General features: G+C 55.5%; 5 protein-coding genes and 1 non-coding gene across 9 annotated transcripts in view; 3 read left to right on the forward strand and 3 right to left on the reverse strand.

The window, feature by feature from the left end:
* The window catches only part of LOC118697300 (serine/threonine-protein phosphatase 6 regulatory ankyrin repeat subunit C), a 35,599-nt gene extending 21,021 nt beyond the window's left edge, over positions 1-14,578 (forward strand). Inside the window, exons 19-28 of the mRNA XM_054517706.1 lie at positions 394-481; positions 1,527-1,644; positions 2,991-3,210; positions 6,044-6,131; positions 6,966-7,049; positions 8,566-8,711; positions 11,729-11,811; positions 12,645-12,727; positions 13,061-13,152; positions 14,094-14,578. Coding sequence (XP_054373681.1) covers positions 394-481; positions 1,527-1,644; positions 2,991-3,210; positions 6,044-6,131; positions 6,966-7,049; positions 8,566-8,711; positions 11,729-11,811; positions 12,645-12,727; positions 13,061-13,152; positions 14,094-14,455 — 1,364 coding nt within the window. The 3' untranslated portion in view covers positions 14,456-14,578. The remainder of the gene's footprint in view (positions 1-393; positions 482-1,526; positions 1,645-2,990; positions 3,211-6,043; positions 6,132-6,965; positions 7,050-8,565; positions 8,712-11,728; positions 11,812-12,644; positions 12,728-13,060; positions 13,153-14,093) is intronic.
* Positions 14,579-23,636: 9,058 nt separating this feature from the next.
* On the reverse strand, positions 23,637-28,744 carry SLC39A5 (solute carrier family 39 member 5). The gene is made up of 10 exons (XM_054517680.1): positions 28,374-28,744; positions 27,305-27,458; positions 27,044-27,218; positions 26,124-26,293; positions 25,485-25,622; positions 25,339-25,384; positions 25,044-25,220; positions 24,688-24,768; positions 24,404-24,594; positions 23,637-24,012 (listed from the first exon to the last, which is right to left on the reverse strand). Exons 1-10 carry the CDS (start codon positions 28,742-28,744, stop codon positions 23,872-23,874), a joined length of 1,644 nt encoding a protein of 547 aa, XP_054373655.1. The 3' UTR covers positions 23,637-23,871.
* A 1,413-nt stretch (positions 28,745-30,157) lies between these two features.
* Positions 30,158-35,416, reverse strand: NABP2 (nucleic acid binding protein 2). Of its 4 annotated transcripts, none has more exons than XM_036400030.2 (7): positions 35,385-35,416; positions 34,244-34,336; positions 34,027-34,165; positions 32,829-32,900; positions 32,126-32,207; positions 31,380-31,446; positions 30,158-30,925 (listed from the first exon to the last, which is right to left on the reverse strand). In XM_036400030.2, the coding sequence occupies exons 2-7, from the start codon at positions 34,320-34,322 to the stop codon at positions 30,792-30,794; spliced, it is 573 nt and encodes a 190-aa protein (XP_036255923.1). In that variant the 5' UTR covers positions 34,323-34,336; positions 35,385-35,416; the 3' UTR covers positions 30,158-30,791. The 4 variants fall into 4 exon arrangements, with proteins under 4 accessions (XP_036255923.1, XP_036255921.1, XP_036255922.1 ...); XM_036400028.2 differs by lacking the exon at positions 35,385-35,416 and adding an exon at positions 35,260-35,362; XM_036400029.2 differs by lacking the exon at positions 35,385-35,416 and adding an exon at positions 35,260-35,344 and having other exon boundaries at positions 34,244-34,356.
* Positions 35,417-35,576: 160 nt separating this feature from the next.
* On the forward strand, positions 35,577-47,987 carry RNF41 (ring finger protein 41). The gene is made up of 7 exons (XM_036399977.2): positions 35,577-35,678; positions 36,877-36,992; positions 40,259-40,371; positions 41,765-42,036; positions 43,304-43,439; positions 44,434-44,537; positions 46,199-47,987. The coding sequence occupies exons 3-7, from the start codon at positions 40,282-40,284 to the stop codon at positions 46,548-46,550; spliced, it is 954 nt and encodes a 317-aa protein (XP_036255870.1). The 5' UTR covers positions 35,577-35,678; positions 36,877-36,992; positions 40,259-40,281; the 3' UTR covers positions 46,551-47,987.
* A 2,731-nt stretch (positions 47,988-50,718) lies between these two features.
* On the reverse strand, positions 50,719-50,800 carry TRNAS-CGA (transfer RNA serine (anticodon CGA)). Its single transcript has one exon. It is a non-coding gene; the product is annotated as a tRNA-Ser (tRNA).
* A 1,083-nt stretch (positions 50,801-51,883) lies between these two features.
* The window catches only part of SMARCC2 (SWI/SNF related, matrix associated, actin dependent regulator of chromatin subfamily c member 2), a 17,754-nt gene continuing 2,474 nt past the window's right edge, over positions 51,884-67,163 (forward strand). The window contains 28 exon segments of the mRNA XM_036399852.2: positions 51,884-52,033; positions 52,173-52,292; positions 55,045-55,130; positions 55,439-55,520; positions 55,633-55,725; positions 55,818-55,829; positions 55,831-55,888; positions 56,246-56,315; positions 56,395-56,470; positions 56,555-56,686; positions 56,769-56,884; positions 56,967-57,091; positions 57,184-57,243; positions 57,323-57,360; positions 57,553-57,683; positions 57,783-57,854; positions 57,941-58,054; positions 59,693-59,846; positions 59,977-60,072; positions 60,371-60,490; positions 60,595-60,657; positions 61,353-61,611; positions 62,703-62,864; positions 63,675-63,739; positions 63,813-63,942; positions 64,028-64,194; positions 65,088-65,222; positions 66,564-66,885. Of these exon segments, the coding sequence (XP_036255745.1) occupies positions 51,923-52,033; positions 52,173-52,292; positions 55,045-55,130; positions 55,439-55,520; positions 55,633-55,725; positions 55,818-55,829; positions 55,831-55,888; positions 56,246-56,315; positions 56,395-56,470; positions 56,555-56,686; positions 56,769-56,884; positions 56,967-57,091; positions 57,184-57,243; positions 57,323-57,360; positions 57,553-57,683; positions 57,783-57,854; positions 57,941-58,054; positions 59,693-59,846; positions 59,977-60,072; positions 60,371-60,490; positions 60,595-60,657; positions 61,353-61,611; positions 62,703-62,864; positions 63,675-63,739; positions 63,813-63,942; positions 64,028-64,194; positions 65,088-65,222; positions 66,564-66,885 (3,169 nt within the window). The 5' untranslated portion in view covers positions 51,884-51,922.

The following is a 67,163-nucleotide window of genomic DNA, read 5'->3' on the forward strand; positions in this document are numbered from 1 at the left end:
TGGAGACAGGGCTTGGCAGAACCCAAAAACCCCGGGGGATGAGTTTCTTCTGGAGGGGTTGGGGGTTTTTGGGGTTTTGTTGTCTCTCTTTTCCTCATCCCATTTTCCTCCTGCCATTTTCCTCCTCCCTCTTTTTCTCATCCCTTTTCTTCTCATCTCTCTTTTCCTCCTCCCATTTTCCTCATCCCTTTTCCTCCTCCCTCTTTTCCTCTTCCCATTTTTCCTCATCCCTGTTTTCCTCATCCCTCTTGTTTCTCTTTCCCTCATCCCTTTTCCTCATCCCTCTTTACCTTGTCCCTCTTTTCCACCTCCCATTTTTCTCCTCCCATTTTTCCTCCTCCCATTTTTCCTCCTCCCCTTTTCCTCCTCCCATTTCCCCGTTCCTGTCCCCAGCTGCCAACGGGAACACGGATTCCCTGCACCTCCTGATCGACAGCGGCGAGCGGGCGGACATCACCGACGTCATGGACATCCACGGCCAGTGAGTGCCACCAGGGCCACCAGGGCCACCTGGGACAGGCAGGGAAACCTCCTGGAAGGTCCCGGCTTGAGATAAGGACCAGGAGAGATCCCTCAGCAACTCCAACGCGGCCAAAACGGGGCTGGAATTTGGGATATTGGTTGATTTAATTGGGTTTATCAGCGATGAAATCATGGTGGGATCATGAGAGGGGAAATGGTTCCAAAGGAGCTTCTCCTGACCCTTCCCAGCTCTTCTGCTCCTTCCTGAGGAATGGGAGCTGTGCTCAGTCCACCCCACGTCCTCTGCACAAAAACCTTCCATTTTTTCCATTTTTTCCTTTCCTTTCCTTTAAATATCTTATCCCAGAGGTGCCACCACCATCCTAAGTGTCCCTCAGCACCATTCCTGGTTGTCCTTCACCTCCATTTCTGTGTCCCTCACCACCATTCCCAATTGTCCCAACACTTCCAGGCTCTTCATGGGTTCGATGAATTCTCCATCCCAACCCCTCCAAGCTCTTGCTGGGCTCCCAGGCTCTTGGTGTTCTCCATGAATTCTCCATCCCAAACCCCTCCAAGCTCTTGGTGCTCTCCATGAATTCTCCATCCCTTTCCCCTCCGGGTTCTTGGTGGTCTCCATGAATTCTCCATCCCCACCATCCCAATCCCTCCAGACTCTTGCTGCTCTCCATGAATTCTGCATCCCTTTCCCCTCCATGTTCTTGCTGCTCTCCATGAATTCCCATCCCAAACCCCTCCAAGCTCTTGGTGCTCTCCATGAATTCCCCATCCCAACCCCTCCAAGCTCTTGGTGCTCTCCATGAATTCCCCATCCTGACCCCTCCATGTTCTCGCTGCTCTCCATGAATTCCCCATCCCAAACCCCTCCATGTTCTTGCTGATCTCCATGAATTCCCCATCCCAAACCCCTCCATGTTCTCGCTGCTTTCCATGAATTCCCCATCCCTTTCCCCTCCATGTTCTTGCTGCTCTCCATGAATTCCCATCCCAACCCCTCCATGTTCTCGCTGCTCTCCATGAATTCCCCACCTTTCCCCTTCCAGGACCCCTCTGATGCTGGCCATCATGAACGGCCACGTGGACTGTGTCCATCTCCTGCTGGACAAGGGCTCCACGGCCGACGCCGCCGACAAGAGGGGCCGGACCGCGCTGCACCGGGGGGTGAGTGGGGGTCCGGGGGGGCTCCTGATAGAGATGGATATAGATATTGATATTGATAGGTATTGATAGATGTATAGATATAGTTATATAGAGATAGAGATGTAGATATATAGATATAGAGATAGAGATAGATATTGATATTGATAGGTATTGATAGATATATAGATATAGTTAGATAGAGATGTAGATATATATAGATATAGAGATAGATATAGATATTGATATTGATAGGTATTGATAGATATATAGATACAGTTATATAGAGATATAGATATATAGAGACAGATACAGATATTGATATTGATATTGATATTGATATTGATATTGATATAGATATAGATATAGATACAGACATAGATACAGATATAGATATATAGATATTGATATAGAGATAGAGATAGATATAGATATAGATATAGATATAGATATAGATATAGATATAGATAAAGATATAGATAGGTATTGATAGAGATATAGATACAGTCATATAGAGATATAGATATTGATATAGATATAGATACAGATATAGATAGATGCAGATATAGATACAGATATACAGATATACAGATAGAGATATAGAGATATATAGATATTGATATTGATAGGTATTGATAGATATATAGATATAGTTATATAGATAGAGATATAGATATATAGATATAGATATAGATAGATACAGATATAGATACAGATATAGATATAGATAGATACAGATATAGATACAGATGAAGATATAGATATAGATAGATACAGATATAGATATACAGATAGAGATATAGAGATATCTAGATATCTATCTATATAGATATGTAGATATGTAGACATATAGATAGATATAGATATACAGATTGAGATATATATAGATAGAGATAGAGATATAGATAGATATCTCTGTATCTCTATATCTCTATCTATATAGATATGTAGATATATAGATATATATAGAGATAGATATAGATAGAGAGAGATAGATATAGATATACAGATATAGATATATATAGATAGAAATATATAGATATAGACATAACAAAATATAAAAAACAAAACCGGAGGCATCGCACTAGGCCAGCAGAGAATCCGAAAAATATAACGAGATATTAAAATATTCTCCAAATATTTAAAATCGTTTTAAAATAAAAAATAAATTAAATAAATAAATAAATATATGTATGTGATATATATATATATGTATGTATTTATATACATGTATGAAAAACTAAAGCCTGAATCTGGATGATATTAAAAAAATATTTTAGAAAAATATATATATATATATGTTTATAAAGCCCTAAAGGCTGAGGCAGCACAGAAAGCCCCATGAACCCCTCTCTGGGCTGTGTCCCCAGGCTGTCACTGGCTGTGAGGACTGCCTGGCTGCCCTGCTGGACCACGATGCCTTCGTCCTGTGCCGGGACTTCAAGGGCCGCACCCCGATCCACTTCGCCTCGGCCTGCGGGCACCTGGAGGTGCTGCGGACGCTGCTGCGGGCGGCGCTCTCCACCGACCCGCTGGACGCCGTGGTGGACTACAGCGGCTACTCGCCCATGCACTGGGCCTCCTACAGTGGTGAGGGCCTCAGCCACTCCAAAATCCAAATGGTCCTCCTCTCTTTTTGGGGTTTTTATGGGTTTTTCTCGTTTTTCGGGGTTTTTTTCTGGATTTTGGGGGGGTTTTTTGGGTCCATGGTGGACTACAGCAGCTACTCGCCCATGCACTGGGCCTCCTACAGTGGTGAGAGCCTGATCTACTCCAAAATCCAAATGGTCTTCCTGGTCTTGTGGAGTTTTGGGGTTTTTTATACTTTTGGGGAGATTTTCTGGGTTTTTGGGGTTTTTTTTTCAGGATTTTGGGGTCCATGGTGGACTACAGCGGCTACTCACCCATGCACTGGGCCTCCTACAGTGGTGAGGGCCTCAGCCACTCCAAAATCCAAATGGTCCTCCTCTCTTTTTGGGGTTTTTATGGGTTTTTCTCGTTTTTCGGGGGTTTTTTGGGGGGTTTTTTGGGGTCCATGGTGGACTACAGCGGCTACTCGCCCATGCACTGGGCCTCCTACAGTGGTGAGGGCCTCATCCACCCCAAAATCCAAATGGTCCTCCTCTCTTTTTGGGGTTTTTTTTGGGTTTTTCTCGTTTTTCGGGGTTTTTTTCTGGATTTTGGGGGGGTTTTTTGGGTCCATGGTGGACTACAGCAGCTACTCGCCCATGCACTGGGCCTCCTACAGTGGTGAGAGCCTGATCTACTCCAAAATCCAAATGGTCTTCCTGGTCTTGTGGAGTTTTGGGGTTTTTTATACTTTTGGGGAGATTTTCTGGGTTTTTGGGGTTTTTTTTCAGGATTTTGGGGTCCATGGTGGACTACAGCGGCTACTCGCCCATGCACTGGGCCTCCTACAGTGGTGAGGGCCTCATCCACTCCAAAATCCAAATGGTCCTCCTCTCTTTTTGGGGGTTCTTTTTGGGTTTTTCTCGTTTTTCGGGATTTTTTTCGGGGCTTTTTGGGTCCATGGTGGACTGCAGTGGCTACTCGCCCATGCACTGGGCCTCCTACAGTGGTGAGGGCCTCATCCACCCCAAAATCCAAATGGTCTTCCTGGTCTTGTGGGTTTGGGGCTTTTTCCGGTTTTTTCTGGGTTTTTTTTTCCTGATTTTGGGGGGTATTTTTCAGTTCGTGGACTACAGCGGCTACTCGCCCATGCACTGGGCCTCCTACAGTGGTGAGGGCCTCATCCACTCTAAAATCCAAATGGTCTTCCTCTCTTTTTGGGGGTTCTTTTTGGGTTTTTCTCATTTTTCGGGGGTTTTTTCTGGACTACAGCAGCTACTCACCCATGCACTGGGCCTCCTACAGTGGTGAGGGCCTCATCCACTCTAAAATCCAAATGGTCTTCCTCTCTTTTTGGGGGTTCTTTTTGGGTTTTTCTCATTTTTCGGGGGTTTTTTCTGGACTACAGCAGCTACTCACCCATGCACTGGGCCTCCTACAGTGGTGAGGGCCTCATCCACCCCAAAATCCAAATGGTCTTCCTCTCTTTTTGGGTTCTTTTTGGGTTTTTCTCGTTTTTTGGGGTTTGCTTCTGGACTACAGCAGCCACTCACCCATGCACTGGGCCTCCTACAGTGGTGAGAGCCTGTCCTACCTCCTCCTTTGAGACAAATCCATTTCTTCTGGAGCTCCCTTGGTTCAGCTCAGGAAGGGATGGGGAGGAATTTGGGTTCCTCCAGGAGAGGTTCAGGATGGACATGAGGAGGAATTTCCTCCTGGAAAAGGTGGTCAGGCTTTGGAAGTGCCTGGAGAACAGGAGGCTCAGAGGGGAATTTCCACCCCAAAACTCCAGGGTCAGAATCTGCTCCCAGGAACAGCAGGAGGAGAAGGAACAGCCCCAAATTCCTCCAGGAGAGAGTCAGGATGGACATCAGGAGGAGATTTCCTCCTGGAAAAGGTGGTCAGGCCTTGGAACTGCCTGGAGGGAAGGAGGCTCAGGGGGCAATTTCCACCCCAAAACTCCCTGATGGGACAACAGGGTCAGGATCTGCTCCCATGAACACAAAGTGGAGAAGGAACAGCCCCAAATTCCTCCAGGAGAGGTTCAGGAACAGCTCCAGATTCCCTCAGGGCAGGGTCAGGGTGGACATCAGGAGGAATAAAAGGTGGTCAGGCTTTGGAACTGCTTGGAGAAAAGAAGTTCAGGGGGGAAATTTCACCCCAAAACTCCCTGATGAGTGGGGAGCCAGGGTGGGATCAGGATCTGATCCCAGGGAACAGCAGGAGGAGAAGGAACAGCCCCAAATTCCTCCAGGAGAGCGTCAGGGTGCACATGAGGAGGAATAAAAGATGGTCAGGCTTTGGAACTGCCTGGAGAACAGGAGGCTCAGAGGGCAATTTCCACCCCAAAACTCCCTGATGGGACAACAGGGTCAGGATCTGCTCCCATGAACACAAAGTGGAGAAGGAACAGCCCCAGATTCCTCCAGGAGAGGGTCAGGGTGGACATGAGGAGGAATAAAAGGTGGTCAGGCTTTGGAGCTGCCTGGAGAACAGGAGGCTCGGGGGGAATTTCCACCCCAAAACTCCCTGAAGGGAGAGTGGAGCCGGGTGGGATCAAAATCTGCTCCCAGGGGACACCAGAACGAGAGGAAATGGCCCCAAGTTCCTCCAGAAGAAGTTCAGGGTGGACATCAGGAGGAATGAAAGGTGGTCAGGCTTTGGAGCTGCCCAGGGACGTTTGGTGTCCCCATCCCTGAGGTGACCAGAGAAGGACTGGACGTGGCACTCAGGGTTTGGGGTCACTCCCAGTTAGGATTGGATGATCTGGGGGGGATTTTCCAGGATTTTGGGATTTTTGGGATTTTTGGGATTTTGGGAAAAGCTGCTCCAGCTGCTGTTGCTGTCTCCTCAGGGCACGAAGATTGTCTTGAATTGTTACTTGAACACAACCCGTTTGCATACCTAGAAGGAAACCCCTTTACTCCATTGCACTGTGCAGTGTAAGTGACACCCCAAAATAATTCTGGGCTTTGGGGCCTGAAAAGGGAATTTTACCCCAAAATAATTCTGGGGTTGGAGCCCCTGGGATGGGCTGAAAGGGGAATTTTACCCCCAAATAATTCCAATAATTCCAGGCCTTGGAGCACCTGGGATGGGCTGAAAGGAGAATTTTACCCCAAAATAATTCTGGGCTTTGGAGCCCCTGAAACGGGCTGAAAAAGGGAATTTTAGACCAAAAATAATTCCAATTATTTCAGATTGTGGAGCCCCCAAAAGGGGAATTTTACTCCCAAAATAATTCAAATAATTCCAGGCCTTGGAGCACCTGGGATGGACTGAAAGGGGAATTTTACCCCAAAAATAATTCTGGGCTTTGGGGTCCCTGAAATGGGCTGAAAAGGGGAATTTTAGACCAAAAATAATTCAAATAATTCCAGGCCTTGGAGCCCCCAAAAGGGGAATTTTACTCCCCAAAATAATTCAAATAATTCCGGGCCTTGGAGCCCCCAAAAGGGGAATTTTACCCCAAATATCTCCAAGCCTTTGAACCTCTGGGATGGGCTGAAAGGGGAATTTTACCTAAAAATAATTCCAATAATTCCAGGCCTTGGAGCACCTGGGATGGGCTGAAAGAGGAATTTTACCCCATAAATAATTCCAATAATTCCAGGCCTTGGAGCCCCTAAAAGGGGAATTTCACCCCAAATATCTCCAGGCCTTGGAGCCCCTGAAAGGGGAATTTTACCTAAAAATAAAAGCCCCCAAAAAAGGGGAGTTTTACCCCAAATATCTGCCCAGCCCTTCCTTGACCTCCCTTCTCCTCCCATTCTCAGAATTAACAACCAGGACGGCACTGCTGAAATGCTGGTGGAAGCATTGGGTGCCAAGATTGTTAATAGCAGAGATGCCAAAGGAAGGTGAGCATTAAATTGTGTAATTTAATTATTAATTAATTAATTAATTCGTTAATAACGCTAATATATTAAATTTACTTTTAAAATATTAATAATATTAATTATTTAATTATTATGATAAGGCTTGTGTAGTTATTAGAAATATTTTAATTATTTATTATTTATTTATTAGGAATTTTAATGTCTTAATTTCTTAGATCTACTCTCTTAATATTAACTTAATATTAACTTATTAACTCTCTTAATATTAACTTTATATTAACTTATGTATTTGATTATTTAATTATTATTATAAGGATTGTGTATTTATGAAAAGAGCCCAGCAGGGCTACACCCAAGATGGACTCAGAGTCACAAGTTTTGGACCCAATTTTAAATTTATATATAATATAATATAATATAATATAATATAATATAATATAATATAATATAATATAATATAATATAATATAATATAATATAACATATATCTATAATAAGTAGGTAAATAAATTAATCTATTATAACTCTATATAATATAAATATCTCTTATACATTTACTTATTTGTTATTTATTCTACTTATTGATAATAAGTATAATATTTTTTTAAATTTATTTATGCTTTTCAAGCCCTGAGGCTGTAGGTGGTGCCTTGGGAGGCTCCTGGAACAGAGCCAGAGAGAATTAACAGATTAAATTTTGTATTTATTAAAAGGATTCACTTTAGGCAGTGTAAGATCCTGGCCAAGGGCTACAGTATGAATAATATGAAATTTAAAATAGAAATATTATGAAAATATAAAAGCTAAATCTTTAAGAATCTCCCTACTGAGAAAATGTGAAATGTATGAAATTTTAAAAAATAAACTAAACTAAACTAAACTAAAGTAAAATAAAATAAAATAAAATAAAATGAAGAGGATTTTAAAAGGATTAAATAAAAATATGAATATTATGAAAATACGAACTCAAAAAGTAGGAATATTATGAAATTATGAAAGCTAAATCTTTAAGAATCTCCCTACTGAGAAAATATGAAACGTATGAAATTTAAAAAAATAAAATAAAATAAAATAAAATGAAGAGGATTTTAAAAGGATTAAATAAAACTATGAATATTATGAAAATACAAACTCAAAATTAGGAATATTATGAAAATATAAAAGCTAAATCTTTAAGTATCTCCCTACTGAGAAAATATGAAACGTATGAAATTTTAAAAAATAAACTAAACTAAACTAAACTAAACTAAACTAAAGTAAAATAAAATGAAATGAAATAAAATAAAATAAAATAAAATAAAATAAAATAAAATAAAATAAAATAAAATGAAATAAAATGAAATAAAATAATAAATAAAACCATGAGTATTAAAAAATATTAAATAAAAATATGAACGTTATGAAAATATGAACTCAAAAAATTGGAATTTTATGAAAATTTCAAAGCTAAATCTTTAAGCATCACCACCCCCACCCAGATTTATCCCCCCTGTCCTGGCCTGGCCCTGAGTGGATTTTGGTGGATTTTGCCCCCCAGGACCCCCCTTCACGCTGCTGCCTTCGCAGACAACGTCCGTGGTTTACAGCTGCTGCTGCGCCACCAGGCCCAGGTGGACTCGGCCGACAAAATGGGCAGGACCCCCCTGATGGTGGCATCGGAGAACGGGCACACGGCGGCACTGGGTGGGTACAGAACGGGCACTGGGTGGGTACAGAACGGGCACACGGCGGCACTGGGTGGGCACAGAACGGGCACTGGGTGGGTACAGAACGGGCACTGGGTGGGCACAGAACGGGCACACGGCAGCACTGGGTGGGTACTGAGGGTGGCATCAGAGAACGGGCACACGGCGGCACTGGGTGGGTACAGAACGGGCACTGGGTGGGCACAGAACGGGCACTGGGTGGGTACAGAACGGGCACTGGGTGGGCACAGAACGGGCACACGGCGGCACTGGGTGGGTACAGAACGGGCACACGGCGGCACTGGGTGGGTACTGAGGGTGGCATCAGAGAACGGGCACACGGCGGCACTGGGTGGGTACAGAACGGGCACACGGCGGCACTGGGTGGGTACTGAGGGTGGCATCAGAGAACGGGCACACGGCGGCACTGGGTGGGTACAGAACGGGCACTGGGTGGGCACTGATGGTGGCATCAGAGAACGGGCACACGGTGGCACTGGGTGGGTACTGATGGCGGCACTGGGCGGGTACAGAATGGGCACACGGTGGCACTGGGTGGGTACTGAGGGTGGCATCAGAGAACGGGCACACGGTGGCACTGGGTGGGTACTGATGGTGGCATCAGAGAACGGGCACATGGTGGCACTGGGTGGGTACCGATGGTGGCATGGGGTGGGTACAGAACGGGCACACGGCGGCACTGGGTGGGTACAGAACGGGCACTGGGTGGGTACAGAACGGGCACACGGCGGCACTGGGTGGGTACAGAACGGGCACTGGGTGGGTACAGAACGGGCACTGGGTGGGTACAGAATGGGCACACGGCGGCACTGGGTGGGTACTGAGGGTGGCATCAGAGAACGGGCACACGGCGGCACTGGGTGGGTACAGAACGGGCACTGGGTGGGTACAGAACGGGCACACGGTGGCACTGGGTGGGTACAGAACGGGCACACGGCGGCACTGGGTGGGTACAGAACAGGCACTGGGTGGGTACAGAACGGGCACACGGCGGCACTGGGTGGGTACTGATGGCGGCACTGGGTGGTACAGAATGGGCACACGGTGGCACTGGGTGGGTACAGAACAGGCACACGGCAGCACTGGGTGGGTACTGAGGGTGGCATCAGAGAACGGGCACACGGCGGCACTGGGTGGGTACAGAACGGGCGCTGGGTGGGTACAGAACGGGCACACGGCGGCACTGGGTGGGTACTGATGGTGGCATCAGAGAACGGGCACACGGCGGCACTGGGTGGGTACTGATGGTGGCATTGGAGAACGGGCACATGGTGGCACTGGGTGGGTACCGATGGTGGCATGGGGTGGGTACAGAATGGGCACACGGTGGCACTGGGTGGGTACCGATGGTGGCATGGGGTGGGTACAGAATGGGCACACGGTGGCACTGGGTGGGTACAGAACGGGCACTGGGTGGGTACAGAACGGGCACTGGGTGGGTACAGAATGGGCACACGGTGGCACTGGGTGGGTACAGAACGGGCACTGGGTGGGTACAGAACGGGCACACGGCGGCACTGGGTGGGTACTGAGGGTGGCACTGGGTGGATACTGAGGATGGCATCATCAGAGAATGGGCACATGGTGGCACTGGGTGGGTACAGAACGGGCACTGGGTGGGTACAGAACGGGCACACGGCAGCACTGGGTGGGTACCGATGGTGGCACTGGGTGGGTACTGAGGGTGGCACTGGGTGGGTACAGAATGGGCACATGGTGGCACTGGGTGGGTACCGATGGCGGCACTGGGTGGGTACTGAGGGGTTTGGGATTCTGCTGCTGGCCAGGGAGTGAAGCTCTTGGGATGAGAGTTCATGCTCAGACTCAGCTGTTTATTATACTGCAATAGTTCATATTCACACTCAGCTGTTTATTATACTGCAATAGTTCACATTCACACTCAGCTGTTTATTATTTATCTGTGTTAGAATATTTCACATTCAGACTTAGGTGTTTATTATATCTGTGTTAAATATTTCACATTCAGACTCAGCTGTTTATTATGTCCATGTTCGGATAGTTCACATTCACACTCAGCTGTTTCTTATTTATCTATGTCAGATATTTCATGTTCAGACTCAGCTGTTTGTTGCTTCTTATCTATATTACAATAGTTCACATTCAGACTCAGCTGGTTTTTATTTATGTTAAAATATTTCATGTTCAGACTCAGCTGTTTATTATTTCTTACCTGTGTTAGGATAGTTCTCACTCAGACTCAGCTGTTTATCATTTCTTATCTATATTACCATAGTTCCCATTCAGATTCAGCTGTTTATTATTTAGCTATATTTGATATTTCCCATTCAAATCAGCTGTTTATTATATCCTTGTTAGATAGTTCATGTTCAGACTCAGCTGTTTATTATTTCTTACCTGTGTTTAGAATATTTCACATTCAGACACAAATATTTCTTTTTTCTTGTCCATCTTCCATATTTCACATTCAGACTCAGGTGTTTGTTATATCTATGTTACAATAGCTCATATTCAGACTCAGCTGTTTATTATTTATCTGTATTACAATATTTCATATTCAGACTCAGATATTTATCATTTCTTACCTGTGTTATGCTACTTCCCATTCAGATCCAGCTGTTTATTATTTCTTATCCATGTTACAATCTCACAGCAGCTAAAACCTGAGTCACCACACCATGAATCTCACAAGTACAGCCTAAAGCAGCACAAAATCTGAAAAATAAATATATAAAATATAGAAAATATAAAAAATACAAAAATATTAAAAATATTAAATATATATATATATAAAAACCTGAGTCACCACACCATGAATCTCACAAGTACAGCCTAAAGCAGCACAAAATCTGAAAAATAAATATAGAAAATATAGAAAATATAAAAAAAAAATATAAAAACCCAAGGCATCAGGGTGCTGCTCCTCCCAGAGCTGTCCCCTCTCCTGGCAGGCATTGGGGACATTTTTTGCCTCTTCCTCACCAGTTCTCCTCCTCCTCCTCCTCCTCCTTGCAGAGTTCCTGCTGTTCCAAGCAAAAGCAAATATTACTGTGCTGGATGTCAACAAGAACACAGCTCTTCACCTGGCCTGCAGCAAGGTGGGACATGGGGCTGGCCTGGGTGGCACCTCTGGGACACCTGGGTGTCCTCCTGGGCCATGGTGGCCACCAGAGCCTTGTGGTCACTTTGTCCAACTCATGGTGGTCACTTTGTCCATTCCATGATGGTCACTCCCAACCCCTGGTGGCACCCAGAGCCTTGTGGTCACTTTGTCCAACCCGTGGTGGTCACTTTGTCCATTCCATGATGGTCACTCCCAACCCATGGTGGCACCCAGAGGTTTGTGGTCACTTTGTCCAACCCGTGGTGGTCACTTTGTCCAAGCCATGGTGGCACCCAGAGGTTTGTGGTCACTTTGTCCAAGCCATGGTGGCACCCAGAGGCTTGTGGTCACTTTGTCCAACCCATGGTGGTCACTTTGTCCATCCCATGGTGGCACCCAGAGCCTTGTGGTCACTTTGTCCAACCCGTGGTGGTCACTTTGTCCAAGCCATGGTGGCACCCAGAGGTTTGTGGTCACTTTGTCCATCCCATGGTGGCACCCAGAGCCTTGTGGTCACTTTGTCCATGGCAGAGGGGTGGGAATGAGGTGATTTTTGTGGTCACTTCCAACCCCAAACCACTCCATGGTGGCACCCAGAGCCTTGTGGTCACTTTGTCCAACCCATGGTGGTCACTTTGTCCATCCCATGGTGGCACCCAGAGCCTTGTGGTCACTTTGTCCATCCCATGGTGGCACCCAGAGCCTTATGGTCACTCTGTCCACGCCGAGGAGGGGAAGGTGGAGCTCCAGCAGGTGCCAGGGTGACCTGGGGGAGCAGGACAGGTTCAGGGGATGGTTCTCCTACCCTGAATGTCCCTCTGTCCCCAGGGCCATGAAAAGTGTGCCTTGTTGATCCTGGGGGAAACCCAAGACCTTGGCCTTATCAATGCAAGTAACAGTGCTCTGCAGATGTGAGTGTTTGCACAGCTGGGAATGGGGGAACTGGGAGAACTGGGAGAACTGGGAATGGGGGGAAATGGGGAATGGGGGGAAACTGGGAATGAGGGGAATGGGGCAACTGGGGAATGGGGGGAACTGGGAATTGTGTGAACAGGTGAGCCCGCCCTTGAACCCACTCAAAAGTGTTGGCACGGGGGGTTCTGTGGGGTTTTGGGGTGGGATTTTGTGGTGGGATTTAGGGTGGGATTTAGGGGCGGGATTTAGGGGTAGGATTTTGGGGTGGTATTTAGGGTGGATTTTGGGGTGGTATTTAGGGGCTGTAACGATATTTTCCCCCTCGCCAGGCCCCTGCACATCGCGGCGCGGAACGGCCTGGCCTCGGTGGTGCAGGCCCTGCTCAGCCGCGGGGCCACCGTGCTGGCTGTGGATGAAGAAGGTGAGTGTGAGTGTGAGCGTGAGTGTGAGTGTGAGTGTGTGTGTGCACCCCGGGGCTCCTGTGGGGCTGCAGCAGCCCTGGGGAGCGCCCAGAGCCCGGGGAGGGCTCAGCCACAGCCCCCCAGAGCACCCTGCCTCACCCCATCCCCCACAACCCCACAGCCCCACCACCCCACAATCCCACACCACATCCCCCAGAGGGACGAGATGGAATTCAAGATCCCTCCCCACCCAAACCATTCCATGATTCCTGTGCTTTGCTCTGGTGTCCCCTGCCCACACCAGCAGGACCAAGGACCTTTCAGACCCCTCCCAACCCACCTCACACCCCACTCCAAAACCCCGTGTCCCCACACCCCATTCCACAACCCCACAACCCATCCCACGACCTCACACCCCCAGAACCCCACACTCCATCCCACAACCCCGAGTCCCCAAACTCCATCCCTCAATCCCACACCCTCAGAACTCCACACTCCATCCCATGACCTCACATCCCACAATCCCCTAATCCCACACCCTCAGAACCCCATCCTACAACCCCACACCCCGCTCACCCTTCACAGCTCCCTGGTTCCCTCAGGTCACACCCCAGCCCTGGCGTGTGCCCCCAACAAGGACATTGCCGACTGCCTGGCACTGATCCTCTCCACCATGAAACCTTTCAGAACCCCACACCCCACATCCCCACAACCCCACAATCCCCCAGTCCTACACCCCATTCCATGACTCCACACTCCCAGAACCCCACGCCTCACCCTCACACCGCTCACCCCTCATGGCTCCCTGTGTCCCTAGGGTCACACCCCATCCCACCAACCCCATCCTACAACCCCACAGCCCCACAACCCCCGGAATTCCACACCCCATCCCTCACCCCACAGCCCCACACTCCAGGACCCCACACTTTGCTCACCCCTCACAGTTCCCTGGTTCCCTCAGGTCACACCCCAGCCCTGGCGTGCGCCCCTAACAAGGACGTTGCCGACTGCCTGGCACTGATCCTCTCCACCATGAAGCCTTTCCCGCCCAAGGACGCGCTCGGCTCCTTCAGCCTCAGCCTCCTCACGAACTGCGGCATCGCGGCCAAGGCGGCGGCGGCAGCGGCCTGCGGGGCCCTCCCGGTGCCGGTGCCGGCCTGCGGGGCCCTGCCGGTGCCGACCTGCGGGGCCCTCCCGGTGCCGGCCCGCGGGGCCCTCCCGGTGCCGGTGCCGGCGTGCGGGGCCCTCCCGAACGGCTCCTCCTGCCCCTACTCCAAGGAACGCCACAGCGCCATCGGCCTGGACGGCTGCTACTCGGAGTGACCTCCTCCTCCTCCTCCTCCTCCTCCTCCTCCCTCCCCCGGCCACGGGTGACCTGATATCTTTATTCTATTTATTTAGAAATTCTATAAATATAGGGCACTTTAAAGGAGAACAAGACCGGGCGGGCCCAGCGTGGGGCGGGTGGGGGTGAGGGTGGGTGGGGAGGGTGAGGCCGAGAGTTCGGGGTTTGTGTGGATCCAGTGGGGTCAGAGCGATGCCAGGCTCGTTCTCTGTGCCCAGCCTGGATGGCAGGAGGTGGAAGGGCAGGATTTGGGCTGCCAGGAGGTGGAAGGGGCAGGATTTGGGCTGGCACATCCCCAGTCCCATCCCCTGTGCCCTCCCTGGATAGCAGGGGCTGGAGGGGCAGGATTTGGGCTGGCACATCCCCTGTGCCCTCCCAACCTTCCTTGTCTGGCAGGATTTGGGCTGGCACATCCCCAGTCCCATTCCCTGTGCCCAACCTGGATGGGCAGGGGTTGGCAGGGCAGGATTTGGGCTGGCACATCCCCAGTCCCATTCCCTGTGCCCAGCCTGGATGGCAGGAGGTGGAGGGGCAGGATTTGGGCTGGCACATCCCCAGTCCCATTCCCTGTGCCCAGCCTGGATGGGCAGGGGTTGGCAGGGCAGGATTTGGGCTGGCACATTCCTGGTACCCTCCCAAGCCTCCCTGGCTGGCAGGATTTGGGCTGGCACATTCCTGGCATGGAAGGAGCAGGGTTTGGCCTGGCAGGAGCTGGAAGGGGCAGGATTTGGGCTGGCACATTCCTGGTACCTTCCCAAGCCTCCCTGGCTGGCAGGATTTGGGCTGGCACATTCCTGGCATGGAAGGAGCAGGGTTTGGGCTGCCAGGAGCTGGAAGGGGCAGAATTTGAGCTGGCACATTCCTGGTACCTTCCCAAGCCTCCCTGGCTGGCAGGATTTGGGCTGGCACATCTCCCATGCCCTTTCTGACTGGGCAGGAGCTGGAAGGGGCAGAATTTGGGCTGGCACATTTCTGGGGTGGAAAAAGCAGGATTTGGGCTGGCACAAGGCAGGTTCTGTTGGATTTTTCCCTTCGGGTTTGATGGGAGCCATTTCCTCCCCAGTGCTTTTGTTTCCTTCCCAGGGTTTTTGTTTCCCTCCTGGCATCTTTGTTTCATTCCTGCTGTTTCATTCCTGCTGTTTTATGTTTCATTCCCAATGTTTTTGTTTCCTTCCCAGGGTTTTTGTTTCACTCACAACATTTTTGTTTCATTCCCAGTGTTACTGTTTAATTCCCAGGGCTTTTGTTTCATTCCCGGCGTTTCCTTCCCAATATTTTTGTTTCACTCCCAACATTTCCTTCCCAAAGTTTTTGTTTCATTCCCAGAGTTTTGTTTCCTTCCCAACATTTTTTGTTTCATTCCCAATGTTCCATTCCCAATGTTTCATTCCCGATCTTTCTGTTTCCCTCCCAACATTTTTATTTCCCTTCCCAGAATTTTTGCTCCCTTCCCAATGGAACAAAATTCCATTTTGCTTTTCATTTTCACCCCCAGCATTTCCCTCCAGGAATTTCCTCCCATTTCCACCCCCTCCATGTGCTCAGCTGGGATCAACAACAAACCCGAACTCTTGGGCCAGGGCGGGAATTTGGGAATTATTTGGGGATTTGGGGATTTATGTCCAGCCAGGGTGGGAAAATCTCCCCTCTCCTCTCCTCGTGCCCCCCCCCCAAAACAAAAACACTTGAAAAAACCCAAATCTACTGTACCTGGCACACTAAAAACCCTTTGGCAGCTCATTTTAGGGAAAATAAAACGGGTGCCCCACTGGAGCCTCCTCCCCACACCAGGCACTTTAGGGATTCTGTTGGTTTTTCATTTTTTTAGGGTTTTTTTCCCCGTTTTTTACCAATTTCTCACCTCTTAAAAATCGCTTTTTTTTTTTTTCCCCCTTGGTTTGTGTGGCCATTTTCCATGAGAGAGTCAGTGTTGGTTGCTTGCTTGGTTGATTTTTTTTTTTTTTCTTTAAAAAAAGAGAATTATTTATAAAAAAACGAGCATTTACCTTTAAAAAAAACCAACAAAAACCATTTTAAAAAAAATTCTAATTCAACATTTTAGCCTTTCCTAAGGAAACAAATGCACTTGCAAGTCCTTTTTCACAACCCTGTGTTGATTTTTTTGGGTTTTTTTTTTGTTTTTTGCAGCATCCTGGCAGATTTTGTGGACGTGAATGGGATCTTTGTTTGTTTTGGGGTTTTTTTTTCTCATTTTTCATTTGAATTTTCTTTTTTCTTTTGCAAATCCTGGTTATGCTGCAGGTTCGAAGAATTTTGCACTGTTGGGGTTTTTTTTTTTTTTAATTTTAATTTTTCCTTCTGAATTACTGTAACAACATCAAAAAAAAAAACCAACAAAACCCAATTTTCCCTCCTTCCCACGAGTCTGTTCAAGCCAAAGAGGGGATGCAGAGAGGAAGGAGCAGCGAAATTCCAGGAATTTCAGGAATTTGGGGAATTTCAGGAATCTCCAAGCTCCTCACCCCATAGCAAAAAGGGCATTTCTAGAACCAAAATCCCAATTTTTTTTTTTTTTTTGTTACTTTTCCTTCCCTTTTTCAACCATTTGGAGATGAAGGTTTGGGGAGGGGATCCCCTGGCACTGCTCTTTTATTTTTATTTCTGTTTTATTTTTGAACCAAAGCCAAACTTTTTCAAACCAAATATGAAGTTTTCAGTCTTGGCCTTTGGGTGAAAAGCACATTTTTCCTTCAGGGCTCCCCCATCCCCAAGCACTCAACAAAATCCACCCTGGGGGAGCCCCAGGCACTTGAGAGGGGCAGGATTTGAGGAATTTTCCCTTTTTTTTGGGATAAAAACCCCTCCCTGCTCCCCCCCATCCCAAAAGGAAATTCTGCCCCTTTTTTTGCACCGGATACCTCAGCTCAGAACCAGAATGAACTCGAAACTTGAATCAAAAAAACCACAAAAAAATCACAAAAAAATCTCTTTTTTTTTTGAAAAATCCTTTCCCTTTTTTTAAAAATAATTTTATTCATTTTTTCAAGAACTTTATCCTTCTTTAAAAGAATTTTTGCCTTCTTTTAAAAGAATTTTTGCCTTCTTTTAAAAGAATTTTTTCCTTCTTTTGAAAGATCCTTTATCTTATTTTGAAAGATCCTTTTCCTTTGTTCAGAACATCTTTTTCCTTTTTTTTAAATAATTTTCCTTTTTAAAAAAATAATTTTCCCATTTTCCCTTTTTTTTTTGAAATATTTTTCCTTTTTTTTAATATTTTTTTCCTTTTTTTAATATTTTCCTTTTTTTTAATCTTTTTTTTTTATATTTTTCCTTTTTTTTTTATTTTTTTTTCCTTTTTTTGAAAGATCCTTTCCCTTCTTAGGGAAGATTCTTTCCCTTATTTTAAAAGATCCTTTTCTCTTTTTATTTTTGCAATCTCCTTTTCCCTTTTCTCATAACATTTCCCCCTTTTTTTTGGAAGCTTTTTTAGCTTTTTTTCCTCCTTTATTTTTGAAATCTCTTTTCCCTTTATTTTGCAAGATCCTTTTCAATATTCTATGGAGGAGAACTGGAAAAAAAAAATAAATTAAAAATAAAACAAAACCAGAGAGAAATGTTTACATTTTCTAGCAGAAATTCCCTCAATCCCCCTCTCCCAAAGCCCTGAACCCTGCCAGGATTTGGGGATTTTGGGGGGATTTTTTGGGATTTTTTGGAGGATTTTTTGGGATTTTTTGGAGGATTTTTTGGGATTTTTTGGAGGATTTTTTGGGATTTTTTGGAGGATTTTTTGGGATTTTTTGGAGGATTTTTGGGGGGATTTTTGGGGGGGATTTTTGTCGGATTCCCACATTTCCAGGCTGGGAATTTTCCCATTTCCATGGAATCCATCCCTGCCCTCCTTTGGTGTCCCCATGGCAAGGAGAGGATTTGTCACCATCCCCTTTTTTTTGTTTTTTTTTTTTTACCAGCACATGGAAAACTCTGCTTTTCTTAATTTTGAGGTTATTTTTGGGGTAATATTTTGATTTTTTGGGTTTTTTTTTTTATTTTTTGCTCTGAGGAGGAAGCCCACCCCTCCCTGCTGGCCTTGTCCCCAAAGTGTCACCTCTGCTCAGAGACAATCAATGCCACCTCCAAAAAGGGCTTCCCCACCCCTTGAAAAATAAAATAAAAAATTTAAAATAATATGAAAAAATATTAATTAATAATAATATTTATTATTATTATTATTAATTAATTATTCTAATAATGAAGGGATAGGAGGTTCCAGCAGCGCATCCCAGAGGGGAGAGGGGAGAGGGGAAAAAGGGGTGGGGAAAAAAGGGGGGGGAATTTTGTGGCCTTTTTTTTTGGGGTGTCCCAGTCTTGTTCTCCTTTAATTCTGTATCGTTCTTGTTGACAGCACAGCTTGACAATTTAAGTAATAATCAAAGTGTTTGGTAATAATTAATTGCATTTATTTTGCTAAACGAGATTGGATGATTTTTTTTTTTTTTAATGAATTAATTTTTTTTTCTTTTTTTTTTTTTTTTTTTTGGTGATGGTTTTTTCCCCCCCTACCCCGGTGCTTGTTTAAAAAAGAAAAAAAAAAAACAGAAAAAAAATACAAAAAAAAAAAGGGATGGAGGGAAACTTCCGCTGCCCTTTCCCCCCCAAAAAATCCCAAATTTTTCATCCCTTTATGCCAAAGCCAACGAAATTTCTTTCGCTTTCATCCCATTCATTGGTTTGGAACAGTCAGATTTCTTTTCCCGACCTTCTGGATAAAAAAAATAACATTAAAAAACCCCAAAAAAATGGAAGTTTCTCTCCCACCCTTTGGTCCAAAGCACTTGCTTCGAGTAATAAGCACTTTTGTTAAAAAAAGCATGAGTCTGGATTCCCTTTAGCATCCCACGGGATAGAGAGCAGCAAGAGGGAGGTGAGAGTGTCTTTGGCTTTATTTTTTCAGTTGGAATTTAAAAGAGAGAAAGATGAAAAAAGAGGAAAAAAACAAAAAAAAAAAATCCAGAAAAAAAAAAAGTTCATTTTTAGGGAATGAATGGAGAAAGGGAAGTTGTGGTTTTGAGAGAGAGAGAGAGAGAGAGAGAGGAAGAAAAAAAAAAAAAGAAAAATGTTATTTAAAAAAAAATTAAAAAAGAAGGAATTAAAAAAATTAAAAAAAAAAAAAAAAAAAGAACCCAACAGCACAAAAACAAAACAAAAAACAAAACAAAAAATGGACATTTCAGAGTCCCCCGGGTGTTTTTGCACTGCCATTGCCCGAGCGAGGGGCGCCGCCCCCTGAGCCATAGACCCTGCGACAAACACTGAATGTACCGGGACAGACGGGGGGACAGAGAGGGGACAGACAGGGGACAGAGAGGGGACAGAGAGGGGACAGACAGGGGGACAGACAGGGGACAGACAGGGGAGAGACAGGGGGACAGAGAGGGGACAGACAGGGGGACAGACAGGGGAGAGACAGGGGGACAGACAGGGGACAGACAGGGGGACAGAGAGGGGACAGAGAGGGGACAGACAGGGGGACAGACAGGGGACAGACAGGGGAGAGACAGGGGGACAGACAGGGGACAGAGAGGGGACAGACAGGGGAGAGACAGGGGGACAGTCTGGGATAGCCCAAGGACAGCGGGGACAGCACCAGGACAGAATGGGATAGACTGGGATAGACTGGGATAGACTGGGGTGACCTGGGATAGCCCTGGGACAACCCAGGATAGCCTGGGATAGACGGGGACAGCCTGGGGACAGTTTGGGATATCCCAGGATAGCCCAGGGACAGCCCCGGGGCCACTGCTGGGCCATGGGAATTTCGGGTTGGTAAAGAAGCGTCCCCGTGTCCCATCCCTGTCCCCGTGTCCTGTCCCTGTCCCCGTGTCCCATCCCTGTCCCCCTGTCCCATCCCTGTCCCTGTGTCCCATCCCTGTCCCCGTGTCCCATCCCTGTCCCCGTGTCCCGTCCCTGTCCCCCTGTCCCCCTCCTGTCCCTGTCCCCCTGTCCGGTCCCTGTCCCACCCCTCTCCCATCCCTTCCCCACCTGTTTTCTTCTTCCTCTCCCTCCCCTTTTCCCTGCCCATCCCTCTCCCCCCTCACTCCCATCCCTTTTCCCCCTTCCCTCCCTCTCCCTTCCCATTCCCTCCCTCTCTCCTTCCTCCTCCTCTTCTCTCCCTCCTCCTTTCCCATCCTCTCTCCCCTCTTTTCCCTCCCTCTCCCTTCTCCTCCTCTCTCCCACCTTTTCCCTTCCCTCTCCCTCCCTTTCCCCTCCCTCTCACCTCTTTCCCTCTCCCTTCCGCATTCCCTTCCCTCTCTCCTCCCTTCTCCTTTCCCTTCCTCTCCCTCCCTTTCCCCTCCCTTTCCCCTCCCTTTCCCTCTCCCACTTTTCCCATTCCCTCCCCATTCCCACAGGAGCAGCCCCAGCCCCCCCCACCCCCGGCCACATCCCGGGGCTGGAATCCGGCAGATCAAAAAAAATAAAAAATAAAAAATTCATAAAAAACCAACGTAGCACTAAAAAGCCAAGCAAAAAAAAAAAAAAACCAACAAAAAAACACACACACAAAAAAATCTCTCCAAAAATGTGGAATCACTTTGAATTTTGATCCCGTTTTTGGGGAGCTCCGTGCAGATCCCAATTCCCAGCACGGGGAGGAACAAGGAAAACCCCAAACCTACAAAAGCAGAGACCCCAGAAAGAACCTTTTATCTTTCTTTTTTTTTTTTTTTTTTTAATTATTGTTACAATTATTCCTTGATTTTATCCCGATGTTCTGTGGGGTGGGAATGTCGGGGTGGGATCCCACCTTTGCCTTCAGTGAGAAACCAAAGGATAAAAACCCAACCCCTTCCTGTCCATCCTGGCACGGACACGTGGATTCCTCAGTTCAGGCTTTTTTTTGTCCTTTTTTTTTCCCTTTTTCCCCCCCTTTTTCCTTCCTTTTCTTTCTTTTTCTCCAAGGACACAAGGAGCTGTTCAATCCTCCTGGCTGGAATTTTCTGGGCTCGGCAGTGAAAGGAAATGTAGTAAAAAAAAAAAAAAAAAACCAACAAAAAATCACAACATTTATTTAAAAATCATAAAAAAAAAAAGCCGAGGTTCACCCAAAACATCGAGGGGAGCTCTGGAGCTGCCCTAAAATCCTTGAAATTGTGGGGTGAGGCTGGAGGGGATGGGGGGGAAAACGTCTCTAAGGCATCTGTAGCAACTCTGTGTCTTTAATATCCTCCGTGTCAATGCTGCACCTCTGTATTTTATGCACATAAATGTTCCTTTGATGCCGACAGGACAAAACAAAAAAACAAAACAAAAAAAAAACCAAAAAAAAAAGACAAAAAAATTAAAAAAAAAAAATAAATATACAAAAAAAAACCTCATCATCACCTGTCAGGTACAGCCAACTCCTCCTTGTGCTGGTCCGTGTCTCGTCCGGGCCTCGTCCTCCTCCTCCTCCTCCTCCTCCTCCTCTTCTCGTGCAGGGGGGACAAAAAGATGGGGGGGGGGGATGTTAAAAAAATAACAAAAAAAATAACAAAAAAAATCATTTAAAAAAAAAAAAAAAAAAAGGAAAATAGCCTTACTCGACCCAGTCGTTATCGATATTGTTCTCTGTCAACTTGAAAATAAATAAAGGAAACTTCGCATGGAAAGTTTTGGTTGTGGTGATTTTGGGGATTTTGGGGATTTTGGGGGGGTTCTTGCTGCTCCTCCCGAGTTCCTCTGGAGCTTTGCAGAGTCTGGTTCTTCCTCCTGCTCCTTTTTTTTGCCTTTTCTGAGCCCAATTCTTCGTGGTTTGCACAAAATCTGCTGGGTTTTGCAGCTCTGGGTTGGGTTTGGGGAATTCTGGGGGTTCTGCCCCAGGATGAGCCTCGGGAATGGGTCAGGGATGGACAAAGGAGGAGAGGATGGAGGGGTCCTGGACCCCCCGAGGGTCTCAGAACTTTGAGGGGTCCCAAAACCTTGAGAGGTCCCAAAATCTCGGGGGGTCCCATAATCTGGAAGGGTCCCAAAATCTTGAGGGATCCCAGAGACTTAAGGGGTTCCAAAACCCCTTTAACACCTGGGACCCTTGAGAGGGGTCCCAGATTGCCCTGAGGGTCCCAGAATCTTGAGGGGTCTCAAAACCTTGAGGGCTCCCAAAATCCTGAGGGGTCCCAAAATCTTGAGGGGTCCCAAAAGCTTGGGGGGTCCCAGAACCTTGAGGGGTCCCAGGACTTTGAGGGATCCCAAAACCTTGAGGGGTCTCAGACCCCCCCCAAGGGGTCCCAAAATCTTGAGGGGTCCCAGAATCTTGAAGGGTCCCAGAACTTTGAGGGGTCCCAGACCTCCCTGAGGGGTCCCAGAATCGTGAGGGGTCCCAAAACATTGGGGAGTCCCAGAATTTTGAGGGGTTCCCAAGACCTTGAGGGGTCCCAAAACCTTGAGGGGTCCCAGAACTCCCTGAGGGGTCCCAGAACCCCCTGGGGGGATCCCAGAATCCTGAATGGTCCCAAAATCCTGGGGAAAAAAAAAACCCAAAACAAAACCAAGTCAAAACCATTCAGAATTTATCTATTTCTACCCTGTAACTGTGACCAAATCCTGGTTTTATTGCAGCTCTGGCTCAATTCTGTTTATTCAGCCTCTCGTGCTCGGGGGTCCTTCCCCTTCCTCAGCTCCTCCCGGGGCGGGGCCGGGTTCGGGAGGGTCCGGATTCGGCTCCTCCCGAGGGATTTTGGGTTCAGGAAGGTTCAGGTTTGGCTCCTCCAGGGGGATGGGGGCGTTCGGGTTCAGGAGGGTTCGGATTCAGCCCCTCTGGAATTCAGGGGGTTCGGATTTGGCTCCTCCGGAATTCAGGAAGGTTCGGATTCAGCCCCTCCCAGGGGGCTTCGGATTCAGCTCCTCGGGAGGGTTTTGGGTTCAGGAGGGTTTGGATTCAGCCCCTCTGGAATTCAGGAGGGTTCGGATTCGGCTCCTCGGGGGTTTTGGATTCAGGAGGGTTCAGATTCAGCTCCTCGGAGGTTTTGGATTCAGGAGGGTTTGGGTTCAGCTCCTCGGAGGTTTTGGATTCAGGAGGGTTCAGATTCAGCTCCTCGGGGGTTTTGGATTCAGGAGGGTTTGGGTTCAGCTCCTCGGAGGTTTTGGATTCAGGAGGGTGCAGATTCAGCTCCTTGGAGGTTTTGGATTCAGGAGGGTTCATATTCAGCTCCTCGTGGGTTTTAGATTCAGGAGGGTTCAGATTCAGCTCCTCGGGGGTTTTGGGTTCAGGAGGGTTTGGATTCAGCTCCTCCCGGGGGGGGGTTCGAATTCAGGGGGTTCAGACCCAGCCCCGGAGCCGCCTGTGACCCCCGGGGGACCACGAGGGGACCCTGAGTCCCCTCCCCGAGGCTCCTCCGGCACCGCGGATCCCCCCGGGGGGGGAAAATCCAAGCCTGGGGAGGGTCCCGGGGGTGCCTCAGGGCTGCAGCCAGGAGCGCAGGTGCCCCTCGGCCAGGGCGATGCCCAGCATGATGCCAGCGCCCAGCAGGAACCCCGCGTTCTGCAGCACGAAACGGCTCCAGGTGCCCTCGCCGGAGCCTCGCAGAGCCTCGGGGAGCTGGGGAAGGGCAGGGGGGGCTCCGTGAGACCCCCGGGACACCCCCAGAACACCGTGAGATCCCCGGACACCCCCAAACCCCTCAGACCCCCCATGAGACCCCCAGACATCCCCAATCCCCTCAGATCCCCCCGGACACCCTCAACCCCCCCCCAGACCCTCCCAGGACACCCCCAGACTCCCCATGAGACCCCCGGACACCCCCAAACCCTCCGTGAAACCCCCGGACACCCCCAAACTGCTTTTGAGACCCCTGGACACCCCCAAACCCTCCGTGACACCCCAGGACACCCCCAGAGCCCCCCAAACACCTTCAAACTCCTTGTGAGACCCCCGGACACCTCCAAATCCCTTGTGAGACCCCCCAGACCCCCCCCAAACCCCCCCTTACCATATCGGCCAGGGCCACGTAGAGGAAGATGCCGGCGGTGGCCGTGAGGAGCCAGGGGGCGAGGGGGGTCCCGCTGTGGCCCAGGGCGACCCCGGCCACCACCCCCAGGCAGGAGAGCAGCGCCGAGAGGAGGTTGAGGAGCAGGAGGGAGCGCGGGGCCGTGCCCGCCCGCAGCAGCACCGCCAGGTCACCTGTGGGTGGCATTGGGGGGGGGTGGCACCGGGGGGTGGCACCAAGGGGGTCCCCAGCTCGGGGAGGGGACAGGGAGGGACACAGGGACTCACCCAGCTCGTGGGGCAGCTCGTGGCAGAGCACGGCCAGGGCTGTGCTGAGCCCGCTGGAGAGGCTGTGGGAGAAGGCGGCTCCTGCGGGAGGGAGAGGGGTCCTCGTCCGCTGTGCCCCTGTCCCTGTCCCTGGATCACCGGGCAGCCCTGTCCCCCTGTCCCCTTGTCCCCTGTCCCCCTGTCCCAATGCAGCCCTGTCCCCCTGTCCCCTTGTCCCCCTGTCCCCCTGTCCCAATGCAGCCCTGTCCCCCTGTCCCGTTCCCGTCCCTATCCTCGTTCCCGTTCCCTCTCCCGTCCCCGTTCCCATCCCCGTCCCCGTGCCCCGTTTCCCGTTCCGCTGCCGTTCCCGGTCGCACCGATGGCCAGCCCGTCGCTCAGGTTGTGCACGCCGTCCCCCAGCACCACCATCCACACGATGTCGGCGGCGCCGGGCCCGGGGGGCAGCGCGGGGCCGTGCGAGTGCCCGTGGGGGGGTCCCGGGGGTCTCGGCTCCAGCTCCGCCTCCGGTGCCGCCAGCGGCCGCAGCTCGGTCCCTGCGGCGGGACGGACGCGCCGGTTCCGGTGCGTGCCGGGGCTCCGGTGGCCGCCGGGGCTCCGGTGGCTGCCGGGGCCGGTCCCGGGGGTCCGCGGAGGGGTGCGGGGGGGTCGTACCTGCCCGTGACGGTGCCAGGTCGGGGGTCTCTCCATGGGGGCGTCCCTGGGGAAAACGGAGGCGTCGTGTGCGGAGCCGGCCCCGGTGCCCGCCCGGTGCCCTCCCGGTGCCCTCCCGGTGCCCTCCCGGTGCCCGCCGCTCTCACCGTGGCCTCCCGGCGGCGCCGCAGCATCGCCAGGAGCAGCTCCAGCACGAAGAGCGCGTAGATGCCCCCCAGCACCGCCAGCCCCTGCAGCACCGCCGGGCTCGGGTCCCCCGGAACCTCCGGGTGCCTCCCCTGCGCCTGGACACCGGCCGGGGAACGGGGATGGGAACGGGAACGGGAACGGGAGCGGGAATGGAAACGGGAGCGGGAGCGGGAGCGGGAGTGGGAACGGGAACGGGAACAGGAGCGAGAGCGGGATGGGAACGAGAACGGGAACAGGAACGGGGATGGGAAGGGGAAGGGGAACGGGGATGGGGATGGACACGGGAACGGGGAGTGGAACGGGAGCAGGAACGGGAACAGAGATGGGGATGGGGATGGGGATGGGAACGGGAACGGAAAAGGGAACGGGAACGGGATGGGGATGGGAGCGGGAACGGGGAACGGGGAACGGGGATTGGGATTGGGATAGAGATGGGTACGGCGGGAGGAGAGGCGCACAAGGACAGGGGGAAGACGTTAGGGTCAGGGTCAGGGTTAGGGTCAGGGTTAGGGTCAGGGTCAGGGTTAGGGTCAGGGTCAGGGTTTGGGACAGGGTTAGGGTTGGGCCCCCGGTGCCACCCCCGGGGTGGGACCTACGTGCGGCCAGAGGTGCAGCAGCGCGTCCCCGCAGAGCGTCCCCACGGCCAGCGCCACCAGGAAGGCCAGGACGGAGCGGAAGGAGCCGCGGGCGCGCAGCGGGAGCAGCAGCACGGCCAGGACGGACGGGAGACTCACCGAGAGCACGGCCAGCAGCGCCCAGCCCAGAGCTGCGGGCACCGTCAGGGGCACGGCCCGAACCGGGCACCCAGAGGGCGCTTGGGGAGGTGGGGATGGGGATCCAGGGGTGGGGAACCCAGGGATGGGGACCCCGGGGATTTGGGGATGGGAGACCCCGGGATGGGAGAATGGGGGTCCCAGGGATGAAGGTCCCAGGGATTTAGGGACAGAGACCCCAGGGATGGGGATTCCAAGGGTGCGGGAATGGGGGTCCCAGGGATGGGAACCCCAAACATGGAGACCCCAGGGATTTAGGGACAGAGACCCCAGGGATGAGGGAATGGGGATCCCAGAAATGGGGACCCCAGGGATGTGGGAATGAGGACCCTGGGATGAAGACCGCAGGGATTTAGGGACAGAGACCCCAGGGATGAGGGAATGGGGATCCCGGAAATGGGGACCCCAGGGATGTGGGAATGAGGACCCTGGGATGGGGAACTCAGGGACGGGAGAATGGGGGCCCCAGGCATGAAGACCCCAGGGATTTAGAGTCCAGGAATGTGGTAATAGGGACCCCAGGGATGGGGACCGCAGGGATTTAGGGACAAGAACCCCAGGAATGGAGACCCCAGGATCAGGAATGGGGGGCCAGGGGGGACACAGGGATGGGGGAACGGGGGCGCCTTGGGGGTGCAGGGATGGACTCCCCCACCTCATAACGGGGACGGGGGACCCCAGGGACCCCCAGGGACGAGTGAGGCGGGGCCGGGGCCCGGCTCGGAGCCCCGGGCTGGGGTTACCTGGCCAGAGGGCCCCCCCCGGGGGAGGCAGCGTCACCTCATCGCGGTGCCGGATGCAGACGCGGCTGTCGATCTGGTAGAGCAGCGCCGGGCAGAGCAGCGTGAACTGCTCCGGTGTCAGCTGCGCCACCGAATCCAGCCCGAAATTCCCCAGCAGCTGCGTCACGTTCAGGCACTGCGGGCGGGGGGCTCCAGCTGAGCTGGGGGGGTCCCCCAGAGCCCCGGGACGCGGCACAGCGCGACCCCCCCGTCCCCTCTCACATCATCGTGCGGGTGGTCGGCGCTGGAGTGCTCCAAGCCCAGCACCCTCCCCAGCAGGCTGAGGCTGGGTCGGTACTCCCGGGGGACCCCCGCGGCACCGGGGGGCTCGGTGGGCACCGCCTGGGGCCAGCTCGGCGGCTGGGAGGGCGGGGGGCTGCGGGAAATCGGGGTGCTGAGGTCAACGGATCGACATCTCTGGTCCCATTCCCGTTCCCGTCCCCGTTCTCGTTTCCATCCCCGTTCCCGTCCCCGTTCCTGTTACCTTTCGTCACTCCCGTTCCCGTCCCCATCCCCGTCCCCGTCCCCATCCCCGTCCCCGTCCCCGTTCCCGTTCCCCTCCCCGTCCCCCGTAACCGTTCCCGTTCCTGTTCCCCTCCCCATCTCCGTCCCCGTTCCCCGCTCTCGTTCCCGTTCCCGTCCCCGTTCCGGTTCCCATTCCCCTCCCAGTTCCCGTTCCCGTTCCCCTCTCCGTCCCCCGTTCCCGTTCCCGTTCCCCTCCCTGTCCCCATCCTCCTCCCTATCTCCGTCCCGGTTCCCCGCTCTCGTTCCCGTTCCCCATTCTCCTCCCCGTTCCCATTCCCGTCCCCGTTCCCATTCCCGTCCCCGTTCCCGTTCCCGTTCCCATTCCCGTTCCCGTTCCCGTTCCCGTTCCCGTTCCCGTTCCCGTTCCTGCGCTGAGCCCCCCCGCCTTGCCCAGCGCAGCCCCTCGGGGATGGAACCCCCCGGTACCTGAGGGGTCCCCCCGGTATCTGACGGGTCCCACCGGTATCTGAGGGGTCCCATCGGTACCTGAGGGGTCCCCCCGGTACCTGAAGGGTCCCCCCGGTATCTGAGGGGTTCCCTCGGGTACCTGAGGGGTCCCAGCGGTACCTGAAGGGTCCCCCCGGTATCTGACGGGTCCCCCCGGTACCTGAGGGGTCCCAGCGGTACCTGAAGGGTCCCCCCGGTATCTGACGGGTCCCACCGGTACCTGAGGGGTCCCACTGGTACCTGAGGGGTCCCCCCGGTACCTGAGGGGTCCCACCGGTACCTGAGGGGTCCCCCGGTATCTGACGGGTCCCACCGGTACCTGAGGGGTCCGCCGGTGCTCAGAGCCGCTTCCCCGCCGTGCTCCCACAGCGGGTGCCGGTGCCGGTGCTTGTCCTGCTGCACCTCCAGCAGGTCCAGGTGGCTGACGTGGCCGTGGCCGAGCTCCTCATGCTGGATCTGCACCACCTGCACCCTGCCCAGCCCGAGGCTGCCCAGCAGCCGTGCCAGCCCCTCGGAGGGCAGCGTTCCGTTCTCGCCGTACGCCCCGAACAGCTGCCGGAGGTAGTAGCCGTGCTCCTGCTCCGCGTCCTCCGGGAGCCGCCCCGGGGTCCCCGCGGTGCTCGGAGCCCCCCCGGCCCCCAGAACCAGCAGCGCCAGCGCCGGGGCCAGGAGGAGCCCAGGGCGGCTCATGGGGTCGGATCCCGCGGCTGGAGCTGGGGAAAAGGGGGGGGGACAGAGCGATTTTGGGGTCACCCCAAAGCGGGGGGGTCTGTCCGATGCGGCCCGAGCGTGGGGAAAGCGACAGGCGGCGGCAGGGTCACCTCCCGGGACACGTGCGGTGGCACCGGGGACACCCCGAGCAGGGGGATTGGGGATTTAGGGGGGGGACGCGGTTGTTGTGGCCCCTCCCCGCCAGCCCTGTGGAATTTGGGGGGTCACGGGGACCACAAGGAGGGGGGGGACAGAGCGATTTTGGGGTCACCCCAAAGCGGGGGGGGTCTGTCCGATGCGGCCCGAGCGTGGGGAAAGCGACAGGAGGCAGCAGGGTCACCTCCCGGGACACGTGCGGTGGCACCGGGGACACCCCGAGGAGGGGGATTTGGGGGGGATTTGGGGGGGTTTGGGGTTGATTGGGGGGTACGCGGTTGTTGCGCCCCCCTCGGGGGGGGGGGTTTGGGGTGGAATTTGGGGGGGATTTGGGGAGGATTTGGGGGGATTTGGGATTTGGGGGTACGCGGTTGTTGCGCCCCCCTCGGGGGGGGTTTGGGGTGGAATTTGGGGGTCACAGGGAGCACAAGGAGGGGGGGGGGACAGAGCGATTTTGGGGTCACCCCAGCGCGGGGGGGTCCCTGCGATGTGGCCCGAGCGTGGGGAAAGCGACAGGCGGCGGCACCGGGACACGTGCGGCGGCACCGGGGACACCGCGAGGAGGGGGATTTGGGGGGAATTTGGGGGGATTTGGGGGGAATTTGGGGGGAATTTGGGGGGATTTGGGGGTTTCGCGGTTGTTGCGCCCCCCCCGGCGGGGTTTGGGGTGGGGTTTGGGGGTCACAGAGACCACAAAGGGGCGGAGGGGGGACACACAGCGGGTGACCCTCGTCCTTGAGGCGAGGTTTTGCAACGGGCGCGGGGTTTAGGGGGAGTTAATGTTTCACCGGGACGGAGATAAAAAATATAAAAAATAAATATAAAAAATAAAAAAAATGAAACCCTCGGGACCCCCCAGCCCCCCCCACCCACCCCAGCACCGGGGGGGAACCGGGGTGGCCGCCCCCCCCCCCCCCTCCACGTGCGACACCGGGAAATCCCCGGAGCCTCCGCCCCGGTGTCCCCGTCCCCCCCCATCGCTCCCCGCACCTCACGGGGGTCCCCGCCCTCACCGGAGCCCCCCCAGCCCCGTTTGGCTACGCCCCCCCCCCACCCGCGGGACCCCTCCCGGTCCCACCTGAGCCCCCGGTGTCCCCTCGCTGTCCCCGAGCCCGTCCCGCGCCCGTCGCGCCCGACCCGGGGGGGGCCAAGGGTCAGCCCGGAGCTGCTCCCAGCCGGCCCCGGTACCGGGAGGGGCCGCGGGGAGGGGTCCGGGCAGAGCCGCTGAGGCGGGGGCAGAGCTCGGTTCTTTATTAACGCATCCCGATATGGGGCGGGCACCGGATGGAGCCCCCCGGGACCCCCGAGCACCGGAGGAGGGGGTCCGGACCAGCCCCGGGTCCACCGGGAACCCTCTCCCCATTACGGACTTGGGGAACCGGGGATGTCCCGGTTGTGGCGGTACCGGGGATGTCCCGGAGGGGTCCGGGCAGAGCCGCTGAGGCGGGGGCAGAGCTCGGTTCTTTATTAACGCCTCCCGATATGGGGCGGGGAGCGGGGGGGCACCGGATGGAGCCCCCCGGGACCCCCGAGCACCGGAGGGACACCGGGAACTTTGGGATTGGGGAAACCGGGGACCCCCCCGGTTGTGGCGGTACCGGGGGGGGGGGTTCCGAAGGGATCCGGTGGGGAGTGCAGAACACCGGGCACGTCCTCCCCGTTACGGCCTTGGGGAACCGGGGACCCCCCCCGGTTGTGGCGGTACCGGGGATGTCCCGGGGGGGTCCCGGGGGGGGTCCCGGGGGGTCCGGAGCAGCACCGGGGGAACACCGGGAACTTCGGGATTGTGGAAACCGGGGACCCCCCCCGGTTGTGGCGGCACCGGGGATGTCCCGGTGAGGTCCCGGGGGGGGTCCCGGGGGGGTCCCCGTTATCTCTTGCCGCTCCTCCGGGTCTCTTTGCCGTTGCTGACGGGGCCGGGCTGGCTGCGGGTGATGCGGCCGCTCGGGGGGTGCGCGGGGGGGCCCCCCGGGCTCAGCCCGTTCCCGTTCTGGCTCTCGGGGGCTGCGGGGAACCGGGAGGTGAGGGGGGGGTGCCGGGGGGGTACCGAGAGGGGTACGGGGGGTACCGGGGGGGGTACCGGGGGGTAATGGAAGGTGATGGGGAGGTCCCGGGGGGTAACGGGGGGGGGGGGGGATACCGGGGGATCTTGGGAGGTGAGGGGGGGGTACCGGGAGGTACCGGGGGCGTATGGGGGGTACCGGGGGAGGGGGGTACTGGGAGGTGAAGGGGGGGGGGTACCGGGGGGTACCGAGAGGTGAGGGGGAGGTCCCGGGGGGTACCGGGGGGGGTACCGGGAGGGGTACGGGGGATACCGGGGGATATTGGGAGGTATGGGGGGGGGTACCGGGAGGTGAGGGGGGTGCACCGGGGGGTACCGGGGGCATATGGGGGGTACCGGGAGGTGAGGGGGGGGCGTTACCGGGGGGTACCGGGGGGGTCGGGGGGCGGTACCAACCTGGGGGGGCGGCGGGGGGGCCCGGGGGCGGCTGCGGAGCTGCCGGGGCGGAGCCGTCGGGTGGGGCCTGGGGAGGGGATGGAGAACCCCGAGTGTCACAGAGGGGGGGTTTGGGGGGAATCCGAGGGAAATTGGGGGGTTTTTGGGAAATCTGGGGAAATTCGAGGGAAATTGGGGGATTTGGGGAAAATTTGGGGGGGTTTGTAAAAATTTGGGGTGATTTGTGGGAAATTTTGGGTGGTGGGATTTGGGGAAATTTGGGGGAGGATATAGGAGAAATTTGAGGGAAACTCAAGGAAAATTTGGGGGGATTTGGGGGAAATTTTGGGGCGGGATTTGGGGAAATTTAAGGGGAATTGGGGGAAATTTGGGGGAGGATATGGGGGAAATCTGAGGGAAATTCAAGGGAAATTTGGGGAAAACTCAGGGTAATTTGGGGGAGAATTGAGGGAAATGTTGGGGAGATTTGGGAGAAATTTGGGGTAAATCTGTGGGGATTTGGGGGAAATTTGGGGGTGGATTTGGGGGAAATTGCGGAGGATTTGGGGGAAACTTGGTGGGGATTTGGGGGAAATTTGGGGGGGGGTTAGGTCAAATTCATGGGGATTTGGGGTAAATTTTGTGGGATTTGGGGTAAATTCGTGGGGATTTGGGGTAAATTCGTGGGGATTTTGGGTAAATTCATAAGGATTTGGGTCAAAATCAGGGGAAATTGGGGTGATCCCCCCCTGACCCCCCAAACTCACCCCCTTGCCCTGCGCCTGCTGTGCCACGTACTCGGGGTTGGGCTCGCTGAAGTTGGGCACCTCGGAGTAAACCATGCAGAACCTGCGGGGATTTTGGGGTTTGGGGCAAATCTGGGGGGTTTGGGGCACATTCGGGGGAAATTGGGGGAAATTTAAGGGAGATTTGGGGCAAATTTGTGGGGATTTGGGGGCAGATTTGGGGGAAATTAGGGAGAGTTTGGGGGAAACTTGGTGGGGATTTGTGGGAAATTTGGGGTGGATTTGGGAAAAATTTGTGGGGATTTGGGGCAAATTTGGGGCAGATTTGGGAGAGAATTGGGGGAAATTTAAGGGAGATTTGGGGCAAATTTGTGGGGATTTGGGGGAAATTTGAGTGTGGATTTGGGTGAAATTAAGGCGAATTTGGGGGAAATTTGGGAGGATTTGGGGGAAAGTTGGTGGGGATTTTGGGGAAATTTGGGGGTGGATTTGGGGGAAAATTGGGAGAGATTTGGGGTGGATTTGGGAAAAATTGGGGGCAATTTGGGGGAAATCAGGAAGAATTTGGGAGAAACTTAGGGGGGATTTTGTGGGGCAGTTTGGGTGAATTTGTGGGGATTTGGGGCAATTTGGGGATTTGAGGTCCCCTCGACCCCAGAACCCCCCCAAAAACCTCAAAACCCCCCCAAAAACCCCAAAACCACCCCAAAAACCCCCTCCTTACTCCCCAATCTTCTGCAGGTCCCCCCCTCGGCCGGTGTAGAGCGTCAGGCAGCCCTTGAAGACGGAGGCGTAGCTGAGGATGAGGAGGATGGGGAAGGTCAGGCAACCCACCCCAAATATCCCCCAATTTTCCCCCAAATCCATCCCCAAATTTCCCCCAGATCCCCGCTAAATTTTCCCCAAATTTTCCCTTAAATTTCCCCCCAATTCTCCCTAATTTCCCCTAAATCCACCCCCAAATTTGCCCCAAATCCCCACAATTTTTTCCCAAATCCACCCCAAATCTCCCCCAAATCCACCCCCAAATTTGCCCCTAATTCCCACAAGTTTCCCCCAAACCCCCCAAATTTTCCCCCAAATCCCCGCTAAGTTTCCCCCAAATTCTCCCTCATTTCCCCCAAATCCACCCCCAAATTTGCCCCAAATCCCCACAAATTTTTCCCAAATCTCCCCCAATTTTCCCCCAAATCCATCCCAAAATTTCCCCCCAATCCCCGCTAAGTTTCCCCCAAATTCTCCCTCATTTCCCCCAAATTGCCCCAGATTTTTCCCAAATCCACCCCAAATTTCCCCCAATTTTCCCTCAAATCCACCCCCAGGTGTCCCCAGGTGTCCCCAGTACCCCTTGTTGAGGCAGATGATGTCTCCCGGCTGGATCAGGTTGCCCACATCGCCCCAAATACCCCCAATTTTCCCCAAAATTGTCCCCAATTTTCCCCCAAATCCCCTCCCCAGTGTCCCCAGGTGTCCCCAGGTGTCCCCTGTACCCCTTGGTGAGGCGGATGATGTCCCCAGGCTGGATCAGGTTGCCCACATCGCCCCAGATTTTTCCCAAATCCACCCCAAATCTCCCTCAATTTTCTCCCAAATCCATCCCCCAATTTCCCCCCAATCCCCGCTAAGTTTCCCCCAAATTCTCCCTCATTTCCCCCAAATTGCCCCAGATTTTTCCCAAATCCACCCCAAACCTCTCCCTATCTTCCCCCAAATCCCCTCCCCAGGTGTCCCCAGGTGTCCCCAAGTGTCCCCAGGTGTCCCCTGTACCCCTTGGTGAGGCGGATGACGTCCCCAGGCTGGATCAGGTTCCCCACATCGCCCCAGATTTTTCCCAAATCCACCCCATTTTTCCCCCAATTTTCCCCCAAATCCCCTCCCCGGTGTCCCCAGGTGTCCCCAGGTGTCCCCAGTGTCCCCTGTACCCCTTGGTGAGGCGGATGATGTCCCCAGGCTGGATCAGGTTCCCCACATCGTCCCACACCGAGATGTTGATGCTGCCGCTCTTGTCGGCCACTTTGCACGTCCGAACCTCGTGGCCGTCCTTGGTCTTGGTGACCCGGCCTGGAGGGGTCACGGGGGTCACGGGAGGGGTCACGGGGGTCACGGGGGACAGCAGGGGACACCGCGGGTGGCACTCACCCGTCTCCAGCACGATGAAGATCAGGTTGAGGTTCTTGAGGCCGGGTTTGACGTCCTTGACCAAAGTCTCGGAGCTCATGGTGGCAGCGCGGGCTGAGGGGACACGGGGGACACTGAGGGGACAGCAGGGACACGGGGGGGACAGCAGGGACACTGAGGGGACACTGAGGGGACATGGGGGACACTGAGGGGACACTGAGGGGACATGGGGGACACTGAGTGTCACTGAGGGGACACTGAGGGGACTGAGGGGACAGTGAGTGGCACCAAGGGGACAGGGAGTGGCACTCGTGGGGACAGTGGAGACACGGAATGGGACCCATGGGGACAGAGGGGACGAGGCACCAAAGGCACCAGTGGGACAGGGAGTGGCACTGAGGGGACACAGAATGGGACCCGCGGGGACACTGGGGACACTGGAGGGGACACTGGGGACCGGGGGGACATCGGGAATGGGGAGGGGACACCGGGAACCGGCGGGACACGGGGGAGGGAGTGGGACACCGGGGACAAGGGACCGAGGGGACACCGGGGACAGAGCATGGGGGACTCCGGGGACCGAGGGACACCGGTGGTGGCAGTCCCGGGACCGTCCCGCAGGGAGCGGGATGGGACAGCCGGGATGTGGGACCGGGACACCGGGTGGGGGACACCGGGAACGGGACATTGGGACCGGGACACCTGGAATGGGACACCGGGAACGGGACACCGGGATGTGGGACCGGGACACCGGGACCGCGGGACCCGGGGGTGGCCCATGGGGACATCACTGCTGGACACGGGGACCGCAGGGACGGGACCACCGGGGACCAGACAGCGGGGATGGAACCACCGGGAACCGGCCAGCACCGGACACCGGGAACGCCACGGTAAGAACGAGACACCGCGAACGGCAACGCGAAGGCAGCACCGAGAGGGACGGAACACCGCGAGCATCCCTGCGGGGAACCGGGACCACCAGAGCGCGGGGGCCGCCGGGACACCGGGAACGGGACCGCGGGAACGGGGCTACGCACGGACGGCACTCCGGGGCCACCGGAACCGGGAGCAGAACCAGGACCGGGACCGGGAGCGGGAGCGGGAGCGGGGCCGCGCTCCCGTCCCGCCACCAGGGGGCGCTCGCAGCTCCCGCCGCGCTCACCGGGCACGGCGCCGCCGCCGCCGCGGGCGCTCCCGGAAGTCCGCAGCGCAGCCAATCAGAGCACGGGAAGGAGCGTGACGCGCTACGCTTCTAACCAATAGCGATGCAGAGAGGGCGGGATTATGGGGATAAGCCACGCCCACTCCACACCGCCCCTACCACCGAGTTCCGGCCAGAGCGGCATTTCCGGCGCGGCACTTCCGGTGCGGCGGGGCCGGGCGGCGGCACCGGGAGGAGGCCGCGGCCGCCGCTGAGCCCCGAGCGGCCCCGAGCGGGCCGGGCCCGCCGCCCGCGGTACGTGCGGCTGTGGGGGAGGCACCGGAGCGGCTGCCGGGGCGGTCCCGGTAGCACCGGGAGAACTTGGGGAGGCCGCGGGAGGAGCGGGGGAACGTCCATGGAGGAGACCGGGAGAGCCCCCGGGGGGCTCACGGTTCGAGGAGGAACCTCGGGGTGGTGTCGGTACCGGGGAATGAAACAGAACGGAGGCACCGGGGATGGGAACCGGGAACGGCTCCGGTTGGGAATTGTCCGGGAATGGGAGAGCGGAGAGGGAATTTGGGGGAAATCCCGAGGAATTTGGGGGGAAATCCCGAGGATTTTAGGGGAAAAATCCAAGGGAATTTTCGGGAATAATTCGAAGAAATTTGGGAAAAATTCCTTCGAATTATCGAGAAAAATTTTGGGAATAATTTTGAGGAATTTTGGGAATTAGTTGAAAGAATTTTGGAAATAATTCGGGGGAATTTGAGGAATAATCCCAGAAGAAATTGGGGAATAATTCAGAGGAGTTTGGGGAACAATCCCCAGGAATTCAGGGGTCAGGCTGAAGGAATTTGGGGAAAGTCCAGAGAAATTTGGGAAAAATCCAAATATTTTTTGAGGAAAATCTATAGAAATTGGGGGGAAAATCCAGAGAAATTTTGGGGAAAATCTAAAATAAATTTGGGGGAAAATCCAGAAGAATCCACAGGGAATGGGGCTGGAATTCCCAAAAAGCCAAGTATGGATCCCTCTAATCCTGCTGGGCTGGAATTCCCAAATTTCTGAGCTTTGATCCCACTGGGAAGAGGGCTGGAATTCCCAAATTTCTGAATGTGAATTCCTGGATCCCACTGGGCTGGAATTCCCAAATTTCTGAGCTTTGGTTCCAGCGGGAATGGGGTCATAATTCCCAAATTTCTGAGTGTGGATCCCAGTGGGAATGGGGTTGAAATCCCCAAATTTCTGAACCCGAATCCCTGGATTCTACTGGGCTGGAATTCCCAAATTTCTGAGCCTGAATCCCACTGGGAATGGGGCTGGAATTCCCAAATTTCTGAGCCTGGATTCCTCTCCAAGGCTGCCTGGGGGCTCCATTATTCCCAAAATTCCCATGAAATCAGCACAGGGGGAGGGAATTTCTCCTCATAGTTGGGAATTCCATATGGAAATCGACCTTTCCTGATTTTCCTGTTTTGTTTTTTTTTTTTTTTTTTCTCTTTTTTGGGATCAGATTCATGCCCTGCGGGAGAGGAGAGGGAAAAATGGGAGAATTTGGGGAGGAATTCCCTGCACAGAGTGAGGCCAGCGCAGCCCCGAGTCCTGCCAGGAGGAATTCTGCCACGGGAGGTAAATCCAGGTCCAATTTCATGGGAATTCCTTCAATAATTCCTCCAATCATTCCTTTGTTCCTTTTCCTTTCCTTTTTCCCATGGGAATTCCTTCAATCCTTCCTTTGTTCCTTTTCCCTTTTCCTGTTCTTTCCTTTTTCCTTTTTTTTGGGGGGAATTCCTCCAATCCTTCCTTTGTTCCTTTACCCTTTTCCTGTTCTTTCCTTTTTCCTTTTTTTTTGGGGAATTTCTCCAATCCTTCCTTTTTTCCTTTTCCTGTTCTTTCCTTTTTCCTTTTTTTGGGAATTCCTCCCATCCTTCCCTTATTTTCCTTTTCCTTTTTCCTTTTTTAAAATTTCTCCAATCCTTCTTTTTTTTTTCCATGGGAATTCCTCCAATCCTTCCCCTTTTCCTTTACCCTTTTCCTGTTCTTTCCTTTTTCCTTTTTTGGGAATTCCTGCAATCCTTCCATTGTTCCTTTTCCTTTCCTTTTTCCCATGGGAATTCCTCCAATCCTTCCCCTTTTCCTTTTCCCGTTCTTTCCATTTTTTGGGGAATTCCTCCCATCCTTCCCTTATTTTCCTTTTCCTTTTTCCTTTTTCGAAATTTCTCCAATCCTTCCATTTTTTCCCATTGGAATTCCTTCATCCCTCCCTTTTCCTTTTTCCCTTTTTCCTTTTCCTTTCCTTTTTCCTTTTTTGGGAATTCCTCCAATCCCTCCTTTTTTCCTTTTCCTTTTCCTTTATTTCCAATTTTTTCCTTTTTTAGGAATTCCTCCAATCCCTCCTTTTTTCCTTTTCCATTTCCAATTTTTTCCCTTTTTTGGGAATTCCTCCAATCCTTCCCTTTTTTTCCCCATGGGAATTCTTCCAATCCCTCCTTTTTCCATTCTGAGGAGATCCCAGAGGAGTTTTGGGATGAACCTGATGAGATCCCAGAGGAGTTTGGGGTTTGGGGAAGATCCCAGAGGAATTTTGGGATGTGCCTGGTGCAATCCCAGAGCTTTGGGAAGTTCCCAGAGCTTTGGGAAGAGCCTGGTGCGATCCCAGAGGAGTTTTGGGATGAGCCTGGGGAGATCCCAGGGTTTTGGGTTTTGGGAAGATCCCAGAGGAGTTTTGGGATGGGAGGAGGGGCTGTTCCCGGAGCTGTTCCTGTCTCTGCATTTCTGGGAACCCCTTTCCCTGCAGGGAATTTTCTGGAAGCACCTGATTCTCTCAGGGAACTTTCCAGAGCCCTCCAGAGGAGCCTCCCCAGCTGCCCCGATCCCGTGGGAAGGGCTGGGCTGGGATTTGGGGCCGTTCCAGGCCCGGGAGCAGCCGTTGGTCCTTATCAGCCCCTGCTCCTTATCAGCCCCTGGGGCTGTGGGGTTTTTTTTCCCAGGGGATTTTTGGGATTAAAGGAGGGACCTGGAGCTGCTCTGGGGACAGGGAGGGGACAAAGTCCCTCCTGTGCCACGGTGGGGGACACGGGGTCACATCTGTCCCTCTGTCACCGGCTCTGCTCCTCGGCTGGGGCACATCTGGGCAGGGACAGGGCGCAGGAGCTCGGCACAGCTGGATATGTTTGGGAGGCCACATCTGGATGTGGAACAGCAGCAAGGCCAGGCCTGACCCGTCCCCCTGAGCTGGGCACAGCTGGAATTCCCAGGGCCCCTCACAGCTGGAATTCCAGGGGTGGGCACAGCTGGAATTTCTGCCCTGCACAGCTGGAATTTCTGCCCTGCACAGCTGGAATTCCCAGGGCCCCTCCCAGCTCCCGGGGCCCTGTCCCGGTGTCCTCCCCCGCCCTCCCCTCCCCTCTCCTGCCCCTCCCGTTGGGGTTTGGGGTGGGGACTCCAGGGACTCCTTATCGGGCCTTTGTCACCGCCTTTGTCACCTTTGTCACCGCTCTGTCACCGCCTTTGATTTCGGGGAGGGGCCCCGGGAGCGGCAACGGCCGGGGCAGAGCTCAAGGCCGGCCCTGGAGGAGGGGAAAGGGCTGGAGAAGGGAATTTCCTGGGAATGCTGAGCTGGGAAGGGGCTGGAGAAGGGAATTTCCTGGGAATGCCAAGGGAAGGGGCTGGAGAAGGGAATTTCCTGGGAATGCCAGGCTGGAAACGTTTCCATGCCCAAAGCCTGACGTGCCCAGCTCCGCAAATCAAATAAGCCACCCCAAAACCACCCCAAGAACCCCAAATCAAACCCACAAATAGGAAATTCAGGGTTAGGATTTAAGGTTGGGGTTCCCAGGATTGGGATTTGGGTTCCCAGGATTGGGGATTTGAAAACCCTTCCCAACCTTTTCCTGTAGGACCTTGGAGTTTAAACCCTGGTAGATCCCAATCCCAGGGGCTGGAAAGGCTCTGGGAAGACCCAAAAAGTCCTAAGGGACCTAAATTCCTCCCCATCCCTGACCCAAAGGAGCTCCAGAGGAGACGGGTTTGACTCAAAAACCCTTCCCAACCCTTTCCCTGCAGGACCTTGGCCATCAAACCCTATTAGACCCCAATCCCAGGGGCTGGAGTGGCTCTGGGAAGACCCAAAAAGCTCCAAGGAACCCAAATTCCTTCCCTCCAAGGAACCCAAATCCCTGACCCAAAGGAGCTCAAGAAGAAACGGGTTTGACTCCAAAACCCTTCCCAACCCTTTCCCTGCAGGACCTTGGCCTTCAGACCCTGGTAGATCCCAATCCCAGGGGCTGGAATGGCTCTGGGAAGTCCCAAAAAGTCCTGAGGGACCCAAATTCTTTCCCATCCCTGACCCAGGGCACCCCAAGAAGAGACTGGTTTGACTCAAAAACCCTTCCCAACCTTTTCCTGTAGGACCTTGGACTTCAAACCCTGGTAGATCCCAATCCCAGGGGCTGGAATGGCTCTGGGAAGACCCAAAAAGCTCCAGTCCCCAAGATACCCAAATACTTCCCCATGGAGCCAAAGGAGCTCCAGAAGAAACAGATTTGACTTAAAAATCCTTTCCATGCAGGACCTTGGCCTTCAAATCCCAATCCCAGGGGCTGGAATGGCTCTGGGAATACCCAAAACCCTCAAGGAACCCAAATCCCTCCCCATCCCTGACCCAGGGGACCCCAAGGAGATTCAGGTTTGACTCAGAAATCCTTTCCCTGTAGGACCTTGGCCTTCAAATCCCAATCCCAGGGGCTGGAATGGCTCTGGGAATACCGAAAACCCTCAAGGAACCCAAATCCCTCCCCATCCCTGACCCAGGGGACCCCAGGGAGATTCAGGTTTGACTCAAGCCCCAAGGGTTTGCCCCATCCTGGGTGTCCCTGACGCGTTTTGCCCCGCAGGGTTCTGGCGCCGGTGACGAGCGATGGGGTATGATGTGGCTCGGTTCCAGGGGGACGTGGACGAGGACCTGATCTGCCCCATCTGCAGTGGGGTCCTGGAGGAGCCAGTGCAGGTAGGACCCACCTGGGGACAGGGTGGGTGCAGGTAGGACCCACCTGGGGACAGGGTGGGTGCAGGTAGGACCCACCTGGGGACAGGGTGGGTGCAGGTAGGACCCACCTGGGCATGGTGTGGGACATGGTGGGTGTAGAGGTGGCACTCAGGGCTCTCCTGGAGATCGAGTCCATCTTGGCCTTGACAATCTGGGAGGTTTTCCCAACCCCAGCTGTTCCATGCATGACTCCATGAGGGATTCCATGAATGGTTCCATGATTGATCCCATGATTGATCCCATGATCAATGCCATGACTGAAGGAGCAGAGGTGGCACTCAGGGCTCTCCTGGAGATCAGTCCCAGCCTGGCTTCGATGCCCTGGGAGGTTTCCCCAACCCAAGCATTCTATGGAGTGATCCCATGGAACTATTCTATGGAATGATCCCATGAGTGATCCCATGATCAATGCCATGATTGAACCAGCAGAGGTGGCACTCGGGGCTCTCCTGGAGATCGAGTCCATCTTGGCCTTGACAATCTAGGAGGTCTCCCCAAGCCGACCATTCTATGAATGATCCCATGATCAATGCCATGATCAATGCCATGACTGAACCAGCAGAGGTGGCACTCAGGGCTCTCCTGGAGATTGAGCCCATCTTGGCCTCGATGCCCTGGGAGGTTTCCCCAACCCAACCATTCCATGCATGACTCCATGAGGGATTCCATGAATGATCCCATGATCAATCCCATGACTAAACGAGCAGAGATGGCACTTAGAGCTCTCCTGGAGATCAGTCCCAGCCTGGCCTCAATGCCCTGGGAGGTTTCCCCAACCCAACCATTCCATGATCAATCCCATGATCAATCCCATGAGTGATCCCATGATCAATCCCATGACTGAACCAGCAGGGGTGGCACTCAGAGCTCTCCTGGAGATTGAGTCCATCTTGGCCTTGACAATCTGGGAGGTTTTCCCAACCCAACCATTCCATGATCAATCCCATGATTGAAGGAGCAGAGGTGGAACTCAGGGCTCTCCTGGAGATTGAGCCCATCTTGGCCTCGGTGCCCTGAGAGGTTTCCCCAGCCCAGCCATTCTATGGAATGATCCCATGAGTGATCCCATGATCAATCCCATGACTGAATGAGCAGAGGTGGCACTCAGGGCTCTCCTGGAGATTGCGCCCACCTTGGCCTCGGTGCCCTGGGAGGTTTCCCCAACCCAACTATTCCATGAATGATCCCATGAGTGATTCCATGATCAATCCCATGAGTGATCCCACGATCAATCCCATGACTGAACCAGCAGAGGTGGCACTCAGGGCTCTCCTGGAGACTGAGCCCACCTTGTCCTCGGTGCCCTGGGAGGTTTCTCCACCCCATCCCGCGTGACCCTTGCCGTTCCCCGCAGGCCCCGCACTGCGAGCACGCCTTCTGCAATGCCTGCATCACGCAGTGGTTCTCGCAGCAGCAGACGTGCCCCGTGGACCGCAGCGTGGTGACGGTGGCCCACCTGCGCCCGGTGCCGCGGATCATGCGGAACATGCTCTCCAAGCTGCAGATCACCTGCGACAACGCCGTCTTCGGCTGCACGGCCGTGGTGCGCCTCGACAACCTCATGGCTCACCTCAACGACTGCGAGCACAACCCCAAGCGCCCCGTCACCTGCGAGCAGGGATGCGGGTGAGGGCGGGCACGGGGTGGGGATGGGCATGGGGCGGGGATGGGCGTGGGGTGGGCACTGGGATGGACACGGGGTGGGGATGGGATGGGGATAGACATGGGATGGTCACAGTATGGGCATGGGATGGACACAGGATGGGGATGGACACAGGGTGGGCACTGGAATGGACATGGGGTGGGGATGGGATGGGCACAGGATGGGCATGGGATGGACAAAGGATGGGGATGGGATGGACACTGGATGGGCTTGGGATGGACACAGGATGGGGATGGGATGGATACAGGATGGGGATGGACATGGAATGGCCCTGGGATAGGCACAGGAATGGTCACTGGGATGGACATGGGGTGGGGATGGACACGGGATGGTCACTGGGATGGACATGGGGTGGGGATGGACACAGATGGTCCTGGGATGAGGATGGTCATGGAATAGCCCTGGGATAGGCACAGGAATGGGCACTGGGATGGACACAGGGTGGGCGTGGGATGGTCATGGAATGGGGATGGTCATGGGATGGGGATGGACGTGGGATGGACACAGACATGGGATGGGCACAAGAATGGCACTGAGATGGACACGGGGTGGGGATGGACATGGGATGGGCATGGAACAGGCACAGGAATGGCTCTGGGATGGACACAAGATGGCCATGGAATGGGCACAGGATGGACACTGGGATGGACACAAGATGGTCCTGGGATGGACATGGGAATGGCCCTGGGATGGACATGGGAATGGCCCTGGGATGGGCATGGGAATGGCCCTGGGATGGACATGAGATGGACACAGGATGGGGATGGTCATAGGATGGGGACGGACACATAGAACTGGCACAGTCTGGGCACTGGGATGGGCACTGGGATGGACATGGGATGGGGATGAACCCAGGATGGGCACAGGGATGGGCACTGGGATGAACATTGGCATGGCCATGGAATGGCCACAGGAATGGCCCTGGGATGGACATTGGCATGGGGATGGGCACAGGACGGTCATGGAATGGGCACAGGATGGACCCTGGGATGGCCATGGGATGGGACACCTCCAGGAGAGGTTCAAGTTGGACCTCAGCAGGAATTTCCTCCTGGAAAGAGCTGCCAGGCTTGAGAACTCCTCAGGAAGGCAGCAGAGCAGAAAAACCCCATTTATCCCCCAAATCCTCCTCCAGCCTGACACTCAGATCCTTTCCACACCTGAGTTACCTCTGGGAGGTGTAAATTCCCCTAAATTGGTGCCTCCACCTTTTTTCCCCTCTGCTGGCAGGTTGGAGATGCCCAAGGACGAGCTGCCCAACCACAACTGCATCAAGCACCTGCGCTCGGTGGTGCAGCAGCAGCAGACGAGGATTGCAGAGCTGGAGAAAACCTCGGCCGAGCACAAGCACCAGCTGGCAGAGCAGGTGGGCAGCAGCACCTGCAAGGGCAGGTTTGGGGTGTTGGGAACTGAAATCCCAAAAAAAAAAAGGGGGAAAAAGTGGTTGGGGAAAGGTGTGGGCTGAGTGGGATTGGGCTAGGCCATGCTAGGGGCTCTAGAAATCACAAAATCGCAAAAAAAAACCCTCAAAAAATTCCTTAATCCCCCCCAAAAAAAAGGCTGTGGGGAGATGTGAGTTGAGTGTGGCTCTGTGGGATTGGGCTGGGAAGGGGAAGGTTGGGAGGTTTGGACACTAAAATTAAAAATAAAAGGGGAAAAAAAGGCTGTGGGGAGGTGTGAGTTGAGTGTGGCTCTGCAGGGGTTGGTTGGGCCACATCAGGGATTCCAGAAATCCCAAAAAAATCTCAAAAAAATCCCCAAAAAAAAGGCTGTGGGGAGTTGTGAGTTGAGTGTGGCTCTGTGGGATTGGGCTAGGCCATGCCAGGGGCTCCAGGAGTCCCAAAATCCCAAAAAAATCTCAAAAAAATCCCCCAAAAAAAGGCTTTGGGGAGGGGTGGGTTGAGTGTGGCTCTTCAGGGGGTGGTTGGGCCACACCAGGGACTTCAGAAATCCCAAAATAATAAAAAAATCCCCAAAAAACAGCAAAAAAATGTGCTGAGGGGAGCAGTGGGTTGAGTGGGGCTCTGCAGTAATTTTTTATGTTGTAAAAGATCTGATTTATTTAAAGGATATAAGTTAAATCTGTTAGTAATCATTATTTATTGTTCTAATGAGTTTTGTCTGTTTTGACATCTTCATTCAAAGTTTTTATTAATGTTTACATTTGTATTTATTATCTTTGTAAGATTAAAAGGAAAAAAAAAACAAGGGGCGAGTTTGGGTTGTTAGGCACCAAAAAACAAGGAAAAAAAAAAAAAAAAGGAAAATTTTTGGTGCTTGGACACCAAAATCCTCACAAAAAAAAAAGGGAAAAAAGGGGTAATTCTCATTCCAAATTCTATTTTTCCCTACTTTGGCAGAAGAGGGACATCCAGCTGCTCAAGGCCTACATGAGGGCGATCCGCAGCGTCAACCCCAACCTGCAGAACCTGGAGGAGACCATCGAGTACAACGAGATCCTGGAGTGAGTGCGGGGCCTTTGGGGGCTTTTGAGGGAAATTCATTGGTTTTTTGAGGGAAATTTGTTGTTTTTTGAGGGAAATTTGTTGATTTTTGAGGGAAAGTTGTAGGTTTTGGGGGGAAATTTGTTGATTTTTGAGGGAAATTTGTAGGTTTTGGGGGGAAACTTGTTGAATTTTGCGGGAAACTAATCAGTTTTTGAGGGAAATGTGTAGGTTTTGGGGGGAAATTTGTAATTTTTTGAGGGAAATTAATCAGTTTTTGGGGGAAATTTGTTAATTTTGGAGGGAAATCCGTTGATTTTTGAGGGAAATTTGTAGGTTTTTGGGGGAAATTTGTTGATTTTTGAGGGAAATTTGTAGGTTTTGGGGGGGAAATTTGTAATTTTTTGAGGGAAATTCATCAGTTTTTGAGGGAAATTTGTAGGTTTTGGGGGAAATTTGTTAATTTTTGGGGGGAAATTTGTTTATTTTTGAGGGAAATTTGTCATATTTTGAAGGAAATTCATTGATTTTTGAGGGAAATTCATTGATTTCTGAGGGAAATTTGTAGGTTTTGGGAGAAAATTTGTCATTTTTTGAGGGAAATTAGTCAATTATTGAGGAAAATTCGTTTATTTTTGAGGGAAATTTGTAGGTTTTGGGAGAAAATTTGTTTATTTCTGAGGGAAATTTGTTTATTTCTGAGGGAAATTAGTTGATTTTTGAGGGAAATTTGTTATTTTTTGAGGGAAATTTGTTGATTTTTGAGGGAAATTTTTAGGTTTGGGGGGGAAATTTTTGGATTTTGGGGGAAATCAATTGTTTTTTGAGGGAAATTCATTGTTTTTTGAGGGAAAGTCATCTTTATTTGAGGGAAATTAATTGATTTTTGAGGGAAATTCTATTATTTTTGAGGGAAATTTGCTGGTTTTTGAGGGAAATTTGATGATTTTTGAGGGAAATTCCATGATCCCACCCCATCCCTGACCCCTCTGAGTGTCCTGAGCTGGCTGAACCCCCACAGTCCCACCCCAATCCCCCATCCCTGACCCCATTATGTCCCCCCAGCTGGGTGAACCCCCACAAATTCACCCCAATCCCCCATCCCTGACCCCATTATGTCCCCCCAGCTGGGTGAACCCCCACAAATCCACCCCAATCCCCCATCCCCGACCCCGTGTGTCCCCCCAGCTGGCTGAACCCCCACAAATCCACCCCAATCCCCCATCCCTGACCCCATTATGTCCCCCCAGCTGGCTGAACCCCCACAGTCCCACCCCAATCCCCCATCCCTGACCCCGTTATCCCCTCCCAGCTGGCTGAACCCCCACAAATTCACCCCAATCCCCCATCTCTGACCCCATTATGTCCCCCCAGGTGGATGAACCCCCACAAATCCACCCCAATCCCCATCCCTGACCCCATTATGTCCCCCCAGCTGGGTGAACCCCCACAAATCCACCCCAAACCCCATCCCTGACCCCATTATGTCCCCCCAGCTGGGTGAACCCCCACAGTCCCACCCCAATCCCCCATCTCTGACCCCATTATGTCCTCCCAGGTGGGTGAACCCCCACAGTCCCACCCCAATCCCCCATCCCTGACCCCATTATCCCCTCCCAGCTGGGTGAACCCCCACAAATCCACCCCAATCCCCCATCCCTGACCCCATTATGCCCCCCAGGTGGGTGAACTCCCTGCAGCCGGCGCGGGTGACGCGCTGGGGCGGCATGATCTCCACGCCGGACGCCGTCCTTCAGGCCGTCATCAAACGCTCGCTGGTGGAGAGCGGCTGCCCGGCCTCCATCACCAACGAGCTCATCGAGAACGCCCACGAGCGCAACTGGCCCCAGGGGCTGGCCACGCTGGAGACCAGGCAGATGAACCGCAGATACTACGAGAACTACGTGGCCAAACGCATCCCCGGCAAGCAGGCCGTGGTGGTGATGGCCTGCGAGAACCAGCACATGGGAGAGGACATGGTGCTGGAGCCGGGGCTCGTCATGATTTTCGCTCACGGAGTGGAGGAGATATGAGAGGAGTTCGCCTAGGGGTGGAGAGGAGGGGGTTGGTGGAGGAGATGGGGAAAAAATCCAGCTTGGGACAAGTGAGGGTGTTCTGGAGTTGGGATTTTTGCTCGTGGCATGGAGGAGATATGAGAGAAATCCACCTTGGGATGGCAGGGGTTTTCTGGAGTTGGGATTTTGGGGTTGTGATTTTTGGTCATGACGTAGAGATCCAAAAAAATCCGACTCGGGATGGTGGGGGTTCCCTGGAGTTGGCATTTTGGGGTTGTGATTTTTGGTCATGACGTAGAGATCCAAAAAAATCCGACTCGGGATGGTGGGGGTTCCCTGGAGTTGGGATTTTGGGGTTGTGATTTTTGCTCACAGAGTGGAAGACATCTGAGAAAAATCCATCTCAGCATGGCAGGGGTTTCCTGGAGTTGGGTTTTTTGCTCGTGGGTGCTTTTTGTGTGGAGGAGATGTGAAAAAAATCCAACTCCAGGTGGCAGGGGTTTCCTGGACTTTTAGGGTTTGTGATTTTCATTCATGTCATGGAGGAGAGCTGAAAAAAATCCAACTCTGGGATGGCAGGGGTTTCCTGGACTTCGATTTTTGGGGTTGTGATTTTCGCTCATGGCGTGGAGACCCAAAAAAATCCAGCTCTGGGATGGTGGGGATTTCCTGGATTTGGATTTTTAGGGTTTGTGATTTTCACTCATGCCATGGAGGAGATCTGAGAGAAATCCACCTAGGGATGGCGGGGGTTTTCTGGAGTTGGCATTTTGGGGTTGTGATTTTTCATCATGACATAGAGATCCAAAAAAATCCTACTCGGGATGGTGGGGGTTCCCTGGAGTTGGGTTTTTGGGGTTGTGATTTTTGGTCATGGCGTGGAAATCTGAGAAAAATCCACCTTGGGATGGCAGGGGTTTCCTGGACTTTTAGGGTTTTCGTGATTTTCACTCATGGCATGGAGGAGATCTGAGAAAAATCCAACTTGGATTTGGGTTTTTGGGGTTCATGATTTTCACTCATGGCGTGGAAATCTGAGAAAAATCCAGCTCGGGGATGGTGGGGATTTCCTGGATTTGGGTTTTTGGGGTTGTGATTTTTGCTCACAGAGTGGAAGACATCTGAGAAAAATCCAACTCTGGGATGGCAGGGGTTTCCTGGACTTTCAGGGTTTGTGATTTTTCACTCATGCCATGGAGGAGATCTGCGAAAAATTCACCATGGGATGGTGGGGGTTTTCTGGAGTTGGGATTTTGGGGTTGTGATTTTTGCTCATGGCATGGAGATCCAAAAAAAAATCCACTCGGGGACAATGGGGATTCCCTGGATTTGGAATTTTGGGGTTGTGATTTTTGATCACAGCGTGGAGATCTGACAAAAATCCAACTCAGGACAGTGGGGGTTCCCTGGATTTGGGTTTTTGGGGTTGTGATTTTTGCTCATGACGAGAAGATCTGGGAAAAAAAAAAAAAAAATCAACGGTTCCACCACCTCAGGATGGTGGGGGTTCCTTGAACTTTGGTTTTTAGGGTTTGTGGTTTTCCCTCACAGCATGAAAACCTGGAGATCTGAAAAAATCTCCTCAGGACAGCGGGGCTTCCCTGGACTCAGAATTTTGGGGTTCCCTGGACTCGGAATTTTGGGGTTCCCTGGACTCGGATTTTTTGGGGTTCTCTGGACTCTTGGGTTCCTGACTCGATTTTTTGGGGTTCCCTGGACTCGGAATTTTGGGGTTCCCTGGACTCGGAATTTTGGGGTTCCCTGGACTCGGATTTTTTGGGTTTCCTGGACTCGGAATTTTGGGGTTCTCTGGACTCAGATTTTTGGGGTTCCCTTCTGGATTGGAGCCGTTCCAAACCCAGCTCAGCTCACCCTGTTCCAAGAGGGGGGAGTGGGGGCTCCAGACCCCTCGGGGGTCCCCCAAACCCCTCAAGCTCCATCTCCTCTCTGCAGTTTCCACCTGGCCAGGTGTCCCCAAATGGACACTCCCGGTGTCCCCAGCCCTGCAGTGGGGGCTCCTCGGCCCTGGGGACCCTCCTGTCCCCTTCTTTTCGTGCATGCCCCATCCCCTGACCCCGGGAGCATCTCCCACCTCCTCCCAATCCGTGTTTGCCTCTGCTCTCTCCACCCTTGGTGTTATTTTTCCAGACATTCGTGATTGTGGTTCTGTATTTTTAATTTTTTTTTTTTTTTTGTACTTCATTCTTTTTTCTTTTTTTTTTTTTTTTTGACCTTTTCTTATTTTTACTCTCCCTTTTTATTTGATTTTCCAAGTAACCGTGGGCAGGCACCTCTGGCCTGGGTCCGTGGGACTCATTGGGAATTTAATTTAATTTATTTGCATTTATTTCAATTTTTTTTTTTTTTTTTTACCATTGTTTCTCCTCCCGGCAGATCCGGCAGGAGGCAGGGATTGAAGTGATCAATAAACAAAATTCTGGTTGCTTTATCCCCATTTTGGGGGCCTCCTCCTGCACCCCAAAACCCTCCCCGTGTCAGAGGGGGCTCAGTTTTGGGGTAAAAATGGGTGGGTTTGGGGCTGTTCTCCCCGTGCTGGGGGGATTTGGGGATTAATAAATGTCACTACTGAGAGGGAATGGGGGTGGCTGAGGGTCCTGGGGGGTTCCCCCTGTCCCGGAGCCCCCCCAAATGTGCTCCCCAAAAAGGATGAACCTGCCCCCCCCTTTGAGAGAGAGAGAGAGGGCCCAGAGTGGGGTTCCCTAAAAAAGATCATAAAAGGGGGGTCCCCACTGTTCCCACCCCAAAAGGAGCTGGGACAGGGGGGTCCCCGCCCCTAAAAGAGCTGGGATTGAGGGGTCCCTACCCCAAAAAGAGCTGGGAATGGGGGGTCCCCACCCCTAAAAGAGCTGGGATTGAGGGGTCCCCACCCCTAAAAGAGCTGGGATTGGGAATGGGGGGTCCCTACCCCTAAATGAGCTGGGAATGGGGGGTCCCCACCCCTAAAAGAGCTGGGATTGAGGGGTCCCCACCCCAAAAAGAGCTGGGATTGGGAATGGGGGGTCCCTACCCCTAAATGAGCTGGGATTGAGGGGTCCCTACCCCTAAAAGAGCTGGGAATGGGAATGGGGGGTCTCCACCCCTAAAAGAGCAGGACCCGGAGTGGGGTTCCCACTTCTGCCCTTAAAAAGGTCATAAAGGGGGGTTCCCACTGTTCCCACCCTAAAAAGAGCTGGGGCTGAGGGTCCCCACCCCAAAAGGAGCTGGGACTGGAGGGTCCCCACTGTCCCTACCCCTAAAAGAGCTGGGACTGGGACTGGGGGGTCCCCACCCCAAAAAGAGCTGGGATTGGGGGGTCCCTACCCCTAAAAGAGCTGGGACTGGGACTGGGGGGTCCCCACCCCAAAAAGAGCTGGGATTGGGGGGTCCCTACCCCAAAAAGAGCTGGGGCTGGGACTGGGGGGTCCCCACCCCAAAAAGAGCTGGGGCTGGGACTGGGGGGGTCACTACCCCTAAAAGCGTCGGTACCGGGGCTGGGGGGTCCCTGCTGCTCCCACCCCATTAAAGGAGCCTGCATTAGAGGGGGTTCCCCATTATTCCCAACCCTAAAAGAGCCGGTACCGGGGCTTGGGGAATCCGTGATGTTCCCGCCGTTAAAGGAGCCGGTACCGGAGGCAGAGCGCGTGCTCTGCCGCCGTTAAGAGCCGGTAACCGAGCGAGGATCCCTATGGTTACCCCCGTTAACAGAGCCGGTACCGGAGGCTGAGGCTGTGTCTTCCCCACTCTTCCCGCCCCTAAAAGAGCCGGTACCGGGGCTTGGGGAATCCGTGATGTTCCTGCCGTTAAAGGAGCCGGTACCGGAGGCTGAGACTGTGTCTTTCCCGCTGTTCCTGCCGTTAAAGGAGCCGCTACCGGCGGGCGGGAGGCTCCGTGATGTCCCCACCGTTAAAAGAGCCGGTACCGGAGGCTGAGGCTGTGTCTTCCCTGCTGTCCCCACCGTTAAAAGATCCGGTACCGGAGGCTGAGGCTGTGTCATCCCCGCTGTTAAAAGAGCCGGTACCGGGGCTTGGGGAATCCGTGATGTCCCCGCCGTTAAAAGATCCGGTACCGGAGGCTGAGGCTGTGTCATCCCCGCTGTTAAAAGAGCCGATACCGGAGGGAGCACCGTATGCTCGCCGTTACCGGGAGAGCTCCCACGCGTGTCGCCCACCAGCAAAAGGGAGCGTGGCGTCACGGACAGGATTCGAACCTGTGCGGGGAAACCCCATTGGATTTCGAGTCCAACGCCTTAACCACTCGGCCACCGTGACTCTCGCGCCTCCGACCGCCGCGCTCCGTATAGACCCGGCCCCGCCGCCGCTCCCGGCCCCGCCCCGCCCGGTGCCCGGTGCCCCGCTTGGTGCTCAATGCCCGGTGCTCGGTGTCCGGTGCTCAATGCCCGGTTTGGTGCTCAGTGCCCGGTGCCCAGCCTAGTGATCAATGCCTGGTGCCCGGTGCTCGGTGCTCGGTACCCGGCTTGGTGCTCAATGCCCGACTTGGTGCTCAGTGCCCGGTGCCGTTCTGGTGCTGCCTCCGGTGCCCTTCCCTTTCCACCCCCGCCTTCCCCCGTCCCCCCCAGCGCAGGGACCCCCAGCGCAGGGCTGCTCCAAACCCCGTCCAACCCGGCCTGGGACACCTTCAGGTTGGGGCACCCACGGCAGCTCTGGGAAATCCATTCCCCACCCTCCCAGGAAGGAATTTCCTCCCAATCTCCCGTCTAAACCCAATTTCTTGAGATTTGAACCCATTTCTTCTTGTCGTGCCTCTCTTGTCGCACTTGCGGGCGGCGGGGCCGGTAACGGGCAGCGGGACCAACAACGGGCGGTGGAGCGGGGGCTCGGGGCCCGGAACGGCGCCCGGGGCCGGGAACAGCGCCCGGGGAACAGCGGGGTCGGCGGGAACGGCGGGAGCGGGACCAGCAGGAGGCGGTGGCGGGCGCGGCGGGACCGGCGGGCGGTACAACGGGGCCGGGAACCGCGATCGGGGTCGTGAACAACGATCAGGGTCGTGAACAACGATCGGGGGTGGCGGTGCGGGAGGCGGAACATCGACCGGGGCCGGTAACACCGGGTGGGAGCGGGAACAGCGACCGGGACCGGTAAAACCGGGCGGGAGCGGCGGAGGCGGCGGTGCGGGAGCGGCACCGCCAGAGGGCGGCAGCGGCGGCGGCGGGAGCGGCAGTGCGGGAACGGGAGGGCACCAAAGGGGGCGGCGGGGCTGTAACAGCGAGCGGGGCCGGTGCGAGCGGCGGGGACAACGGAGACAGCGGGATCGGGGACAGCGGGAACGGGGACAGCGACCGGAGGCGGCGGCGGGCGCGGCGGTGGCGGCGCGGGGCCGGCAGGGGGCGGCAGTGGCGGGCGGAGGCGGCGGCGCGGCCCGGCCCGCTCAAGATGGCGGTGCGGAAGAAGGACGGCGGCCCTAACGTCAAGTACTACGAGGCCTCGGACACCGTCAGCCAGTTCGACAACGTGCGGCTGTGGCTCGGCAAGAACTACAAGAAGGTAAGTCCGCGGAAACGCGGCGCCGCCGCCCGCCCGCCGCCGCCACGCCGGGCCCGGCCTGTCACGGCGCCGCCGCCGCCATCGCGCCCCCCCTCCCCTCAGCGGCCGCGGCGGCCGCGCTGAGCCCCCGGCCCTGCAGTACATCCAGGCCGAGCCCCCCACCAACAAATCGCTGTCGAGCCTGGTGGTGCAGCTGCTGCAGTTCCAGGAGGAGGTGTTCGGCAAGCACGTCAGCAACGCGCCCCTCACCAAGCTGCCGGTGAGAGCCGCGGGGGGACGCGGCGGGACACGGGGACACCGCGGCCGGGACCCCTCGGGGCGGGTGGGGGACACGCGGGGAGATGGGGGCGAGGATCAGAGCAGGGGGTGTGGGGATGGAACCTCGTGGATCCGGGGAAGAGTCCCAAAGAACGGGGGACAAAGCCCAGACTGGGGAGAGCGCCCCAAAGATGTGGGGACAGCAGCCCACAGGGCTGGGGACATGGCAGGGACAAGGCTCAGAGCAGGGGACATGGCCCTGGTTGAAAGAGACAAGGCTCAGAGCAGGGGACATGGCCCTGGTGGAAAGAGACAGGGCTCAGAGCAGGGGGTGTGGGGATGGAACCTCGTGGTTGTGGGGTGAGGTGGAGAAGAGCCCCCAAGAATGGGGGACAGAGCCCAGATTGGGGAGAGCACCCCAGAGATGTGGGGACAGTAGCCCACAGGGCTGGGGACATGGCAGGGACAAGGCTCAGAGCTGGGGACATGGCCCTGGTGAACAGGGACAAGGCTCAGAGCAGGAATGGTGTCCCCAAGGTGCAGGGATGGACCCTCATGGATCAGGGGTGAGCTGGGGAAGAGCCCCAAAGAATGAGGGAGGACAAAGCCCAGATTGAGGAGAGCACCTCAGAAACATGGGGACAGGAGCCCACAGGGCTGGGGACATGGCCCTGGTGGGCAGGGACAAGGCTCAGAGAGGGGACAGTGGCCCAAAGGTGTGGGGATGGACCCTTGTGACCCCAGGGTGAGCCCCAGAGAACGGGGGACAAAGCCCAGGTTGGGGAGAGCGCCCCAAAGATGTGGGGACAGCAGCCCACAGGGGTGGGGACATGGCCCTGCTGGGCAGGGACAAGGCTCAGAGAGTGGGGACAGTGCCCCAGAGGTGCCAGGATGGACCCTTGTGACCCCGGGGTGAGCTGGGGAAGAGCCCCAAAGAATGGGGGACAAAGCTCAGGTTGGGGACAGCACCCCAACCAATATCCAGGGAAGGTACCCCAGTAGTCAGGATGTCCCCTCGATGCCCGGGGACAGAGCCCCAGGGATTTGGGGACATGGCCCTGATGACCCTGGGACAAGGCCTCAGTGTCCCCAAAAACCTGGGGACAAAGCTCAGTGGGAACGAGGCCCCAGAGCCCCCAAAAAAGGCCCCAAAGGACAGGGGACAAAACCCTGAGTGGGGACAGCACCCCAATACCCAGGGACAGCATCTGAGCACTCAGGAACAGAAGCCCTGTATTCGGGGACAGGGGTCACAGTGAGGTGGGGACAAGGCCTGAATGGGGACAGCATCCCAAAAATGCAGGACCAGCACCCCAAGCTTGGGGCAGAGCCCCAGTGGAAAGGGGACAGGGACAGTGATGACCAGGGACAAGGTCCTGAGTGGGGACAGTGTCCCCAAAGAGCTGCGGACAGAGCTCTGAGCAGGGACAGCACCCCAATACCTGGGGACAGCCCTGGGGACAGCCCTGAGCAGGGACAGCTCCCAGAGCCTCAGGGACGTGGCCCTGGTGACACCGTTCAGCATTCAGGTGGCTTTGGGGACAGCAGCTGACCATGGACAGCAGCCAGTGCCAGTGCCCTGGTCAGGGACATGGCCTGGAGTGCTGGGGACTCTGGGACACTGTCCTGCTGGGAGCTGTCCCCAAGGACCTGGGGACAATGTCCCCACGCAGGGACAGAGCACAGCAGGGACAGAATCCCAAGGGGACACTGCCCAAAGGACACCAGGACAGCCCCAAAGGACCTGGGGACAGTGTCCCTACACAGGGACAGAATCCAAGGGGACACTGCCCAAAGGACACCAGGACAGCCCCAAAGGACCTGGGGACAGTGTCCCCACACAGGGACAGAATCCCAAGGGGACACTGCCCAAAGGACACCAGGACAGCCCCAAAGGACCTGGGGACAGTGTCCCCACACAGGACAGACAGGTCCCCAAGTGAGGACAGTGCTACAGCACTTCAGGGACTCCATCCCAGCTTGGGGACCTGGGTGAGGGGATGGCACCCAGACAAGGGGATGGCACCCAGAATTTGGGATGGCACCTAAACGTGAGGATGGCACCCCAACGAGGGGATGTCATCCTAGCAAGGGGATGGCACCCTATGAAGGGTTGGCACCCAGACAAGGGGATGTCACCCCAACAATTGGGTGTCACTCAGACATGGAGAAGTCAACCAGACCCGGGGATGTCACTCAGACATGAGGATGTCACCTAAATATGGAGATGGCACGCCAGCAAGGGGATGTCACTTAAACGTGGGGATGGCACCCCAGTAAGGGGATGGCACCCTATGAGGGCATGTCACCCCAGCAAGGGATAGCACCCAGACAAGGGGATGTCACCCCAACATCGGGATGTCACTCAGACATGGGGATGGCACTCAGAGATGGGGATGGCACCCAGACATGGGGATGTCACCTAAGCATGGGAATGTCACTCAGACATGGGGATGGCACCCAGACAAGGGGATGGCACCAAGACAAAGGGATAGCACCCAGACATGGGGATGTCACTCAGACATGGGGATGTCACTCAGACATGGGGATGGCACCCAGATATGGGGATGTCACCCCAACACGGGGATGTCACCCCAACATGGGGATGTCACTCAGACGCAGGGATGGCACCAAGACAGAGGGATAGCACCCAGACACGGGGATGTCACTCAGACACGGGGATGGCACCCCGAGGAGGAGCTGTCCCCCCATCAGGACGCTGTCCCTGTCCCCTGACCCCTCTCCCCTTACAGATCAAATGCTTCCTGGATTTCAAGGCGGGGGGAGCCCTGTGCCACATCCTGGCAGCCGCCTATAAATTCAAGAGCGACCAAGGATGGTGAGCACGACCCACCTGCACCCATCGGGGTCCTGGGGGGCTCCCTGCGCTGGGGGGGACAGGGGTGGGGGTCCCTGGGCTGGGGGACAGGGGTGGGGGTCCCCTCCTTGGGGGTGGTTGTGGGGTTGTCACCTCCAGAGCAAACGGGCGCTGGGATGTGTCCCCCCCCCTTTGTCACTGTGGACCCTGATGGGGTCCAGACACGTGTCCCAGTCCCTCCCCCCTCCCCAAATTCCCCAAATGTGGGGGTGCTGACGAGGAGACCTGAGCTGTGGCTTTCATGAGAGTCGCTCTTTTCTTCCAATAAGGCGGCGTTTCGATTTCCAGAATCCCTCGCGCATGGACCGCAACGTGGAGATGTTCATGACCATCGAGAAATCCCTGGTGCAGGTAAGAACCCCGAAGCCCAATCCATCCACACCCCAAGAACCCCCTCCCCGTGTCCCCCACCCCACTCCTCAATTCACAGCTTTGCTCTCACCTTCCCTCCCTCCTTCCCCAGAACAACTGCCTGGCTCGGCCCAACATCTTCCTGCACCAGGAGATTGAGCCCAAGCTGCTGGGGAAGCTCAAGGACATCGTCAAGAGGCACCAGGTGGGTGGCACTGCCAGGCTGGGCGGGGGGGGTTCATGCCAATATTTAACCCTGGATTTAACCCTGGGTTCATCCCCCTGGGTGTCACACAGGGCACCGTGACCTGAGGACAAGAGCAACGCGTCCCACATCGTGTGCCCCGTGCCCGGCAACCTGGAGGAGGGTGGGTGCAGGAGGGGGGGGTTTGGGGGGTCACAGGGGCCTCCAAGGGGTCATGGGGGGCTCCAGGGGTGCAGGAGGAAAGTTTGGGGGGGTCACAGGGGGCTCCAGGGGTGCAGGAGAAGAGTTTGAGGGGTCGTGGAGGGATCTGGGGGTGCAGGAGGGAGTTTTTGGGCTGTCACAGGGGGCCCCAGGGGTGCAGGGGGGTTTTGGGGGGGTCACAGGGGGCTCTGGAGGTGCAGGAGGGGGGGTTTGGGGTGTCACAGGGGGCCCCAGGGGCGCAGGGGGGTTTTGGGGGGAACAGGGGCCTGCAGGCTCCCCAGGATCCCTGCTCAGCCCAGCCTGTCCGTCTGTCCTGCAGAGGAGTGGGTCCGGCCCGTCATGAAGCGGGACAAGCAGGTGCTGCTGCACTGGGGGTACTACCCCGACAGGTGAGGGGGGGATGAAGATTTCGGGGACCCCCTCTGTGCCCCTCCCCAAACAAATCTAACCCTGTGTCCCCCCCCCCAGCTATGACACCTGGATCCCGGCCAGCGAGATCGAGGCGTCCGTGGAGGATCCCCCGACACCCGAGAAGCCCCGGAAGGTACCGGGGGGGAACCTCCAGGTTTGGGGGGGCAGCTGGAGCCCCCCCTTCTTTCCCTGACCCGGCCACTGCCCTGGGCTGCAGGTCCACGCCAAGTGGATCCTGGACACGGACACGTTCAATGAGTGGATGAACGAGGAGGATTACGAGGTGACGGACGAGAAGAGCCCCGTGACCCGCAGGAAGAAGATCTCGGCCAAGACGCTGACAGATGAGGTCAGAACCAGCTCAGAGCCCTTTGGGGAGGGGTTCTGGGGGGTCTCACCCTGCTCAGCTGGAGCCCCACGGTGCCCCCCAGGTGAACAGCCCCGACTCGGACCGGCGGGATAAGAAGGGGGGGAACTACAAGAAGAGGAAGCGCTCGCCCTCTCCCTCGCCCACCCCCGAGGCCAAGAAGAAGAACGCAAAGAAGGGGTGAGCTGGGGGGGTTTGGGGGCTCTGGGGGCGCGGGATTTCAGCCTGGGCTCAGCGGTGATGGGGGTCTCTCCCTTGGCAGACCCTCCACCCCCTATAACAAATCCAAGCGTGGGCACCGCGAGGAGGAGCAGGAGGACCTGACCAAGGACATGGACGAGCCCTCGCCTGTCCCCAACGTGGAGGAGGTGACCCTGCCCAAAACAGGTCAGTGTGGGGGGCAGCAGCCACCCCCCCCCGGGGTCCCCAGCAGTGTGGGAGGGGTCCCCAGGGTGCTCAGCACCACTTTCCCCCCACAGTCAACACCAAGAAGGACTCGGAGTCAGCACCGGTCAAGGGGGGCACCATGACAGACCTGGGTGAGTCTGAGGAGCCACAGCAGAGCCCCGGGACCCCCAGCCTGGCAGTGCCCAAACCCACCCCTGTCCTCCCTTCCAGATGAGCAGGAAGATGAGAGCATGGAGACAGCTGGCAAGGTGAGCCCAGGGAAGGTGGTGTTGATGATCACCTGCTTCTCTCTCATTCCTTGTCCCTTTTTTGGGTACAAAAACTCTTTTCTGCCCTTCCCCTCATCCCTGGGGCTCTTGGTCTCATCCTGGTGTGGGTGAGGATGATGAAGGGCGCTCAAGGGAGTCTCTTTGCCCATGGGGTGCTGCTCTGTGGGGCAGGACGAGGAGGAGAACGGCGCGGGCAGCAAAGGGGAGCAGGCCAAGAACCCCGACCTGCACGAGGACAACGTGACAGAGCAGACCCACCACATCATCATCCCCAGCTACGCCGCCTGGTTCGACTACAACAGGTACAGCCAGCCCTGCTGAGGGGCCTCCCGAGCCGCCCTTCATCGCCTGAGGATGAGGAGGCTGCTCCCGGAGCCCTCCCCGAGCCTCTCCTCCCGCAGCGTCCACGCCATCGAGCGCCGCGCCCTGCCCGAGTTCTTCAACGGCAAAAACAAATCCAAGACCCCCGAAATGTGAGGCCAAACCCCCTCTCCGTGCCCACCCACACCCCCCCCCCCCGGGGCCGTGCCCGGTGCTGAGCCCCCCGTGCCCCCCACAGATACCTGGCATACAGGAATTTCATGATCGACACGTACCGGCTGAACCCGCAGGAGTACCTGACCTCCACGGCCTGCAGGAGGAACCTGGCCGGGGATGTCTGTGCCATCATGCGGTGGGTCCGGCTGGGGGCTGGGCTGGCACCTCCTGGTGCTGCCAGGGGGCTGGAGATCCGGGGTTTGGGGGCTGGTTTGGTACCCACATGGTGCCAGGGGGCTGGAGATCCCGGGGTTTGGGGGCTGGTTTGGCACCCACATGGTGCCAGGGGGCTGGAGATCCCGGGCTTTGGGGGCTGGTTTGGTACCCGTGTGCTGCCAGGGGGCTGGAGATCCCGGGGTTTGTGGTTTGGTTTGGTACCTGTGTGCTGCCAGGGGTCTGGAGATCCTGGGCTTTGGGGGCTGGTTTGGCACCCACATGGTGCCAGGGGGCTGGAGATCCCGGGCTTTGGGGGCTGGTTTGGCACCCACATGGTGCCAGGGGGCTGGAGATCCCGGGCTTTGGGGGCTGGTTTGGTACCCACATGGTGCGAGGGGTCTGGAGATCCCGGGGTTTGGGGCCTGGTTTGGTACCCACATGGTGCCAGGGTCCTGGAGATCCCGGGGTTTGGGGGCTGGTTTGGTACCCACATGGTGCGAGGGTCCTGGTGTTTGGGGGCTGGTTTGGCACCCACAGGCTGGCAGGGTTCTGGTGCTGGTAGGGCTGGGGGTCACTGTGGCACCCTGGTGCTGCTGGAGGGTCACCGTGGCACCCTGGAGGTGGCAGGGGGTCATTGTGGCACCCTGGAGGTGGCAGGTGCCACTGGGGCTGGGGGATCATTTTGGCACCATGGGGGTGGCACGAATCTTAGTGCCAGTGGTGTTGGGGGGTCCACACCAAAGGTGTGGCACCATGGCACAGGGGTGGCCAGTGTCACCATGGCACAGGGGTGCTCAATGTCACCATGGCACAGGGGGGTCAGTGTCACCATGGCACAGGGGGGTCAGTGTCACCTGGCACAGGGGTGCTCAGTGTCACCATGGCACAGGGGTGCTCAATGTCACCCTGGCACAGGGGTGGCCAATGTCACCATGGCACAGGGGGGTCAGTGTCACCCTGGCACAGGGGTGCTCAATGTCACCCTGGCACAGGGGTGGCCAATGTCACAGGGGCTGCCCAGTGCCATGGCACAGGGTGCTCAGCGGGCTCTGACCCTGGTGCCAGTGTCACAGGGGGGTGCTCAGTGTCCCCCTGGCATTGCTGGCTGCCCAGTCCCATGGCACAGGGGTGCTCAGTGTCACCCTGGCACAGGGGTGGCCAGTGTCACCATGGCACAGGGGTGCTCAATGTCACCTGGCCCAGGGGGGTCAGTGTCACCTGGCACAGGGGGGTCAGTGTCACCCTGGCACAGGGGTGCTCAGTGTCCCCCTGGCATTGGTGGCTGCCCCCTCCCGTGTCACAGGGGTGCTCAGTGTCCCCCTGGCATTGGTGGCTGCCCACTCCAGTGTCACAGGGCTGCTCAGTGTCACCTGGCATTGGTGGCTGCCCCCTCCCGTGTCACAGGGGTGCTCAGTGTCCCCCTGGCTGCCCCCTCCCGTGTCACAGGGGTGCTCAGTGTCCCCCTGGCTGCCCCCTCCCGTGTCACAGGGGTGCTCAGTGTCACCTGGCATTGGTGGCTGCCCCCTCCCGTGTCACAGGGCTGCTCAGTGTCCCCCTGGCTGCCCCCTCCAGTGTCACAGGGGGGTGCTCAGCGGGCTCTGACGCCCTCTCCCCGCAGGGTCCACGCCTTCCTGGAGCAGTGGGGTCTCATCAATTACCAGGTGGACGCCGAGAGCCGGCCCACGCCCATGGGCCCCCCGCCCACCTCCCATTTCCACGTGCTGGCCGACACCCCCTCGGGGCTGGTGCCGCTGCAGCCCAAGACGCCCCAGGTGGGTGCCGGGGGCGGCCGCCCCGCCGAACCGCGACCCCCCCCTGCCGCCCCCCGGTCCCCGCGCGGGGGCCGGGAGCGGGGTGGGGCGGGGGGTGGGGGATGCACAGCTTCGATCCGTGGTGCCTCAGGGCCGGCAGAGCGACGGCGACGCCAAGACGGGCCGCAAGAGCAAAGAGATGGAGGAGCTGGTGGTCAGCGAGACGGTGAAGGGCAAGCCGGAGCTGGTAGGCGGCTCCTTGGGGGTCCGTGCCCCCCGCGTGCCGCTGTGCCGAGGAAGGCTCCTTCCCTCCTCCTCCTCCTCTTCCTCCTCCCCCTCGCATGCCGCCCTGCCCCCGGGGAGCAGCGACGCGGTGGGGACGCCGTGATGGGGACACCGTGATGGGGACACGCACCGTGATGGGGGACTGGGGACACGCACCGTGACAAAAAGGCTTCTCCGGGCCACCGGGGAGGAGGGGACACGCCGATGTCCTGCCCCGCGGGCCCGGCCCAGCGTGTCCCCTGTCCCCCATCCCGCAGCAGCCCAGCTCGGCCTCGCAGCAGATGCTGAATTTCCCGGACAAGGGCAAGGAGAAGCCGGCGGACATGCAGAACTTCGGGCTCCGCACCGACATGTACACCAAGAAGAACGTGCCCTCCAAGGTGGGTGGGCGGGCACCCCTGGGTGGGCGGGCACCCCTGGGTGGGCGGGCACCGCCTGGGCACCCCCCCGGCCCCTCATCCTCCTCGTCTCTCCCGTCGTGCAGAGCAAAGCGGCCGCCAGCGCCACGCGGGAGTGGACGGAGCAGGAGACGCTGCTGCTGCTGGAGGTGTGTGGGGACAGCGGGGGACAGCTGGGGACAGCTGGGGACAGGGGACAGAGGGGGATGGAGGGACTCAAGGGGATGTGAAGACCTGAGGGGATCTGGGGACAGGGAAATGGGGATGGGACGTGGGGACAGGGAAATGAGGACAGAGGATAGGGGATGTGGGGACAGGAAAATGGAGACAGGAAAATGGAGACAGGAGATGTGGGGACAGGGATGTGGGGACAGGAGATGTGGGGACAGCAGGGGTTGTGGGAACCCGAGGGGATTTGGGGACAGGGGATGTGGGGACAGAGAACATAGGGACAGGGATATGGGGACAGGGGACATGGGGACAGGAGATGTGGGCATGGGATATGGGGACAGAGAATACAGAGACAGGGGAGGTAGGGATGGGAGATGTGGGGACAGGGGATTTGAGGACTGGGGATGTGGGGACAGGGAAATGGAGACAAGGGATGTGGGGACAGGGGATGTGGATTTGGGGACAGAGGAAATAGGGACAGGGGACGTGGGGACAGAGAATATAGGGACAGGGAAATGGGGACAGGGAATTTGAGGACAGGGAAGTGGGGACAGGGGATGTAGGGCCAGGGATATGGGGACAGGGGCTATGGGGAGAAGGGATGGGACAGGGAAGTGGAGACAGGGGATGTAGGGCCAGGTCTGCCTGACCCCTCTGAGCCCCGTGCCCCCAGGCCCTGGAGATGTACAAGGACGACTGGAACAAGGTGTCGGAGCACGTGGGCAGCCGCACGCAGGACGAGTGCATCCTGCACTTCCTGCGCCTGCCCATCGAGGATCCCTACCTGGAGGACTCGGAGGCCTCCCTGGGCCCCCTGGCCTACCAGCCCATCCCCTTCAGCCAGTCCGGCAACCCCGTCATGAGCACCGTGGCCTTCCTGGCCTCCGTGGTGGATCCGCGCGTGGCCTCGGCCGCCGCCAAGTCCGCTCTGGGTAAGGGAGGGAGGGCGGGGGGATAAGGGGGATGGGGAGGGTGGGCAGGGGGCCGGTGAGGGCTGGGGGCACGGGGATGTGGGGAGAGGGGACAGGGGATGGGATATGGGAGAGAGGAGAGGGAATGGGGATGGGGGGAGAAGGGACAGGGGATGAGAATGTGGGGATGGAGATGTGGGGAGAGGGGATGGGGACGTGGAGATGTGGGGAGAGGGGATGGGGATGGGATATGGGGAGAGGGGAGAGGGAATGGGGATGTGGGGAGAAGGGACAGGGAATGGGGATGGGGGGAGAAGGGACAGGGGATGAGAATGTGGGGATGGAGATGTGGGGAGAGGGGATGGGAATGTGGGGATGTGGGGAGAGGGGATGGGGATGAGGGGAGTGGATGAGTCCTACAGGGAGAGGGGACAGAGATGTGGCGAGTGGGGATGGGAATGTGGGGAGAGGGTGAGTCCTATAGGGAGAGGAATGAATCCTATAGGGAGAGGGGACAGGGATATGGGGAGAAGGGACTGTGAGGAGTGAGTGAGTCCTATAGGAAGTGGAATATTGAATCCTATAGGGAGAGGGGATAAGGACTGTGGGGAGGGGGTGAATCCTATAGGGAGAGGAATATTGAATCCTGTAGGGAGAGGGGATGGGGATGTGGGGAGAAGGGACTGTGGGAAGTGGGTGAGGCCTATAGGAAGTGGAATATTGAATCCTATAGGGAGAGAGGATAAGGACTGTGAGAGGTGGCTGAGTCCTATGGCATGACGAATATGGGGAGAGGGATGAGCCGCAAAGGGGTTCCTATAGGGGAATGGGAAGACTGCGACAGGGCTGAGTCCTATAGGATATCCCATAGGGAAATAGGGTTGGTCTGATGGGGAGAGGGATGAGGAGCATGGGGAGACCACCAAATCCTCTGTGGAGATTCCCCTGGGGACATGCAACACCTCCCATGGGGATGGGATGAGCCTTCCAGAACATTCCAGAACCAGCCAGGACCAGCCCGGAGGGGTCAGACCGAGCCCCCCACGGGCTGTTTGGGGCTGGGGGCTCCGGGGGATCCCTGCGGGGGTCCCGCTGAGGAACTGTGCCCGCAGAGGAGTTCTCCAAGATGAAGGAGGAGGTGCCCACGGCGCTGGTGGAGGCTCACGTGCGCAAGGTGGAGGAGGCGGCCAAGGTGACGGGCAAGGCCGACCCCGCCTTCGGGCTGGAGAGCAGCGGCATCGCCGGCACCGCCTCCGAGGAGCCCGAGCGCATCGGTCAGAGGGGCCGGGGGGCTGGGGGGGGAAGGCAGCGGGGTCAGGGGGGCTGGGGAAGGGGTCTGGGGGGCTGAGGGAGGGGGGGATGGCATCGGTCAGCAGGGCTGGGGGCTCGGGGAGGGGGCTCGGGGGGCTGGGGAGACGGGGGGGGGATGGAACAGGGGGTCTGAGCCACTCATGGGGGTCTGGGGTGGATGATGGCACCGGGGTTGGGGCCGGGCAGGGGATGGGAAGGGGCTCAGGGGTCCTGGGGGGGGGAGGATGACAGCAGGGTCTGAGCTGGGTAGGGGGCTCAGAAGGGGCTCAGAGGGGTCTGGGGCAGGGGTGGCCCCGGGATCTGAGCTGGGAAGGGGCTCACAGGGGCCTGGGTGGGATGGAACAGGGGGTCTGAGCCACTCACAGGGGTCTGGGTGGGATAGAACAGGGGGTCTGAGCCACTCACAGGGGTCTGGGGGGGATGGAACAGGTGGAACAGGGGTCTGAGCCACTCACGGGGGTCTGGGGGGGATGGAACAGGGGTCTGAGCCACTCACAGGGGTCTGGGGGGGATGATGGCACTGGGGTCTGGGCTGGGCAGGGGATGGGAGGGGGCTCACAGGGGGCTGGGTGGGGATTGTACCAGGGTCTGAGCTGCCAAGGGGCTGGGAAGGGGCTCACAGGGGGCTGGGTGGGATGGAACAGGGGTCTGGGGGCGTCCCGAGGGCATGGGGGGAATGGCAGCGGGGTCTGAGCTGTCAGGGGGCTGGGCAGGGGCTCCTGGGGGTCTGGGGATGATGGCACCAGGGTCTGAGGCCGGGTTTGTATCCCCAGAGGAGAGCGGGGCCGAGGAGGCGCGGGCAGAGGCGCAGCCGGCCGAGGAGAAGAAGGAGGCGAAGGTAAAAGGGGTCTGGGGGTTTGGGGGGCAAACAGGGCAGGATCTGGGTGCCCACGGTGCTGATCCTTCCCCAGGAACCCCGGGATGGCACCGCCGAGGAGGAACCCAAGGAGAAACCCGGGGAAACGCCCAAGAAGGAGGAGGAGAAGGGGAAGGAGGTGGAGGGAGAGAAGGAGCCCGAGAAGGGTGACAGTGACAGCACAGGTGAGCGAGGACCCTGCAGGGCTGGGAGGGGGGACACTGATTCTCCCCCCCGTGGCACTGCTCACACAGCCCCACCCGGGCACAGGGGAGCCCGAGAAGGACAAGGAGGTGAAGGAAGGGCCGGATGAGGCGGCCAAGGAGCCCCCGGAGCCCGAGGCCGAGCGCAAGGCCAAGGTGGAGCGCGACATCGGCGAGGGGAACCTGTCCACGGCCGCCGCCGCCGCCCTGGCTGCGGCCGCCGTCAAAGCCAAGGTGAGGCCAGGCTTCCTGCAGCACGGGCAGGGCTGGGAGATTTCCCTTGATGTAAAGGGAAATCTCCAAACCAGGGCCAGGTTTATGGATAGTTGGGTGGTTGGGGTGAGTGTGTAGGGTAGCAGCACCCTATAGGAGGTTGGTGAGTAGGGGGAAGATGATGAGGGATGTTAAAATCAGGGCTCGTTTGTGTCCTTTTTTGTCTAAGGGGCATTTTTAGTTGTTTTGTAACTAGGTTGACAAACCATAGCTGGAGGGTTTGTAATTCATGGATGGTCTAGGGATGGTGGTAGGAGAGCTGGGAATGTTATTGAGGTGAGGATTAGTGGGATTCCTAGGTCAAAGAAGGTTGAATTCACGGTCAGGTTCAGGGGGTAGAGCTTGGAGCCATGGGTGGCTTGCTAGAGGGGGGATTTATTGATACAAACGAGAGAAGTTTGGGTGGGATAATTAAAGAGAAAGTGAGTCATGAAGTGAGCATGATAAAAAAATCTATAGGGAGAGGGGGACAGGGATGTGGGGAGTGTAGGGAGTCCTGTAGGAACAGGAATGAATCCTATAGGGAGATGGGATAAGGACTGTGAGGAGTGGGTGAGTCCTAGAGGGAGAAGGGAGAGGGGATGGGGATGTGGGGAGAGGGTGAGTCCTATAGGGAGAGGGTGAATCCTATAGGGAGAGGGTGAATCCTATAGGGAGAGGGCACAGGGATGTGGGGAGAGGGTGAATCCTGTAGGGAGAGGGCACAGGGACTGTGGGGAGTGGGTGAGTCCTATAGGGGAGAGGGTGAATCCTACAGGGCGAGGGCACAGGGATGTGGGGAGAGGGTGAATCCTACAGGGTGAGGGCACAGGGACTGTGGGGCCCCCTGAGCCGTCCCCGTTGTCACCTGGCAGCACCTGGCGGCCGTGGAGGAGCGCAAGATCAAGTCGCTGGTGGCGCTGCTGGTGGAGACGCAGATGAAGAAGCTGGAGATCAAACTGAGGCACTTCGAGGAGCTGGAGACCATCATGGACCGCGAGCGAGAGGCCGTGAGTGCCCCCGAGCGTGTCCCCACCCCCGGGCGTGGCACCGCCCCCGCGTGTCCCCACCCCCCGAGCGTGGCACCGCCCCCGCGTGTCCCCACCCCCGAGCGTGGCACCGCCCCCGCGTGTCCCCACCCCCGAGCGTGGCACCGCCCCCGTGTGTCCCCACCCCCCGAGCGTGGCACCGCCCCCGCGCGTCCCCACCCCCCGAGCGTGGCACCGCCCCCGCGTGTCCCCACCCCCCGAGCGTGGCACCGCCCCCGCGTGTCCCCACCCCCCGAGCGTGGCACCGCCCCCACGTGTCCCCACCCCTCACGTGAAAAGCGCCAATCGCTTGCATTTAAAATTTTAAAAGTTTGATAGTAATAAAATTATATATTTATACTTTATAAATATATAAATATAAATATACAAATATAAATATATATATTTATATATCTTTATAAACTATAAATGTAGTTTATAAATATATATCTATGTATTTTTTATATATTTAAAAATATATATAAATACAGTTTATATTTTATTAAAATAGTAATGCAATTAGAGTAATAATAATTTGGACAATTTGAACTAGGACAAAATGAAACAATAGAAACAAAGAGTTACAGACTCTATACTGTATAGAGCATATATATATATAATATATATGTAATATATATATTACATATATATATAATATATAGGTAATATATATTACATATATATATAATATATAGGTAATATATATTACATATATATTATGTATATATGATATATATATTATATATAGTATCCAAATTTTATATAAATAATATATATATTCAAATTTTATATATATATTTGAAGACTAATATAATATTCAACTTCTAAAACAATACATATAATATTCAAAATTTATATATATATGAATATAATGTTATATTAAAATTTAATTCTAATATAATATTCAACTTCTAACACAACACGTATAATATTCAATTTTCTCTATATATAAATATATAAATATATAAATATATAATTATTATATAATAATATTAATATTTAATATTTATTATTCAAAATCTCACACTACACATATAATATTCAAATTTTTATATTAATATTTTAAATAAATACTTTACATAAATATTTTACACTTTTTAATTCAAATATATATAATATAATATAATATAATATAATATAATATAATATAATATAATATAATATAATATAATATAATATAATATAATATAATATAATATAATATAATATAATATAATATAATATAATATAATATAATATAATATAATATAATTAATATAATTAATATAATATAATATAACCCCCCCTGCCGTTTTCCCTCCTCATTTCCCCTTTCCCTCCCAGCTGGAATACCAGCGGCAGCAGCTCCTGGCCGACCGCCAGGCGTTCCACATGGAGCAGCTGAAATACGCGGAGATGCGGGCGCGGCAGCAGCACTTCCAGCACCTGCAGCAGCAGCAGCAGCAGCAGCAGCCGCCGCTGCCCCCCGGGGCACAGCCCCTGCCCGGTGCCGGTGCCCCCCTGGCCCCCGCCGCGCACCCGCTGGCGGCGCCGCCCGCCCCCAGCATCACCGAGCCCGTGGTGGGGCAGCCCCCGCTGCCCGGGGCGCCCCCGCCGCAGCCGCCGCCGCCGGTGCCCCCGGGAGCCGCCCCGGCCGTGCCGCACGGTGGGTGCGGGGTGGGCGGGGCACCCGGGGGGTGTGGCAAGGGGGGCTTGGGGGAGTGGTGAGGGGTTGGGGTCGCACTGGTGCTGAAGGTTTAGGGGTTGGGGTCTCGTTGGTGCTGAGGATTTGGGGTGGTTGGGGTTGGGGTCTTACTGGTGGTGAGGGTTTGGGGGTGAGGGTCTCATTGGTGCTCAGGGTTTGGGGTGGGGGGTCTCACTGGTGCTGAGGATTTGGGGTGGTTGGGGTTGGGGTCTCACTGGTGCTGAAGGTTTAGGGGTGGG

The sequence above is a fragment of the Molothrus ater genome, chromosome 30 (assembly GCF_012460135.2).
Source record: "Molothrus ater isolate BHLD 08-10-18 breed brown headed cowbird chromosome 30, BPBGC_Mater_1.1, whole genome shotgun sequence".
Classification (NCBI taxonomy): Eukaryota; Metazoa; Chordata; class Aves; order Passeriformes; family Icteridae; genus Molothrus; species Molothrus ater.

Excerpts from the sequence above, each read along its gene's own strand:
- SLC39A5 (XM_054517680.1), bottom strand. The coding sequence starts at position 28,744 with ATGAGCCGCCCTGGGCTCCTCCTGGCCCCGGCGCTGGCGCTGCTGGTT. Across the intron at positions 27,459-28,373 it reads AGCACCGGCGGACCCCTCAG|CCCCCCGCCCTCCCAGCCGC; the intron begins GTACCGGTGGGA and ends GATTTCCCGCAG. Across the intron at positions 25,385-25,484 it reads GGCGCCGCCGGGAGGCCACG|GGACGCCCCCATGGAGAGAC; the intron begins GTGAGAGCGGCG and ends CGTTTTCCCCAG.
- RNF41 (XM_036399977.2), top strand. The coding sequence starts at position 40,282 with ATGGGGTATGATGTGGCTCGGTTCCAGGGGGACGTGGACGAGGACCTG. Across the intron at positions 43,440-44,433 it reads AGCACCAGCTGGCAGAGCAG|AAGAGGGACATCCAGCTGCT; the intron begins GTGGGCAGCAGC and ends CTACTTTGGCAG. Across the intron at positions 44,538-46,198 it reads GAGTACAACGAGATCCTGGA|GTGGGTGAACTCCCTGCAGC; the intron begins GTGAGTGCGGGG and ends TATGCCCCCCAG.
- NABP2 (XM_054517746.1), bottom strand. The coding sequence starts at position 34,910 with ATGTCCCGTTCCCGGTGTCCCCCACCCGGTGTCCCGGTCCCACATCCC. Across the intron at positions 34,166-34,243 it reads CTTCATCGTGCTGGAGACGG|GCCGGGTCACCAAGACCAAG; the intron begins GTGAGTGCCACC and ends TGACCCCTCCAG. Across the intron at positions 32,208-32,828 it reads GACCTGCAGAAGATTGGGGA|GTTCTGCATGGTTTACTCCG; the intron begins GTAAGGAGGGGG and ends AAATCCCCGCAG.